Raw genomic sequence first — 62,639 nt, 5'->3', positions numbered from 1 at the left:
TTTAATTCGTATGTTCATGCTAAAATGCAAGCTGCTTTTGTGAGGCTCTAAAAGCTGACAAACTTTTTCCATAAAACATTTTAGACTTTGTGGGCCACATGTCTCTGTGGAACTTATTCAACTCTGCCATTGTAGGACAAAAACAGCCATAGACATTACATAAACAAATGAGCATGGCTGTGTCCCAATACAACTTTATTTATGGCATTGAAATTTGGTTTTCATGTAATTTTCATGTGTCACAAAATAGTATTCTTTTAAAAAAAGTGTTTTCAATAATTTAAAAATGTAAATTCATTTTAGCTTGCCGTGTGTATGAAAACAGGCAGCAAACTAGATTTGGCCCACAGATCACTGATGCTCCAATATCAAACTTATGAGAGTTACAGTTTATCATTGTGCTTAAAGCTTTAGAGTAAACCATGCCTGTGCCTCCTTTTTAAATTCTATTTTAGTATTTTGGGGGAGGGGCAAGGATTTACAACCTTACTGTAAAATTCTTCTTTGGGCTAAAATTTGGTATTTAAAACCTAAAATAGAGAAGACAATTGTTCTAAATATGAAAAATCACTAGGACTGAACCCCAACTAACGTTGCTGTATTAAACTATATCTTGATTAACTGTCTTAAAAATAATGAACATTCACCTCTTTAAGTATTTTAAATAAAAGTTGACTAATTATAATTTTCTTCTGTAATTTAAAAACATACAGGAGGGACTTCCCTGGTGGCACAGTGATTAAGAATCAACCTGCCAATGCAGGGGACACAGGTTGAAGCCCTGGTCTGGGAAGATACCATATGCCGCAGAGCAACTAAGCCCGGGCACCACAGCTACTGAGCCTGTGCTCTAGAGCCCATGCACCACAACTACTGAACCCACGTGCTGCAACTACTGAAGCCTGTGTGCCTAAAGCCCATGCTCCACAACAAGAGAAGCCACTGCAAAGAGAAGCCCACGCACTGCAACAAAGAGTAGCCCTGGTTCACCACAACTAGAGAACGCCCGTGCACAGCAACGAAGACCCAAAGCAGCCAAAAAAAAAAAAAAAAAAAGCAAATGGCAGTGCCATTTAAAAAGAAAAAAAACAGGAATATTAAAAGTTTCATACAAAACTGATTTATCATTTAAAATTTTTCCTCAAGCATATTTCTTTTCTAGCAAAAGGGCGCCAAGACAAAGGCCCTGAACTTGGAAATTCTAGTGATTTTTCAAAACTTTAAATCATCTTCTTTAAAGATAACAAGAAAATGGAAGTCAAACAATTATGACTTCACTGTAGTGAATATTTTTCCCAATTCCCATTCCCATTGGCTGAAGTGAAATTGTCAGCTCATTTTGGAGTGGTACAAGATGCTAGCAAGATTTAGTCCCAGGAGATGAGGCTCGACACATCACAGTACTTGCTCCTTGACCTCCCTGTCCTAACAGTATTTTACATTATATTGGAACCCAATGAATGTAAAGAAAATCTCAACTTTCATAAGTTTGCATTTGAACTTTAAAAATATGAATTTGGTCCTATGAGTCTCTCTGAATTTTAGGGATAATAACAGGATTTATTCCAAAGTGTTTGAAATCTGAATGTTTTAGGGGGGAAAATATGTTGTTTTCTTTGTGTGCTTCAATCACCTTCAAGTATAGCATGTTTATTTCATCTTATGAATACTTTTCTCTCTTGGTAGATTGCCAGTTATTTCTTACAGATCTTTCCATTCTTCATGTTTTTAATTTTGGAACTGAGTTACAACTACCCACATGTACCACATAGATGGATAGATGAACAAATATACAAAACAAAAAGATAGATAAATATTATACTGAATAGGTTGGCTTCTTTTTTTTTTATTTTTTCCTAATCCTGAGAGATTTGTCTCTCTTTAAGCTATGCTACAAAATAGTATCTTCTTTCCAATAATGGAGCATGCAATTACTTATACTGTACTTTCATACTGAATTACAAATTAAACTTAGCCTGAGGCACTTACTTGCTATCTATGTTAAACAAAACATTTTTGAAAATATAACTGAGGTATACTGGAAAAACTGGATATCCACATGCAAACAAGTGAAGTTGGACTTTTACCTAACACCATATACAAACATTAACTCAAAATGGATCAAAGACCTAAACATAAGAGCAAAATCTATATATCTCTTAGAAGGAAACAAAGGGCAAAAGTTAGATTGGGCAATTTCTTGAATATGACACCAAAAGCACAGGCAACAAAAGAAAAAAAATAGACAAATTGAATTTCATAAAAATGAAAAACTCTTGTGCATCAAAAGACATTATCAATGGAGTAAAAAAGAGAACCCACAGAACAGGAGAAAATATTGGCAAATCATATATCTGATAAGGGATTAATATCTAGAATATGTAGAGAACTCCTAAAACTCAACAAAAACAAAATGCAATTCAAAAAGGTTGAAGAACTTGAATAGTCATTTCTTCAAATAGGATATACAAATGACCAAGGAGCACCTGAAAAGATACTCAACATCACTAATCACTGGGGAAATGTAAATCAAAACTACAATGAGATACAACCTCACACCCATTAGTATGGTTCCTATCTAAAACAAAACAAAAAACCAGAAAATAAGAAGTGCTGGCAAGGATGTGGAGAAATTAGATCCCTTTATGCACTGTTGATGGGACTGTAAAATGGTACAGCTACTGTGGAAAACTGTATGGAAAACTCAAAAAATTAAAAATAGAATTACCATATGAGCCAGCAGTTCCTCTTCTGGATATATACCCCAAAGAAATGAAAACAAGGTTTTGAAAAGATATTTGTACACCCAAGTTTATAGCAGCATTATTCATAATAGCTAAAATGTGGAAGAAACTTGTGTCCACTGATCGATTAATGGATAATCAAAATGTGGTATATGTACACAGTGGAATATTATTAATCCACAAAAGGAAGGAAATTCTGACATATGCTACAACATGGATGAACCTTAAAGACATTCTGCTTAGTGAAATAACTCAGGCACAAAAAGACAAATACTGTATGATTCCTCTTTTATGTGGTACATAGAGTAGTCAAATTTATAGAGATAGAAAGTAGAATGGTGGCTGCCAGGGGCTGAGGGAAGCAGGGAATGGGGAGTTATTGTTTCACGAGTATAGAGTTTCTGCTTTGCAAGGTAAAAAAGAGTTCTGGAGATGGCTGGTGCTGATGTTGCACAACAGTATGAGTGGACTTAATACCACTGAACTGCATGCTTAAAAATGGTTAAGATGGGTAAGGTTATGTGTATTTTTGTTTTAAAAAAATTTTGTTTTAAATATAGTCAAGGTCTAATATAAACCAAGACCTTTGTAATCAAAGAGTCCTGGATTCAGATTCCAGTTCTGCACTTACTGGCTGGTAGTCGTCAGCAATCTACTTAGTCTTTTCTAAAGCTCATTTTCCTAGGCCATAAAATAGTTTCAATAATTAAAGAATTAATGAGATAGCACATATAAAGATCTTACTACAGGGCCTGGCTGAGTGCCTGTGACAGTACCCATTCAATATATCCTTTTCTCTTCTTCTCATTATACCAATAATTCAAACATACATCAAACGGGATTGAAAGGGAATTCTTGGAAGTTTTCCCTTATTGCACTGCTATTGAACTTTCCTAATTTCTATTCAGGATGCCTGGTTAAGAGGGAAGTCCCCTAGTTCGGTTGCTAGAATTTATGTCCCTCAATGCCACTACTGTGTTCTTCTACCTATAAATGTCCATTTCTCTCACTATTCCAATTTAAGACTAAGCTTAAACATTATCCACCTACCTCAACTGGAGCTCGGCCCTGACAACAGGGGTGGGGTGGGAACCATTTATCCCAATTCTCTCTCAACTATCCACCAGGTTTTTAAAAACAAATAGGCCTATTTATTCGAGAGGCAGCAAGCCAGAAAGAAAGTAGTGCCAACAGCTGTCAGCCTCTTTTTGTGAGCCAGCACCTGTATACAGGGAATATCTGTTCTGTTCGTTCATATTCTCCCACCATGGACCCCAGAGCAGTGTAGTCTCTTGTTTTAGGTGTTTTCTCACAGGAGAGATGTGTCTGGAGGCAAATGCCATGTTAGTGACCTTTCCTGGATTGTGACTTCAACTGCAACTGACTCTCATCTTCAGGGGGAAGCAAGAAAAGGTAGAATCCAGTCTCAATCATCACCCAGACAAGCAGGATACACATAGGAAGTTCCTCCTGTGCCCAGGGTTCAGGCTGTCCCCTCTCCAGCCCCTACTCCACACAGGGCCCCACTGCTCACTAATCCACCTCCCTCAAAAATGGCTACATTAGAAGAAGGGATGTCTTCTTCATTGGCTAATTTGTTCCTACATCCACTCATTAGAATCACTGACCTAGTTATTATTGCTTCAGCTGTTTTCTCCTGCAAAGGAGACCACATTTGGCAACACTAGAAATAACATTCTTGTGGTCACATCAGCAATGATGAGAACAGGGTTGTTACTTTTGCTTTCTTGTAAACTTTTTAGTTTATAAACAAACTAGATGCGTCTCTCCTTTCAACATCTCTCAAGGAGAAATAAGCACAAACAAAATAGAAAGAACTTGTATGCAGCATAAAGCATCATGTAGGAATAAACTCCTTTTGAAACTTTTCCATAAAGAGACCATTACAGATCATTTATTTCAAGTTTTCACTCTTGCTCGCTCTCTCTCTAAACACTTATTGAAAAGGGCACCTTGCTTATAGCTACTTCCTCCTACACTCTCTCCTAAGTGATCTTAATAAAACTTGTGTTTTTCTCTCTCTCCTGCAGTTAATATCTTTTACTAGCTCTCTACCGCCCTCATTTTGAGAATAGCACACGAGAAGCTTCATGATGAGGTTCCTGTTTACTCTCTAGCTTTTCTGCTACCAATCTTTCTCTATTTGTGCTGAAATAATACCAAACAACTTATAGTTCCCTGAACAGTCCTCTTAGAAAGCCTAAGAGAATGCCTCTTCCTTCCCCCATCACTGGGGAACTTCTATCAAATTTTCAAAACCCAGCTTGGACTTCAATTCCCCTGGAAAAAGTTTTCTGATTCAGAATTAATAACTCCTTCTTCTATACACTTATTCCATTCTACTCATTCATTTATTTGACAAATTCAATAACATTCGACAAATATTTACTGACCTACTTAACACATGTCAAGTACTGTGCTAGAGAATTTCATCACCATTATTGTCATCCTGGCTAACACTCACACAGAGTTCACACTGTGCCAGGCACTGTTCTAAATGATATACATGTACTAATTCACTGACCTGAGTAACAACTCTTTGAAGTAGATACTCTTACTATCACCATTGTGTAAATGAAGCAACTGAATCCCAGAGAAGTTAAGTAACTTGCCTTTGCTCCCCCTGGTAGTCCAGCTTCAGAGTGCATGTTCAAGACAAGCCTCATCCATATCGTAACAGAGATAACAAGGCTAATGAGGAAGATTGACATTAACAAGCAATTATAGCACAATGTGATAAAAGAATGAATACAAGATGCCATGGAAGCGTGCATTTGAAGAACTAACCTATTCAGTTGGTGAGGCTTCCCTGAGAAAGATGTGCTTAAAGCTGAGTTGGTGAAGGATGAGTATGGAAACTGTCCACTTCAACCCCTATACAGACTTCAAACTACTTGAGGGAACAGTCCTCTTCTTAGTTATCTCTGTATGACAGGACCTATTCTACTGCTAGGCACACGAAATGTGAGGAGGTATTATTTACTGAATAAATACATAAATTAAAATGTTAGGTATCTTCTATGAGCTCCACCAGGAGCTTTTTTTTTTTTAACATCTTTATTGGAGTATAATTGCTTTACAATGGTGTGTTAGTTTCTGCTTTATAACAAAGTGAATCAGTTATACATATACATATATCCCCATATCTCCTCCCTCTTGCATCTCCCTCCCACCCTCCCTATCCTCCCCTCTAGGTGGTCACAAAGCACCGAGCTGATCTCCCTGTGCTGTGTGGCTGCTTCCCACTAGCTATCTATTTTACATTTGGTAGTGTATATATGTCCATGCCACTCTCTCACTTCATCCCAGCTTACCCTTCCCCCTCCCCGTGTCCTCAAGTCCATTCTCAACGTCTGCATCTTTATTCCTGTCCCGCGCCTAGGTTCTTCAGAACCTTTTTTTGTTTTTTTAGATTTCATATATATGTGTTAGCATACGGTATTTGTCTTTCTCTTTCTGACTTACTTCACTCTGTATGACAGACTCTAGGTCCATCCACCTCACTACAAGTAACTCTCGTTTCTTTTTATGGCTGAGTAATATTCCACTGTATATATGTGCCACATCTTTATCCATTCATCTGTCGATGGACACTTAGGTTGCTTCCTACCAGGAGCTTTAAATATTTTACTTAATCTGTATATAACAATTCTGCAAAGCAGTTATTTTTCTCTTCTGAATCACTAATTGAGAAACTAAACTTCAGTTCATTAGTGGACCTTTGTGTATTTCAGAATTCCTTGCTGTTCTGCAGTTTCAGAATTGACTCATGGACAGTTCTTTGACTTTTAAATAATTTATAATTTTATTTTATTTTTATTTATTTATTTTTTGGCCATGCCACGTGGCTTGCAGGATCTTAGTTCCCCAACCAGGGACTGAAACTGCACCCTCCACAGTGAAAGCACAAAATCCTAACCAGGGAATTCCTTATAATTTTATTTTTGAAATACACATTTTCCCCATGAAACTCTAAGTGTTTTGTCCTATGTATATTTTACAATGAAAATCTAGGATTTTATTTTATAACATGTGGGTTTATTTCATTTACCTATTTCTTAGTCCATTCAGTCTGCTGAAACAAAAATCATAGATTAGGTGGCTTAAACAACAAACATTTATTTCTCACAGCTCTGGAGGCTTGGAAAGTCCAAGATCAAGATTTAGATAGAATGAATATCTGGTGAGAACACGCTTCCTCGTTCATAGACAGGAACTATTTATGTCTATTACTATTGTTATGTCCCCACCTGGCAGAAGAGGTGAGGTAGCTCTCTGAGGTCTCCTATATAAGAGTCCTAATCCCATTCATGAAGTTCCACCCTCATCATCTAATCACCTCCCAAAGGCCCCACCTCCTAATACCACCACTTTGGGGATTAGGGTTCAGTATCAATGTGTGAAGTGACTGGGGCGGCGGGGGGAGGCGTAAACATTCAGTCTACAGCAATTGCCCTAAGAGACAATTTTTGTTCATATTCAAAAGCTATGTACCTTGAACGACCTTTATAAAAAACACAGGGTTAAGGGTGCTAACCCTCTATGCAGTCCAAAATTTTTTACAGTCAGCCCTCTATACCCGTGGTTCAGCCAACTTCAGACCCTATAGTACTGCAGTACATATTTATTGAAATAATCATCATATAAGTGAACCCACACAGTTCAAACCTGTGTTGTTCAAGGGTCACTTGTAATTGCTAAGTTGTCTATCTTTGAGGACTTTCTAAGAGAGTGCCTCAGCTTCTCAGCTTAATAGTGAAGATAAAAAAAATAAGTGGGGAGAGGATAAGGCTTCTCATAACTTTTCCTTTTTATACACTAAGCGGTTCTTTCTTTCTTTTCTTTTTTTCTTTTTCTTTTTTCCATTAGGTACCTCCATGAAGAGAGAAGAGATGAACAGAATTATTTGAAAGTTGTGCTGGGAACTTATTCTGCATTGACTGTACAACTAGCCAGGAACTCCACACTCTTCCCAGAGTGAGAGACCGTACTCAACTCAAATTAAGTCTCTACTTGGTGGGCACCTGGTTTTCCCCATACTAGCTGTCTATAATCACTTGGAATCTAAACACAGATCGCCTGGTGCTCAAGTAGTTTGAACCCCACTAATAAGATTGTTCACTCCTGTTGCACATGGGAGTCAAATGGGGAGTTTTAAGAGAATCTGATGTTTGGATCCCACCCCCAGAAATTCTTATGTAACTGGTATGGGCTTCGGCATTTTTAACAGCTTCTTAGGTGATTCTAATGTGCAGGCAATGTTGACAACCAGTGTTCTAGAACACTGGACTGTAGATTCTGATCCAGGAGGTATGGGGTGGGGATGAGGTTCTGCATTTCTTTCCTGTGCCTATGTGCTGAAATGGCTGCAAGCAGAAAGTACTAATGGAGCCCAGAGGAGGGGATACAACTTACTGCCTGGGGAGAAATTGGAATAGGCAAAATAACTGAGCCTGAGCATGGGAATCAGGATATTTTCAATCAGGATAATTTGGTCTTTTCACACCAAAACACAACTTTTCCTCCAGCAAATTTAACTACCCTGTGGAATGCTCTTATCTCTGAAATCCCAGTTTTCACCACTCTGTGAACCATCTACTACTTCTATTCTTCTAACTCAACCTTATACCTCCATTATAACCAATCCTTACATTACAGAGAGAGTTCCAATTCATTGTCCCCAGCACTTCTTATCTACCTATCTATTGATTCAACAGTCCATCAATCTATATATATCATTATCTATCACCTTCCTAAAAACTTTCCTCTTCACCTCCCAGAAATTCCGTGGTGCATCATTACAATCACTTCCTTGTAAATATCCTTACTTGCCCCTCTCTGTGTGATGTCCATCCTTAGTTAAATCCAGCTATTCCTTTCCACATCTGCATTCTCTTGACTGAAGTTTACTTGAGGACTCTTGACTGAAGTTTACTTGAGAAAATAAACATAACACTATACTCTCTGAACTCACTTTAAATTTATAACACAAATAGAAAATGGGCATTCAACCCCACTGGCAATGTCACAATCTTTCTACACTCCTCACTCTCAGAAGATACCTCTGATCTTCTCACTCCTCCAACCTTTTTTTTTTTTTTTTTTTTTTGCGGTAGGCGGGCCTCTCACTGTTGTGGCCTCTCCCCTTGCAGAGCACAGGCTCCGGATGCGCAGGCTCAGCAGCCATGGCTCACGGGCCCAGCCGCTCTGCGGCATGTGGGATCTTCCCAGACCGGGGCACGAACCCGTGTCCCCTGCATCGGCAGGCGGACTCTCAACCACTGCGCCACCAGGGAAGCCCCAAAGGCACTTTTTTTTTTTTTTTTTGGCGGTACGCGGGCCTTTCACTGTTGTGGCCTCTCCTGTTGCGGAGCACAGGCTCCGGACACGCGGGCTCAGCAGCCATGGCTCACGGGCCCAGCCACTCCGTGGCATATGGGATCTTCCCGAACCGGGGCACGAACCCGTGTCCCCTGCATCGGCAGGCGGACTCTCAACCACTGCACCACCAGGGAAGCCCCCTCCAACCTTTAATACCCCCTTCTTGCTGAAGACCTCATCTCATATTTTATTAAGAAAATTGATGTGATCAGGTAGGAGCTATCTTATTCTCCCACCCAAACGCAAACCATCGCATCTGAATTAAATCTTCTGTCTTTCCCTCCTGTTAAAAGGTTGGGAATCTGGGTTCTTTTCAAAGGTCCATCCCCCCCTCCTTATGCTTTGGATCCATTCCTTCATCCTCCTCTATAATTTCATTCCTGTAGGTATTCCCTTTTTCTCCAGCATCAAATATATCTTTCTGCATTACATCATTCCCACAAAAATATAAGCATTTATCTGCCAACACAACATCAACAACAAAAAAAACTTCCCTTGCTCTATTTGACCAACTATAGCCACCATTCTATTTCTCTGATCTTCCCCCTCCAAAAAAACAAAAACAACAAAAAGAAAACAAACAAACCCAGAAACCAACCAACCAAAGAAACAAAACCTTAAGACTTGTCCTACTTGTACACCTTTTGTTCTCCATACACTTCAGTCTTTCTGCCTCACTATACCTCTGAAACTACTCTTGCCAGAGACTAATGATTGCCATGTTGCCAAATCCATTGTCACTTCTGTCCTCGATACTTGACTTCCATGAAGCATTTACTATCATTGACCACACCTGTTCAATTGTAAAACGTTCTCCTCTTGCTTACTATGACATCACCTTCTTACCTCACAGGTTATTCCTTCTCATTCTCTTGCTGGTTCATCTTCCTCCTCTGCCCAACTTTGAAATGTTGGAGATTCCCCTAGCCCAGTTCTCTATCTACAATCTTTGATCAGATAATCTCATCTAGTCCCAAAGTTTTAACTTTCATGTATAAACTCATAACTACCAAGTTTATGTCTCCAGCCTAGAATCCATTCCAGACCAGTATATTCATCTGTTTACGTGACATTATCACTTAGATATCTAACAGGCATCTTGGACTTGATTATTGTCAATGCCCTCCAGCAAAAGACTGCTAGGAACACAACTGTAATTGAACGAGTTAGGTTTATTACTTGCTTCTGTGAGAATGCAAACCATGGAGAACCATGTGACATCTCAGTAAGAGGGTGTTAGAAACTTGGGTTTGTGTTATGTGATTTAGGGAAGGGTTCAAGGAAGAGGGATTTTGCTCTGGATTGGAAGCTGTAGGAAGGCAGGAGTAATTCTATAATTGTGTATTTTAATTAGTACTATCTAGAATGACTTATCTACTGGACAGAGGCTAAATAATTAGTACAGGAGCAGCAGTTCAGTCATATTATCCAGGATAAGGAAATGTTTGCTCATTTTTGTGTCTTGGACAATGTTTATGTTTAGTCTATATCCAGGCATGATTACAGTGATCTTTTTTTGTGTGTGTCTTGATCAATCATGGTCACAGAGTAGCTTTGTCTGGTGTTGATGTTCTGTGAAATTTCCCCCCTCTAACTTACCAAGCTCATTTCTACCTCTGCACTTACTCTGTCCTGTGCCAATTAGTCTCTTTCCCATTTGGCTCCCATCATGGTGAGTCCTTCTTAGTCACCATCACGTCCTTCCACTTTTTTTCCTTCTTTGGAACCCTAATCAATATCTAAAAAGAATGTTGCTCATTTGTTTGTTTATTGCCGCTGCCTCACTGGAATTTAGCTTCATAGAGGGATGGCGGTTTTTTCTATCATGTGTTCCCCGCTGTAACTCCAGCCTCTAGAAACCAGCCTCAGAGCCAAGGGCTCAAATGTATACTGACTGACCGATTGACTGAGTGAATGTCACTGGGCTCATTTCTTCGAATACAGCCATAAACCATTAGTACTTGCCTTTCTCTGTTTGCTTGCTTTTAACGGAGAAGTAGGGCACTCAACAAAAACAAGTGAAGCTGGGAGTCAAGAAAATGAATGTCTTTTATTCAGCGTGCCCAATGTCTCTGTAAATCGGGATGTGTTACGACTCCAGTACCTAAGACTTTTGTCTCTGAATTATCCTCTTTCCTGAAAATACTGTTAGATCCTTAACCTTACGTTTCACTCTATTTTTTAGTAAAGGATTATGCTCGGACTTTATATCTGTAACCGTTATTTCAGCCAGCCACAGCCTTGGGGAAGAAACCCAAACCGCTTGCGCAAGCGCCCAGTAGCAGATAACGCGGCGCACAGGGATTTACAGTGCGCATGAGCAATTAGAAGCAGCAAGACGGGAAGTGTTGCGCAGGCGCGTTTGGCAGACTCGCTAGGTGGACGCTCTCGGAGGCGGCGACCCAGGCATTTGGGGAGCCAGAGGAGTCGTATTCCTTTAAACCGTGAGTTTCCGACGGTTTGCTCCATGGCGCGGGATTGTGACGGATTAGAAACGAATTCTGGATTGTGACTTCGGTCTCTTCGCGGCGCAGTTACCTCCCTACCCCCACCCCCACCCCCCACTTCGGATCCCGCTGACCTGCGGCGGGAAAGTCGTGCGCCTGCGCACTAAGCATCCCGTTCGGTCTGGAGTCTGAGGGAAGAAGGTCCTTCCCCGCGGAGCTCGCAATCCGCGCTCGCCTAGGGATCCCATTCATTCCCCCTTCTCTTCCTCCGCCCGGCGCTGGTGAGCCATGTCGTATCAGTTCTCCGCCAGCTTGCGTGGGGCCTTGGACAAGCCTCCTGGCGCTCTCTTTCAACAGTCAAACGATCTCCTCCTCCAAGCCCTCTTCTCAGGTGGAACCGCTCTCCCCACTAAGGCCTCTCTCCCACGCCTCTGCAGTTCCCACCGCCGCCCTTGCCCCTGAAGGCGGCTGCCAGGAAGACTCCTCTGTTAGGCACATTTCCCTTCGGCCCCCTGCCGGTGTTTCTGGGAGGTGAAAGTGAAGCCCATGGAATCCTTAGAAATGGCTCACGGTTTTCCTTCCTTTGGGGATTTGGACATATGGTGCGTTTTTAATTGTTTGCCCCTTTGGGGACAGTAGCATTTTTTAGTGCTTAGTTCACTGAGTGATTTAAACTTCTCATCTTCTCCAGTTTGCCGAGTGTCACAGCTGCTTTGCTCCCCCTGTGGACATGACCCCTTAGCTGGCGTTTTGCGCCGCAGTCGCTTTGCGATGGAGGCTTCTTTGGGGATTCAGATGCAGGAGCCAAAGGCTTTTTCTCCTCGTGGCCGGTTTCTGGCGGATGGCTCATTAAAAAAACATGAGCAGAATTTTAAACTACCAGGTATGTGTTCATTGCCAAAGATGTACAGGCAACAATTCTGTAATTTCGATTATTTAAAAACAAACAACAAAAAACACGTCCTGAATCTTAAAGTGAGTTGTATGTTTATATAGGAGCATTTTACGAATCAGTGAAGCTTCATAAGATCTAGATTTAGGATTGGATTGCATTTTAGAAGGAGGATTGTAGTCCAACCATGTCATTTCACAGATGAAGTTGCTACAGTCTAATATTAGTCGTTGTCTAAGAACACAAAGTTTGTTGCTACCCAAACTAGAATTTCTCTTCCAGACCTGTGTTCTTCTAATCACCATATTGCATTAAGCTTGAATTTAGAAATCGGCATTGGAGGGACTTTAACTTACATCTTCAAAGGCAAAATTAGTTGACAAAAGTAAAGGAAATGTTTGTAGCAGTAATGAAGGACTGTATCTCAGTGTACATCATGAAGTGTTGCTTCACCCTTACCCAGACCTTGAAATGAGAAGGAGAGGGTCAAACAATGCCTGATCTTGTACACTGTAACATGCACCTTCATTCCTGCAGTGTGCCTGGGACATAGCAGGCATTTAATAAACATTGGTTAAATAGGAGTTCCAACTGACTGTTGTTTTTTTTTCTTTTCTTAAAATGTAGCTAAATGTTCTTTTCTGTCTTTGTCTTAAGGATATTTAGTGCTTTTTCAAAAATATTAATTTTGACCTTTCATCCATGATATATACTTATACACTACAAAATAGACTTTAACTCGACCCTAGAAGAATATGACATCCCATACTTTTGCTTTCTGACTAAGGGTAAACTGATCTTTGATGTTAAAATGAGTACCATTCCTGATATCCCTATTTGATGAAAGCCACTATTATTCCAGTTAAAGTTTCTATGCTTAAAACTTTAGAGTTATCTTTGACTTGTGCTTTGTAACTGCTCCCCTCATCCAGTCACCCAATTTTATCGTACTTCTTTTTAGTATGTATAGTGTTGCCTCTTCCCATTCCCACTTTCACCACATTAATTCATTCCCTTACACTTGGCTCCTGAATTACAACGAAGTTTCTTACTTAAACTGCCTGCTTTCACTTCTTTTTTCATCCTCCAGTTCATTTTGTACACTGCCACTAGAATAATCTTAAAATGCCACTTTCATCCAGTTTCATGGATGCTTTCCCTCTTGCCTTCCATTTTTCTTGCAATTACCTGTTTTTCATGGTTCACCTTTCCCTATGTCATCAGACACGTAATACAATAACAGTCATTATATTATTATTATTCTTGTATTGTTTAGCACTCTGTGTATTCTGTCTCTTCAGTTATACTATAAGGTCCTTGAAGGCAGTATCTTGTATAGCTCCTGATGTACATTGTGCATTAGGCAGAGTGTATGAATGAATGAATCTGACTTGGCTCTAACATATGTTCAGGTAAAAACTACTATTCTAATACTCTTCTGAAAACCTGCTAGGAAATGAAGAGTGGTGTGAATTTTATTCCAAAATTCCAAAGTTTGGTGGCTTTTATATGTAACAGGACATTGAACATTATAAACAGTACCTTTGATAATTTATAAAACATGCTGAAATTTTATTCATATGGTTCTTTTTTATTTGACCCTTAATAAAAGCTAAGATTATATCAAAAACATAACTTGAGTAAGGAGTAAAGCTGATGAAGTCCAGGCACATAACTGTCTCATGATCTAATGTGATTTACTCTCCTTTGATGTAATAACTTTTGAATGGTGGGATTTTTATATATCTTTGTATTCCCAGAGCCTAACAGTCTTCAACACATAGTAGGTGCCTGAAAATATTAGGTTGAATGATTAGATATCATTCATCCAAAGGATATAAAGTAAAATTTTTAGTACAATGCCTGCATAGTATGACCCTTTGTTTTGGGATATTTGTCAGCTTTTTATAACTTTTTTTCTGATAAAAATTATACATGCTTATTGAAGAAAATACAGAAAGTCAAAGTAAGAAAATATCCCACTGTACAGATATTGCTACTGTTGACATTTTGTTATATTCCTTTGGTCTTCCTGTGCATACAGAGATACATTTTTTAAAAAACTGAATTAGGGGGCTTCCCTGGTGGCACAGTGGTTGAGAGTCCGCCTGCTGATGCAGGGGACACAGGTTCGTGCCCCGGTCCGGGAAGATCCCACATGCCACGGAGCAGCTGGGCCTGTGAGCCATGGCCGCTGAGCCTACGCATCCAGAGCCTGTGCTCCGCAACGGGAGTGAGTGGCCTGCGTACTGCAAAATAAATAAATAAATAAATAAAATTTTAAAAATTAAGAAAACTGAATTAGGATCACAGCCAACTTATTTCTGATCTCCATTTTTAACTTAGCAATATATATCTTGAACATTTCTTAATGTAATTAAATACTCTGCGCTTGGACTGCCTAATGTTCCACTGCATGGTATCATATAATTTATTTAATTGCCTTTTCTTATTGAACCTTTAGATTGTTTTCCATTTTTTCCTATTAAGAAAAATGCTGCAGTGAGCAAAGTACCTGGCAAAGTATTAGCTCAAATATTTATTGTTTCATTCTTTCAGCAGGCTTTTGTTTTTTTAAGTATCTACCATATGCCAAGTTTGGTAAGTGATAAAGATCTTTTCAGTGAAAGAATGAAGTATAAACTGTATATATACTGAATGTCTCCTCCATACTGTTGAACTGTACTGGAAGGCTTGCTTTCATTGTGTTATATGGATGCTTTTAGCCTACGATTCTAAAGTGGGTTATAGGTAACGTCCTGGTTTGCCTGAGACAGATCCATTTTATGCCTGTTGTCACAGTGCAATTATTAGTGCCCCCTTTCACTCTGAAGACTCTCCCAGTTTGGGCTAAATTATATGATCTCCCTAGTTATAGGAAGCATTATTTTAGGCAGTACGTGAAACCCCAGAATAAACATGACATATATTCCTGGAGGTCAATTTTACTCCATGGTAAGTAATTGAAAACATTTCATTTGTATGATGAATATTTCTTAAATGTCTATGCCTGTTATGTGCAGGCACCTTTCTAGGTGCTAGGAATAAATCTGTTCGTAAAACAGACAAAAATCAGTGCCCTCAATCTAGTGGATAGAGATAGAAAATGAATAAATAGTATGTTCAAAAGTGATTAGTGCTGTGAAGAAAATGTAGAGGGAAAGGGGAGATAGGAGGTATTGGGAGAGGAGATTGTGATTTTAGTAAGTGTAATTGGTTGGAGAAGGCTTCAGTGTGGTAACATTTGAACTAGGACTTGAAGGTGGTGAAGGAGTGAACTGTGCGTGTATCTGGGGAAGAGCATTCCAGACAGAGGAATCAGCAAGTACGAAGGCCCTAAGCTGGGAGTGTGCCTAGCATTTAGAAATAGCTAAGAGGTCATGTGAGTGGAAGTGGGAGAGTGATGGGAGTGAAGTCGAAGAGAGGGGTGAGGAAAGGAGGTAGTTCTTTGGCTTTTATGTGGAACAAGATGAGGGTGAAAGCAGGGAGTATAGTTAAGGATGCTGTTGCTGTAGCCAACTTGGATATATTATGTAGCAGAAAGAAAATTCGCTTAAAATTTCAAAACAGAAGCGTAGACCTTCATAATATTTAATGAAGACCTAAATAATATTTTAGTTTGTGGACTTTTCAGGGTCTTTCCCCAGTCCTCACAGTATATATTCATTGGTCTCTGCCTTTAGTAGTATTTTCTAGCTTTTGATATGAGTACTCTCTTTCATTGTCTACTTTCATCTCCCAATTCATAATCTGGGGATTTTTGATTCACTTTGGTTGTCAGGAAATTTTTCTGTTGTTCAGAAACATCAAAGTTGTTCTGCAGTGACAGGAAACCTTAATATAAACATAGTTTGAGTTTTGTAGAGATATGTAAGTGCATAGTAAGTGAGTGGTGGTGTGGAAGCACATTGAGCTTGTGTAGTCATTCACATGGCCTTGCATTACAGTATTTTCTTACTACTTATATTTTCTTCCTGGTTATTTCTAACAGTTAACCAGCATCTCTACTACTAACTGCCAGCTCATGTTTATGCAAAGGGAAGTTCCAAAATGTGGAACTCGTAGGAAAAGCATAGAATATTGTAGTTGGAAGGTAAAGTTCATCTAATCCAGTTCCTTTGTTTTAAAGGTTAAAAACCTGAACACTAATGTGGTTTAATTATAGGAGTTGAATCCAGACTCTTTAGATTTCAGGCTTTTTTCTATATCAGCCCTGTCCAATAGAACTTTATGCACTAACAGAAATGTTTGTATGTTGTCACATGTGGCTAATGTGACTGAGGAAGTTGATTTTTAATTTAATTTTAATTTAAATAGCCACATGAAACTATATCATCCTACTACAAAGCTTTTGGTGTAATTAATCATGTATATACAACAAAGCATGCACACAAACACTTCAATACATTTAGTAATAAAAAGACCACAAATGGTTCTTAAAATATTTTTTCATACCTAAACACCATTAATTGTAAGATACACCATTATTTTATGTACTGCTCAGAAATACTGCCAGTTATACTGTGGCAGTGCTTTCCTTAACACCTAGAATTTTTTTTATAGTTATTGGAAGAGTTCTTTTAGATGTAATTAGACAAATAATTGTTTATCTCTGGGACATACATGAAATGAAACATAAACATTTCAGATCTGTCTCTTCTGAATCACTTTTTATACTCAGACTTGTTGATATCCTGTTTTTTTCCCCTCATAATATTGTTCTCATACATTAGTTTTTCTTTTTTTGGCTGCATTAGGTCTTCATTGCAGTGCGCAGGCTTCTCACGGCGGTGGCTTCTCTTGTTGCAGAGCACAGGCTGTAGGCGCGTGGGCTTCAGTAGTTGCAGCATGCGGGCTCAATAGTTGTGGCTCACAGGCTCTAGAGCGCAGGCTTAGTAGTTGTGGAGCACGGGCTTAGCTGCTCCACAGCATGTGGGATCTTCCTGGACCAGGGCTCGAACCCATGTCCCCTGCATTGGCAGGCGGATTCTTAACCACTGCGCCACCAGGGAAGTCCCTGTTCCCAAACATTAGTGATGCAGAATTTCTTCGAAGAATTCATTTAAAAAAAAAAAAGCCATTGTTAATGAGTTCTTAAGAACAGCCCAGTTATGTGGAGCTGGCCTACGTTTGATTTCTACTTCACCACCTCTACTATTCCTCCCTATAGCCATTTGGCTCTTAAGGATTAAATGTGAATGCTCCTCTGTGATTTCTTGAATTTTCTTCAGGTCATTGACACCTATTGTATAAGTTTTGATGCTGGCCAGCAACAGTTGTAAGTTGCATCCCAATTTCAGAGTCAAAATTGTGTCTTAGAATCAAAGAAATGTAATAACAAATTGAATAATCATTGTAGTGCCTTTTCATGATGCCTTTCCTATGACACTGGAATTTGAAGCTGGTTGGACTTGACACTCATTAGGAATGATTGTAATTGACTGTGGCAACTATTACTGCTAGAAAGCCAGCTTTCCCCTCAGGCCTTGGTTTTGTTTTCCAGAGAGAAGTAGTGCGGTAGCTGATGGTGAAGTGATTGCTTTTGTCTTTGGCTTCACTCTATTGTAACTTGTAAACTTTTGTTTTTTTCTTTTTTCCTACAGCTGTCTCTGAACAACCATGATGATAGTAAGAATTCATTCATTCAACAAACATGCCAGGCAGTTTTCTAAGAGCTGAGTGCATTGTGGTGAATTATACCGACAGGGAGCCTGTACTGGTGGAGCTTATATTCTAGTGGGAGGAGGCAGACAGCAAACAAATAAATAAACAGGATAATTTTATAGTGAACAAGAACTCCAAAGACAATAAACAGGATAATGTGGATAATGGGAGGAGCGCGAATTTAACTAGCAATGTCAGAGGAAACTGTGACAATTGAGCCAGCCATATGAAGTTATAAGGGAAGAGGATTTCAAGCAGAGGGAATAGTAAGAGCAAAAGCCCTAAAGAAATAATGTTAATAATAGTAACCACAACAATAAGAATCACCAGTATAATTTCATATTTACAGTGTGTCAGGCATTGTGTTAGAAGCTGCCCTTGTGTTATGTATATTATTTCATTTAATCCTCACAGTATTTCAGCGCCATGGGTACTCTTATGCCCCCTTTTCTATAGATGGGGAAATTAAGGCTTACAGAGGATAAGCTGTGTGCTCTAGGAAGGTCATACCGGCTGGGTAATAGTGGAGCCAGCATTTTGATTTAGGCCTCTCATCTCCAAAACTGGTTCACAGGATTACTGTTATATTGCCTGTTATATTGAAATCCATGAAGCTTCTCCAGTTCACCTGCAAGGTAGATGGGAAGGTGAGGGTAATTTAAGTAAGTTCTTCCCATTACCTTAGATGGAGTGATATAGTGGAAAGGCTACTGGATTAGGTCTTCTTGGCCTCTTATTTAATCTCCACCGCTTAGTATTCTTAGTATTCTTCACCTCAGATTTATCCTCCACTTGTCATCTTCCTGCTTAAAAACTTTACATGGCCTTCCTTTGCATCCTCTGCCTTTCCTTCCTCAGCCACATTGAATTTTATTATCTCTCCTACTCTCCCCTCCCTCCACAATAACCCATGCCTTTTTCCTTTTCCATGTCTTTGCATACATAGTAGTTCCTTCCTAAAATGCCTTCTTGCACTTTCTCTACTTGGTGAATGCTTCAAAACACAGGTTAACAGTCACCTGAAGCTTCCTGGCACCTTCAGGAGTGTTCATTCCCCTCCCTCCTTCTACCTAGTAATATGTGCATTCCTCTAACATTACAGTTAAAATCTTGTATTAAAAGTGAGCTTTTAATATCTGTCTCTTCCACTAGGCCAAGCTCCTAGAGAACAGGGGCTTCCACCACCTTTGTTCATTTGTATTTTTAATATGCCAGTTGCTGGGCATTTTTAAAAACAGTGTTTGTTAAATGAGTGAGTCTATAAACTTACCAGCAGTACCTCTGTGAAATTGGACAAGTGATTTAATTTCCCTGAATATGGATTCCTTCTCTGAAAGATCAGGATAATTATTTCTGTTCTCCCAATATCACAGTGCTATTATGTAAATCTGAAAAGATAATATGTGTGAAGGTGCTTTGAAAATGCCTAAAACTGTTGCATGATGCAGAGTGTTATTATAACTTTAAAAGTAGCTGATGCTTGGCCTAGATATTGTAATAAAATCTGAGGACTCTTAAGTATGTAGTTCTTTTTTGTATCCAGTAGTTTATCACATTTTGTATTATTGCCTCTGAATTTTAACCATGTAGGTTTTTGTAAAGAGCTTATATTTATTTAAAAGTAATGATTTTTCTGCTGTCAAGATATAGGATACTACTGGTAATTGGGACAATTTTTTTTTTGTGTGTGTGGTATGTGGGCCTCTCACTGTTCTGGCCTCTCCCGTTGAGGAGCACAGGCTCCGGACGCGCAGGCTCAGTGGCCATGGCTCACGGGCCCAGCCGCTCCGCTGCATGTGGGGTCTTCCCGGACTGGGGCACAAACCCGCGTCCCCTGCATCGGCAGGCGGACTCTCAACCACTGCGCCACCAGGGAAGCCCTGGGACAATTTTTAAAAAATGTTTTTTTTTAACATTCTTGAGACCTTTAGTAGACCTTCTTTCTAGAGTATACTGTGAATATTCAATATGTAAAACTTTTCCAAGCCTGTAAGATTTTGTATCTTTGGGGGATAGAAACAGTTTTCAAGAAGATTGCATTGTGTCCTTGTCATGCCATCTAGTGATGGCAGCACAAATTGTTTAGTTATTTTTTAAATTTAGCCTCTTCATTGTGTTGTACTCTATGCAGTGACAATGTATCTATATGTTAGTATGTAATTTCAGAGTAGCAGCAGTTGGGTGTGAGTGATTCAGTTACTTTGCAGTTTTGTCTCTTCAGGAGGTGTGTGAGTTAGAGCAACTTGATGGGGTTTTAGTCTTATCATGAGTTTAAGGTTTATTATAGATATTTTTATTTGTAATGTAAATTACTTATGTTTTAGAAATTATTTTATTGAGATTTTTCAACCTAAGTAATTAATTGTACCTAAATTCTTTTTTCCTTGATAGGTGTTAAGAAAGATATTCAGAAGCTTTACGAAGCTGTACCACAGCTTGGTAATGTGTTTAAGATTAAGGACAAAATTGGAGAAGGTAATCTGGAGATATACTTCATTATCTTTATAAGCTTTTTTTCCTCCTGTTTTCCTTTGTATAATCTTGATTTTCATTATTATTTCTTATTAGAAAAATACCCCTTTTAAAAATACTAAGACCATGGTTATATTACTAATTATCAGCTTTTCTTTTTTCCTTGGAAAGAATCTAAGAATAAATAAATATTTACAATAAAATGAACAGTCCTATTTTAACCTTTATAATTTTATACTATTAAAAGTATTTCTGGGGGCTTTCCTGGTGGCGCAGTGGTTGAGAATCTGCCTGCCAATGCAGGGGACACAGGTTCGAGCCCTGGTCTGGGAAGATCCCACATGCCGCAGAGCAACTAGGCCGGTGAGCCGCAACTACTGAGCCTGCACGTCTGGAGCCTCTGCGCAACAGGAGAGGCCGCGACAGTGAGAGGCCCGCGCACCACGATGAAGAGTGGCCCCCGCTCGCCACAACTAGAGAAAGCCCTCGCACAGAAACGAAGACCCAACACAGCCATAAATAAATAAATAAATAAATAAATTTTTTTTAAAAAAGGCAGATGCTTGCTTTAAAAAAAAGTATTGCTATATTAATAATACATTATTAATGATAATTATTAAAAATAAAAAATTTAAGATTTAAGTGGGGGGATTTGATCAGGGAAAGCTGAATCTTTTTTCTCTTTCTCCATTGCGTTTAGGTGGAATTGTATGTTGAACAATGGCAATTTTTCATGGCAAAATGATAAAAATAAAGTGGTACAATATTTATAGGATAGTCAGTATTTACGTAAATACCATTGAGAGACTGGAAATCATATTGATTGAATGAAGGGTGAATTTGGCCGACAGATGTGAAGGGATTGAGAAGATAAAAGATAATAGAACTTTTTAGTGACTATACTGAGAAATAGTAAATAAAAATTTAACAGTAAAAAAAAACCCAAAAAACAACAAAACTTCCATTTATTCATTGCTTGCTTTTCACAATGGAAAGTGTGAGATGAGAAAAGGCTGAATCAGCGAGGGCAGAGAGATTAGAAGATGAGATGATTTGGGATGTAAGAAGCAAATCTTTACATTTTTTTTCTTACCTTTTTTTGAATACTGACTTAGTGTTCAAAAACTTTGTTCTGGAAAACTGGTGTCCTCATAACAAATAGCTAACTATTCCTGGAGAGAGGGAAGAGTGGAGTGTAATCTAAGGCTAATAAGTTTGAAAACTATAGCATGTATAGCTCCCTTTTGGTTATTTATGATGTACTTCAGTACATTAAAGGTCTAGAAATAATCTATCAATTTGCTTTAACTCAGTATTTCTCAGATTTAACTGACCACCACATCTTATATTTTTTTCTGTTTATTTTCATGGTGAATTTAAAAGTTTAAAAAAACTTTTTAAAATAAAAAATGTAGTTTCCTTTTCCCCCTAAGACTGTTATCATTTTTACTTCTAACAGAACTGAATCCAAGTCTTAAGAAAGTAATTTCCAATGATAATATTGTAGAAAGATACTTGGTAGATTGGGTCATACCATGGAAATATTTTATGCTAACTCAGTTAAACAGATTTACTGTATAGCTTTGCTGAATTAATATACCCCCTAAAGATGTGAGGACAGTTAAGAATGTATTAAAAATTGAAAATAAGTTATATTTACAAATGTGTTTGCTTTTTGTGTTCAGTGTCATTAAAATATTGATGACAGATTATGATAATTTTATGGGTTCCAAACAGTTTTTAAGAACTATTTTAGCATTGTCTCATAAACATTTTTAAAAACCAAATATTGAAAAATCTAATAAATTGTTTTACAGGCACTTTCAGCTCTGTGTATTTGGCCACAACACAGTTAAAAGTAGGACCTGAAGAGACAATTGCTCTGAAACACTTAATTCCAACAAGTCATCCTGTAAGAATTGCAGCTGAGCTTCAGTGCCTAACAGTGGCTGGGTAGGCAATTTAAAGATATTTTTAATTGAACTGCTGTATATAATTTTTAAGATTTTTAAGTAGATATCTAATAGGGATGATGAGATTGTTGATTAAACATCTTCTTCAGTCAGGTGTTTGCAGTTTGCTAGCACTTTTCCGCTAATCTTGGAATGGCTAGTTAAGTTTATATTAATTTTTAAAGTGGATTTCTCCTGAGGCTCAGCTTGACTTCCTGTTCTCTTACCACTTCTTTTTCTAATCTTCCTGCCAAATCATAAACCTTGGCTTCCATGGTGTAGATATTTTTAAAAATATGGGGAACTCATATTTCACATCTCCCCAGATATTGACAGCCTCATCTCATATTTTATTTTGAACAACAGAATCCTCTGGCATGTCTTCCTGTTTGGTTTCTCTCTGCTAGGTCATTCCTGTCAACATAGAGACGTGATGTAGTGTCTCTTATCCTCCCTGTACCACCATCCCCTTTCCAGCTACTCCAGCATTTCTTTGCTTCCCTTCATGGCCAGACTTCTCAAAAATTACCTGCACAGACTGTTTTCACTTCCACACCCGCCTTTTGCCACACACACACAGTGAGGCTGCTGTCCTCTATGCTAAACGGAAACTACTTTAGAGGCAACCATGACTTTATTTTGCCGGTTCCTTTTTCTGTTCACACGAACTCCTGGCAGTGTTTAACATAATTGATTTGAACCATCGTCTTTTGACTTCTGTACTACCATATACTCCTTGATTTCTTCCTGCTTTATTTGGCCTTTCATTTTCAGTATCCTTTGCCAGTTCTTCCTCTTCCACCTGACACCTAAATGTTGGAGTTCCTCAGTGATCCTGGGCTTTCTTTCTCTAGACTTCTTTAGGTGGTGTCATGTATTCCACGTGGCTTTAAATATATAGTAATGATTCCCATAAGTGTATATCTAACCTCAGACCTCTTAACTGCATATTTGTATATATCTACCTGACGATTTGATATTTCCATTTGGGTACCTAATAAACACCTCAAACCTAACATGCCAAAAACTAAATTTTAATCCACCTTCATCTGCCCCCAAAATTACCTATTGCAACAATCTGTTTTCATCTACCCATCTCAGCAAATGGTACCACAGTCTACCTAGTTACTCAAGCCAGAAACCTAGTAATCACACTCAATTTCTCCATTTCTCTCCTAGTCCACTCCATCACCATGTCCTGGCAATTCTGCCTCCAAAACATATCTAAAATCTCATCCATATCTTTGTCTTCTCAACTGCTATCTCAGTCCAAGTCTAGATTACTACAATAGCCTGCTTCTTCTCTTCCCCTCTTAATCCCATAGTCACAAAACAGCCAGAGTGATCCTTAAAATATAGAAATATGTATGTATGTAATATAAGTTGGATACTATTACTTCCACTACTTAACAATTCTTCAGTGGTTTCCCAATGTTCTTGGAAAAAAAATCCAGCTTTATCTCATGCCAGTCTTTCCACCTCCTTCACTGTGCTCTATTTTCTTTAGCTCCTCAAATTTGTGTCAAGAGCTTTCTCACTTCAGGGCCACTACCCATACTTCTTCCCTATCCAGGAAGACCCCTCCCAGTCCTTGCATGCTGACTCCTCATCTTTCTGCTCTGAGCAAGAATGGTACCACTTCAAAGAGGCCTTCTCTGAATTAGATTCTATTTTTTATTGTCACGGCACCTTTTGATATCTTTCAAAACCCTTACCATAATTTGTCATTATTTGTTACCTGGTTTATTATCCATATTGCCCACTATTTAGGAAAGTCCATGAGGGCAGAAATCATGTTAATTTTAATTCACCTTCTCATACTTAATGTCGAAATCATGTTAATTTTAATTCACCTTCTCATCCTTAATGTCTAACATAGTGTCTGTCAAGTAACAGTGCCCACTAAATATCTATTGAATGAATAAACACGCCTATTAATTTGTTTTACCCCTCTGTTTATTATAGAAGACAAGAGAATAAGATGGCTTCTATAAGGCATGATTACATAATACCTTCTAGTCCCCTGAATAAGATTATTCCTTTTGCCACACTTTAAATAACTCCCTCTACCACTTTTTCTTTCCTTGTTGTTCAAAAATGTGCATGCTAAAAAAAAGTCTACCTGATCCTGCTTCCTTTCTAGCTCCCGTACTCGTTTCTATTCTTTGACAGATATTTCAGGAAAATTGTCTTTATGTTCTGTTTCCATTATATACTATTTTCCCTCCTTAAATCCTGTTTGGCCTCTTCCTTTCCACTTAAACTGCATTCTGAAAATTAGTTAATTCCTTTTTGCCAGTTAATTCCTCTTTGCCAGACTGAAAGCTTTCCCTCAGTCCTTATTCTAATTGACCTCCTTGTTGATCACCCCTTCCTTGAAAACTCCTCACTTGCGGATGTCCCTATCTGGGCTTTCTGCTCCTTCCTTATTTTGCCCTCCAACATGAGACTTTTCCAAGGCTCAGTTTTCTCTTCTCTAATAATTTCACAGCTTTAGGTATCATTTATCTATAATATTGTCACTGGCTTACACTTGACTTCTCACTTAAGATATAGTCTTGTATCTAGATATCTCTATCAGAATGATGAGGTTTTGGTTTTTGATGCTTCTTTTCCTGTTTTCTCTACATATTTTGTGGGTATCCATGTTGTTTTACTTACTCAGTCTCAAAACTCTGAAAATCCAGTTTACCCTATTTTATTCACCTTTCTCTGAGGTAGTATAGTATAATGGTTAAGAGTCTAGGTCTGGAGCACACTGCCTAGATTCAAATTCTGGCTCCATGACCTACTAGTTGAGTTACCTTGGGGAAGTTCCTTAGCCTGTCTGTCCCTCAGTTTCCTTATATGTTAAAAAAAGGGGGGGGGTAGGAAATAACAGCACCATCCTTATAGGGTTGTTGTGAAAATTAAGTGAATTTGTTGATAGGTGTGAAGTGCTTAGATCAGAGCTTGGCATGTAGTGAATGTTCAATAAATATTAGCTATTACTAATTTTTACTTGATTTATTTATTACTGTTACCATCTTATCTGCTACTAAGTCTTGTTAATTCATTTTTATTATTCATCTTTTCCTTCCCATTCTGTCACCTCCCCAATTAAAACTATAATTATCTCGTTTTGAATTATAACCTCATAACTGGTACCGTGTTTGTTTAAAAAAAAAAAAACCCTTTATCTTGTATAAGTCAGTTAAATGAGTAATCTCTCCTATATGGTGATGGTTTTAAGTTAGTTTTCTGGCATTATTTATGCATTGCTAAAGTTGCATTTTTAAAAAAACTGCATAAAGTTTCAGTTCATTTGACCTTTCTTCTGAAGTTCATTGTGCATTTTTCCACTAGGGGGCAAGACAATGTCATGGGAGTTAAATACTGCTTTAGGAAAAATGATCATGTGGTTATTGCTATGCCATATCTGGAACATGAGTCCTTTTTGGTAGGTTTTAATATTTCTTGAATTTTTATTAGCTAAATATTTCATTGAAAACAATCTTATAACCTTATTCATAACTTTATTTTAGGACATTTTGAATTCTCTTTCTTTTCAAGAAGTACGGGAATATATGTTTAATCTGTTCAAAGCTTTGAAACGCATTCATCAGTTTGGTATTGTTCACCGTGATGTTAAGCCCAGCAATTTTTTATATAATAGGCGCTTGAGAAAGTAAGTATGGAAAGTTACCACCAAATACTTATACTTGACTGAATCTATGCTGTGGGGTCCATCTCTTAGATGCAGAGCATCCTGCAACAGCCACACACATCTTTTTCTGTTTCAGATTTTCACTGTGGTTGAGGAAGGGAAATACCCTCAAGGAGAAAAAAAATTGTATTAGTAAAACAGTGTACGTCATGAGGTGTACCATGGCTTAGTGGAAATAGCTAAGAGACTTAGAAAGGGTCTAGTTTTTTGTTTGTTTGTTTGTTTGTTTAACCTTATACATTTATCTGTGTGCTTCATTTTTCTTTCCTAGTAAATGAGGGGATTGGACCACATGATAGCCAATTTCTTGTTTCAACACTAAAGTTTTATTTTTTGAACATTTTTTATGCTGATTATGTACATAGAGGCATTGTAAGCTGAAAACTTAAAAACTGCTGTTTATATAATGGCTCATATTGAGTATAATAAGGATAATAGAAACATAACTTCTTTTCTTGGGGTTTTGTATTCCTGACTTTTAATTTTTTCTTTAATTAATCAGATTTTTAAACCATGGTTTTAATTTATTTTTCTTTTAAACTTGTTTAATTAAAAATTATCTGCTATGATGCCATCTCTGCCACCATCAGAGGACAAAGGATTGTGTTTACATCCTGCATTCCTTGTTGCCTTGTCTGCACAAGCCATTGGAAGAAGGGGAGAAAAGATGTTTTCTTGTGTGGGATACGTCTTTCCTTAATTTTCAGTAGTTAGCTATTAAATCCTTACCTTGTCTGTAAAACTTACTTTTCTTTTTTCAAGAATGTTATAAATCCTTAATTTATCCCCCAAAGAATACAGTTTCTGTGTGAATATGGTTTGAGCATATTATGATATTAACTAAGCTTTGTTACAGAGAAGTAAAAGTGCTTATTTTTGTTTCATAGGTATGCCTTGGTAGACTTTGGTTTGGCCCAAGGAACCCATGATACTAAAATAGAGCTTCTCAAATTTGTCCAGTCTGAAGCTCAGCAGGAAAGCTGTTCACAAAATAAATCCTGTGTAATCACCGGAAACAAAATTTCATTGAGCGGCCCAGCAGCACCTAAGGAGCTGGCTCAGCAGCCTACCACAAAAACTGCGGTTAAAAGGCCCAACCCAAATGCACAGATTCAGATTAAACAAGGAAAAGATGGAAAGGTTCTACGTGTTTTATTTCTTAAGTACTAATATGGTTTTAGAAATGTACTCCATTCAACAGAGGGAGTTATAATTCTAGGATAATGCAACAAAAAAACAATGTTGTTTACACGTGTTATATATTCAATTGATTAGATTTCACTAAGATTTACAATGGATTGTTTTATGATTTCAAAACTGAAAATTTTGCTTGGTAGATTTATAATGTCTTTGTCATTATAATTGCATTATATAACAAAAACGGAAAATAATAAATTTTCCCTGCATGTTATAAAGTTCATATTAATTATCCTTTTTAAAAGAAAGCATTAGTTATAGGGGAAAAATTCTGAAGTGTCTATCTCCATTTTAGCTGCACAGCAAAATGTAACATCCATGCAGGTGGTTTTATAATTTTTTAGTTATATATATTTGTGGACTATGTTAACATTGTATGAGGGTTAAGAGTTCTGTCTAGACTGTTTTCTCCTTTCACAGAAGTGTTTTGGTGCCTGAGAATGACTTGGATGCAGCTGTTTTTGTTTTATGTCTCTTAACTCTTTCAAAACTATAGCAGAGTACAGCTGGCAGAAAGTGTTACAGATATAATCCTTATTTTCCTTGTTTTTGTTGGTATTGTAGGAGGGATCTGTAGGCCTTTCTTTCCAGCGCTCTGTTTTTGGAGAAAGAAATTTCAATATACACAGCTCCATTTCACATGAGAGCCCTGCAGTGAAAGTAAGTAATGTAGCTTAATAGTGCAATCATCAGTCAGTTGTACACTGGAGAGAATTTGGGGAATGGCTAGCTTTTATTATCAGTAAGTTTTTAAGAGTTTTGCTTTAGCAGAAGGTATTACTGCTTCGAGCATCTAGTCAGTGCTTTCATTTTCTCCAGTTCTGAACTTTTCTTTTGGAATTTTTTGTCATTTTTGATTAGCTGACTATTGTTGCTCTTTCTCTAAAGGAACATTTAGAAAGTTAAGTACTTTTCTCTCATTGGCTGGAACGTGAGCTCCCAACAACTAACACATTTCTGACACACAGTTGATAGCGTAAAGATGTTTGTAAAATTTACAAAATTATCATCAATGTTAAGTGGTTTTAAATTGACGTATGATATCCTGTAGCAGCTAGATAGCATGAGGAACAAATTAAAACTGATTTTAGCCAATGTAATTGTGCAGTTTACAGTTCTGAAATGGAGTTAGACACTAGAATGTAATTGTTTTATAACATTTCAGGAAAAGTTCTAATAAAGTGTAATTCAAATATTCACCAAACTAGGAATGGTTAGTAAATTTTTAATATGTTTATTCAACACAGTAACCTAAAAAGACCTTAAATATTTTGATAGACGAGTGTTTATTTACAATCCAACAGCACATTAAGCAGTTCTGAAAGTTATGCTTCCCCTATTGCGTTTTGCTCTACTAGCATCTCAAAGGCATCATGTTAAATGCCATGAAAATAGAGAATATGACTTTCCTTTTACAGCTTATGAAGCAGTCAAAGACTGTGGATTTACTATCTCGAAAATTAGCAACAAAAAAGAAGGCTATTTCTACAAAAGTTATGAATAGTAGTGTGATGAGGAAAACTGCCAGTTCTTGCCCAGCTAACCTGACCTGTGACTGTTATGCAACAGATAAAGTCTGCAGTATTTGCCTTTCAAGGTAATGTGTTTTGATGGTGCTATAAAATCACCAGCATGCTGCCAGACAAGATGAGAAATTGCATTGATTTTGGTGGACAGTTGATTTGAGTGAGTGAAAGGGAACAGTGCAGTTCTATGAACTGCATAGGCACTAATGCAGATTGGTACCTTGAAGAGCAAATGACAAGTATTGTCATATTTGTTCCCTTGACATGCAAATGCTCTTTGGAAAACATATTTGATTTTACATGCAAATAATTTTGGTAGGGTTAGGGATAGCTCTTATGAAACTTCAGAATTTCATGTTTTACTTGCTGATTTAATCTTGTTTTCTTTCTTTATTCCTGCCTGTGTAGAATAACCTGAACCAAATATTAGAACTCTTCTCTCACTCCCACCTCCAACTCTTTGCCACATAAATTTCTTTCTTCCCTTCAAGACTTTTATAAGCTTTCATGAGCCTTTCCTGATTAACTCAAGTATACAAGTGAACAAGTATCTCAGAAATTAATCACTCCAAACATAAATAAATTTTTATACCTCAGAGTTCCCATTGTATTCTATTTTTCTGTTATGTTCTTACCATATACTACCTCTTTCTATGCCTGGAAGTTACCTTAAAACCCTTCTGGAATAAGGCCTGGGAACTGGTGTGGGGGGAGAGACCTATAGAAACAAAATCCAGGATTTTCATCACACTGGATTATCATTTGCTTTGTAATAACTTTTATTTATATATATATCAAGGTAGAATTTACTGTGAACTAAATTGATAAATGTTATTTTTTGGTCTTAAATAATTAAACTTTACATAACTAGAAAAATCTTATTTCATCATCATAAGGCGGCAACAGGTTGCACCTAGGGCAGGTACACCAGGATTCAGAGCACCAGAGGTCTTGACAAAGTGCCCCAACCAAACCACAGGTATGTTGCACTAGAAATACAGAACCCAGTTAAATTGGTTGCCGTGAGTGTATTTTATTTTATGATTTTTGTCTACTTATGATTAAATTTGAGCTCTGCTGCTTTTAACTAAGTTATGTAAGTGGTTCTAGCAGTGTGGCATTCCCATTTTTGAGATAGTGCTATTTATGAAAGCTGCTAATCCTAGTGTTTCCTTTTTTTTTTTTTTTTTTACCCGATAGATTGCATTTTGCTTATCTGTTTACAAGATGATTTTACCAGGAATAATTTTAACATCACCCTTGTGGGGGAAAAAGTTGTGTTTAGTAGTATTTGCTAATGTAAGACTTTCAACATTTTATGTTTGTCTAATACCTGAAAATTCTTCTGTGATACACATATGATTGCGTGTTTGATTAAAATTTTTTGTTATTGTGAAAACAATATAATAGCATTAAAGAGATTTTTGAAAAAGAAAAAAGTCTATAGCCTGAAAGAGTTGTCATGGAACATCTTATTGAATAGATGAACCCTGCTGTTCACTTGGATTATGGACCTTACAGAAATGTATTCATTTGTTCTGTGTTTATTCTGTGCTTGCTAATGATATAAAAAATGAATGAAACTCTCTGCTTACACTCTGGTCAGGATATACTCGCAAATATAAAATAACCTGTTAAGTATGGTTATAAAACTTTATACAGGGCCTCCCTGGTGGCGCAGTGGTTGAGAGTCCGCCTGCCGATGCAGGGGATACGGGTTCGTGCCCCGGTCTGGGAGGATCCCATATGCCGCGGAGCGGCTGGGCCCGTGAGCCATGGCCGCTGGGCCTGCGCATCCGGAGCCTGTGCTCCGCAACGGGAGAGGCCACAACAGTGAGAGGCCCGCGTACCGCAAAAAGAAAAAAAAAAAAAAAAGAAAAAAAAAAAAAAAAAAAAAAAAAAAACTTTATACAGAGTATTTTAGGGGTATCTAACCTTATCTGAAGGGATTATGGAAGGAAGTTCATGGAAGATAGAATGTCTGAAAAGGGAATGTAAATTGGAGTGAGGGGTTTGCATGAGCAGAGGAACTCAAGCAATAGCATGGTCATACAGAATCAACAAAAGTTTAGTGTTGCTAGAATGTATGATGAAAGTCAAGGAGTGGTGAGAAATAAACCTGGAAAAAGGTAGACAGTGTCGGATCACAGTTGTTATATGGCTTGGACTGTACCCTGTAGGTTTTGGAAAGTTATTCAAGGGAAAGGGATGGTAATAATTGTATTCTAGATGGGTCATTCTGGCAGGTGTGCAGAGAGAACCAGGTCCAGGTGAGAGATGAAGAAAACCTGAACGAGGGCAGTAATAATACAAATGAACAGAAAAGTGAAGAATTGGGGACTTCCCTGGTGGTCCAGTGGTTAAGACTTCACCTTACAGTGCAGGGTGTGCAGGTTCGATCCCTGGTCGGGGAGCTAGGATCCTGCATGCTTCATGGCCAAAAAACCAGAACATAGACCAGAAGCAATAGTGTAACAAATTCAATAAAAACTTTAAAAATGGTCCACATCAAAAAAATCTTTGAAAAGAAAAGTGAAGAATTGGAAAGGCAGAGCTTGATGGATAATTGGATGCAGGATTTGGGAATGAAGTGGTGGGGAAAAGGCATCCAGGATGTTTATCAGACTCCTAGATTGGGAGATTTGAATGGGTACCAGTAACCAAGGGGAGAATAAAGAAGTAACTGGTGTACAGGGAAAGATAAAGATGATTGGGGGCATAATTGGTTTGAGATATATGTGGAACATCCAGATAGAGATGTCCAACAGAATAAAAGTAAGAGAAGCACAGGGAAGTCTGGACTGGAAATACAGTTAACTGTCATCATTACTATATAAAAGGTAGTTGAAGCTGTGAAGTGTATGGCCCAATAAGGGAGAGTATATAGGGTAGAAGTTGGAACTCTGGGTAACCTCAGCCCTTAAGGCTTAGAGGAAACATTGAAGGAGCAGGCGAAGGTACAAAGGGAACCAAGAAAGACAGATGATGCAGTGGCCAAGGGAGTAGATCCAATAACTTGATGATACTGGGAGTTCAGCCATTAGGAGAGAAGATGTCCCTTAACAGTTTTTTTTTGGCCACACGGCATGTGGAATCTTAGGCATGTGGGATCTTAGTTCCCCGACCAGGGATCAATCCCATGTCCCCTGCAGTAGATGTGCAGAGTCTTAACCACTGGACAGCCAGGGAAGTCCCCCTAAACATTTTTTTTTTAATGAGTTTATTCACATGAGGCTAAGCTGGTCTTCATCATAACTGCCAGAATTCTAGAGATTGATAGTTTCTACAGCAAAAGTTAGGGTAACATCTTGCTGAAGATGAGCTTCTAATGTTTAATGCTTTTCAGTAAAGTGAAACACTTTCATTACTATGGTGTGTAATTCTTGGGGTACATCCAGATTTTTTCCTACGTAGCTACTTTGGATTTATTTTGATGTTATAAAATGTGCATTTACTTAGTGATGAGATATCCTTTTAAACTTAGCAACTTTCATGTTGCTCAAGAAAGAAAATATTGTATTTTGCATTATGGATGTTAAACCAGGCATACTTAACCCTGAAATCTTTAAAAGCGCCTGACTGAGGAACTTTAAAAAAAAAAATGATGCCTGAGCCCTACTCCAGAACAATTAAATCAGAACCTCTGAGGGGATTGGCCGGGGCATCAGAATTTTTTTAAGGCTCTTAAGAGGATTTGAATATACAGTAAAGGTTGAGAACGACTGATGTAGGAGTAAAATTAAAGTTTGTTTTCTGTTACAGCAATTGACATGTGGTCTGCAGGTGTCATATTCCTTTCTTTGCTTAGTGGACGATATCCATTTTATAAAGCAAGTGATGATTTAACCGCTTTGGCTCAAATTATGACAATTCGTGGATCCAGGGAAACTATCCAGGCTGCTAAAACTTTTGGTAAGCAGTTTTATATTATAGAACAAAACAAATACCTTTGATTATCTCCTACAAATCACTTAATTAATTATTATGAAATTCTCTTTACAAATAAACATATTCATAATGTTCTCTGGTGTTAGATACAAAGTTTCTCAATTGCTTGAAAATTAATTGCATTGTGTAAGAAAATAATTTATCACTTCTCTTCTCTACATGTAATCAGTTTATCTTATCAAGCGCAGAGTACTACACTTTTCCAGTATTTAAGGTTCAACTTTATAATCTTAAACAAAAGAATAAGGAATAAAATCTTACCTCCCTGTAGTTATGGTTTGACTTTATTACATAAATATTTTTCATAATATGTTTTAATTTGTTTATTGTATATTTATTAAGCATCAGGTGCTCTTGGGCCTGCCTTAAATACTCTTAGTCTGTATTAACAAGTAAATAGTTCATTATAATACAGTGTAGTAAGGACTGCAGTAGGGGACATAATAGGATGTATGTTGTTGTCAGGTTCCTTAGGGTTAGAGTAGCTGAGAAGCGAAATGAACAGAATACCTTTACTGATAGAGTAACATTGAAAGCATTTATTGGATGTGGGAAGTCATGTTAGCTACACAAGTTCTTGTACTTCATGTATGGGATATGCAGTGTACCTCATAGGGCACCTGAGAATTATCTCAGCCTTGCTCTTGCCAACAACTTGAACTCAAATGGCCACCTTGTATTTATTCTCCATGCACAATTACAGTCAATACTTTCCAAAGTGGGTGGGTGTGATTGAGTCAGCATGCCGCCCCAAAATATGGAACACTCCTTTGGGACAAAATTTCAGTCAGCCCACCTCAAAAGTAGCTGGGCTGCCTCTTGCCCAGCCCCAGAATCAGTGGGTCTTAATCAGGGGTGCATATCAGAATTATCTGAGGAACTTCAAGAAATACATATGCCTGTCTCACTCCACCTATTCCTGGAAAATATGATTCAGAGAAGTATGATACCTAGAAAGCGTTGAGACTTGTTAGTTTGAAAAAACAAGTGATTTTGACCAAGAACTATTTCTGAGTAAGAACTACTGCAAAAATGATTGTCCCTCACTTGGGCACCAGTGCCGTGGTCTGATCCACCAGGAAGGCTTAGTGGCGGTTGTGGTTCTGCAGCACAGTCAGACTACGACTTGCACCTTTCTTGAAACTATAATAAGAAAACTTTATCTGAGGGTGATAGGGTGAGATATTACATATACACATGGGAAATGGAACCATGAAGCAAAGCCTTGGAAATTGTATTCTTACATGAGAATGTTTATTTTCAACTGATGGGGAAAACTATCATCTGCTATTGAATAACTTCATAAGAAGTTTATAACATGAAATTTATCAAATGCTAAAACATTTTGTTGAAGAGCTCAAATACAGAATAGCAAAAGTAATAATAGAAACCTTCACAGGATATAACAGAAACTTAGAATGATCAACTCTGTGAGTGTCAGGCCTCTTAGAGGTAATGCTTGAACTGAGTGGTGCCCTAAGTGGGAGTATTCTGGGCACGGAGTTGGGGGGAGGTGCAGAGCATCCTAATCAAAGACAGGAACCATGTAGTCAGAGGCATGTAGAAGCTTGGAAGGAGGAGAGAGAATGGGAGCTGCAGCTGATTAAAGATTACAAAAGAATATAATGAAGCTGGAGACTTTGACAGAGTCAAAAGTGAGTCCTTATTAAGTCACTGCTTTCTACTTACTATCTTTCACTTTATGATTTGACCTTCAACTATGTAAGGTAAAACACAACTTAAATATAGCACGTGATGTTCTATCTCATATTCAGTGTAAATATATCCAAAAAGCATGCAGTTGGACTTGCATGTTTCTCATGGGAGAGACTTCTGATATATTCAAATAATATAAAATATGTATATTTTTTCTCTTTTAGGCAAATCAATATTGTGTAGCAAAGAAATTCCAGCACAAGACTTGAGAAAACTCTGTGAGAAGCTCAGAGGTGTAAATTCTAACACTCCTAAATTAACAAGTGATATACAAGAGCTCACTTCTCAAGACCCAACTTTTTCAGAGAAGATGGACCATAAAGCTGCTCACCTCATACAAATACCTAAAGCACAACACTCAGGGAATTCATTGTATAAAGAGGACAGTAATGGCTGTGGGGGTAATTTTGATGAGTCTCCTACCAATCTAGAAGGCTGGGATGAGGTACCTGATGCAGCTTACAACCTGCTTGATAAACTCCTAGATCTAAATCCGGCTTCAAGAATAACAGCAGAAGAAGCTTTGTTGCATCCATTTTTCAAAGATATGAGCTTATGATTATTGTTCTTTAAAGTTTGCTATTGTGTATTGTGAGGTGAGGTGAAAAAGAGTTATTTGTAATAGCCATAAATTCTTGATTGGAGACCGGGCAGGGTGAATAATTTGTTTAAAAATTTTAGTATTTGCTCTCCTGGCAGATTCTAAAATATGGATTAAGATTACTTAAGATGACTAGGATAGTTCTTAGACTAACAAAATGATCTTTGAGTTAGATCTACCCGAGTAGGATCAGATCTTTCATTTCCCTAATTACTTGTCACTGCCATATGCAGAAATAAGAGCAGTTTTAGCCTAGTACATAGGGGTTCAAGGTACGAGTCTTAAAATTAAGGGTTGTGACAGGGATTAAATGAGTCAAAAGACTTAGTTTACTGGTTTCTTTGAACTATTTGTACTTTTGGAAAATTCCTCCTGGTGCTGGTACTCTAACCATTCTGTAGGTAAAGAAGATAATTTCCTTTTCTAGAGGCATATATTATACCTTTTATGAACACTAAAACAATGAGAAAATATTGGGGGGATATTACTTGAAATTGAATTTAATTTATTCATTTTTTAAAAGTATTTTGTGGGGCTTCCCGGGTGGCGCAGTGGTTGAGAGTCCGCCTGCCGATGCAGGGGACACGGGTTCGTGCCCCGGTCCGGGAAGATCCCACATGCCGCGGAGCGGCTGGGCCCGTGAGCCACGGCCACTGAGCCTGCGCGTCCGGAGCCTGTGCTCCACAACGGGAGAGGCCACAACAGTGAGAGGCCCGTGTACCGCAAAAAAAAAAAAAAAAAGTATTTTGTGAAAGCATTTTTTGTGTGAACTGCCATGTTTTTCTTAATGGTTTCTCTTGATTTTTCTGCCTTCTCTACCCCCACCTAACACATTCTCCTTGGAAATTTTATGATACTTTCCACAAAGTTTCTGGGTGCTTTGTTAACTATTGCCTGTGTTCACAGTTCAGAAATTAAAATAATGTGTTCACTGGTTGATAAAGGGAAGCTGCAGGACTAAGGTAAAGATTGATAGTCCAAAATGCTTTTCTTTTTCTCTGAATGTGTATGGTTTTTTCATACCATCTTAGATATGATGAGGTAGCTGCTAAAAGGAAAAGTGAACACAGAATTGAGAATATTATTGGAGATTTTTCCTCTGCCTAGAGCCATTCTATATCCTGTTTTGACCAAGTTGGTCCTGCTCAGAGAAGGATGCTTACTAGAGTCTTGGGGTAGGTTGGGAAGAGTTCTAATGAAGTAGGCAATGTAGAAAAGGAACTAAGATAGAGGTTTATGTATTACGACATTTCAAAATGATATATATATCAATGACAGCATATCAAATTTACTATGGGAAATAAGTCTGCGAGTGTGGGTCTGCTAAGTTTCCCACTTAGTAGTCATAGAGGTATAATACAGCTAAGAAAGATACAACATTCTTTTTGTTGTTTTGAGCACTGAAGTTAGTATGTCTTATCTATACTCCGTTTGGCAAGTATTATATATATATACCATTACCATTGATCTGCTATCTTCTCATGCTGTAATCTTTTTTTTAAAAAACTTGAATGTTCTTAAATTGGTATGTTGAATAAAGTCATCCTTTTATATTTTTTATGTCAATGTCAGACTACTCATTTGAAAAATGCCCTTTTTTAAAAGAGTATTGACCACTAGGAGTATTTTCCTTCTGAGACTGATGAATTCTCTCTGTTCAGCAAATAGTTAGTAGTAGATTAACAAACATTGACCTGACTCAAGTAATATATGAAAGATAGATGTATTTCTTTATAGAAATGTGGCTCACAATCAAGTTAACATATTCTCAGAAAATTAACAGGAAGAAAAATTTACCAAAAGTGCAAGTAAGGAGACATTCTCCAAGAAAGTTTAATATTCAGGGCTGTGGTTTGAACTTTCCATTAATGTCTTTTGAAAAGTTGAAATACTCAACTTTAAGAGTAGAATTTGGTTGATATGTAAGGGAAGGTAAAAGGAGCTAGTGTTTTAAAAGATATCCAATGTTACAAGTTCTCAGGGAATTTCAATCCCACTAGAGAATATTGCCTCAATTTTTGGTGTTTTGTAGTTAAAAATTAGGAAGGAGCTTCCCTATTCATATTCTTCAGGTTTTTCAGCCTTCTGAACACTATAACGACAGATATCTCCCTAAAAGATGATATTAATAGGCAGAATAGTCATTTCTAGGGGAAGATTGAGACGGTAACTAGTTAATGCCATTTCCTATTACTATGGAATCTCCCAGAATATTCAGCTATTTTTCATTGTCAGCTTTTTAAAATTCTTATTGCTCAGACTCTTGAGATAAAACTGTTATGGGTGTTTTCATTTAATAAGCCTTAGACATTTATGACTATTAATATAACAAGCTACAAGTATTGGTTTTCAAAACAGGCTGCAGCTCCCTAGCATTTTTAATGAAACTTTTCCTTATAAGGAGATGCTTATGGTTGTCTTAATGACCTAAATAAAAATGTGGCTCAAGAATGGTTATTCCAAAGAATTAAACTTAGTTTATTCAAAATCTGAACATAAGTCATCAAGTGATGTTATTAATCTCCTACGTTCCTGGCATCAGTAACAAAATGGTGTTACAGATGTCAGAGTATTGATTGCATGAAATCTTGAAACCCACAAAACTCGTAGGCTTAGGTCTTAGTAATTTCTGCTGTTTATGTAATTTCAGCCCTACGCGTCACCGAAAAGTTATTTATCTTAAGAAACTGTGGCCAAATTTGGCGGGTAATGCTGTCTGCCAGTGTCTGCAGATGTATTGTTTCCGCCTACAACTGTGTGTGCTGTCTGTGGTCTTTAAAGAACACTAACACCAGGCAGAAATGTCAATTCTCTGTTCAGATTTTTTCCTATGTTCTTAGAACTGATGTTGCCATTTCCTAATTTTGTCAAATTAGGTGTATGAACTATATCTTCCTTTCTTGAAAGCTGGATATTATCACCCATGTACTAGATAAGTAATCAGAAGTAGTTAATGCTGTGTCAAACTACAGCAAGATTTTCAACAAAGTCACCACAAAGTTCAGTGCTAAGGCAAGTATATAGTAAATAATGACATTTTAGATACCTGAAGTAAAAAGGCATGATCTTCGCAAAGCAGTTGGAAGTTGGGTGAGAAAATTATAAAAATGAAGTTCAGAAGAAAGAGATTGCAAAATAGTATGTGCTTAATCTGAGCTGCTATTTTTTTTTCTCAATAGAAGAAAATGAACTAAGAGAATAGAATTTCTCTATCCCTAATTTCTGTTTTGAGTACTTTAAAAAATTAGCAATGTATGTAAAAGAATTCTAGAGGAGCGAAAAACTTATTTGGAGAGTATGTACAAACCCTTTAGAAGGCAAGAAAGATGACTACAAAACAGATGTAAATGTATCTTTTTGGCCGTGCTGGGGTTTATGGGATCTTAGTTCCCTGATCAGGGATCTAACCCAGGCCCCCAGCCATGAAAGCACTCAGTGGTAACCACTGGACTGCCAGGGAACTCCCAAGATGTAAATGGTTTAGAATTTTGATGCACTGTATGCAAAATGCCCATTTAAATTTAACACATGACACTGTCCTAGCTCTTAAGCAGATTCCATCATGGACCCTACTGAAGCAATTCTTTGAGGAAAGTAATGGATTTAACACTAGAAAATTTAATCCTATCTTATGAAGGGAAATGAAGACCAAATAGCGTCTAGATTGATCTCTAGTTCTAGATTTAGAGAAGGACAAGGTCACCCACTCTAGTAGGGAACTAAGAAGATGAACCAAGGGATATGCTTCCGACATCCTGAAATTAGAACAGTAATAACAATACTGTCAGCTGCAGGGGTGGGTGCTACAAATCAGAAAATTAAAGAGCCATCTGATAATTCTAATTTTTGCATACGTTTCTTGTCTACATTCTATTCATGGTGTGTTTTTATATGTGTATATTTAATTATGTATTCACCCTTTGTGTAAATTCCTTCTGTAATTTCTCTGAAGACTGTAGCATATGATCTAGAAATGACTCCAACTAGGACAAGACTAAGACAGTAAATCAGAAACAGATGTATGGCTCCGTAGCCTCACATTGTTGTTTCGGCTCTGTCCATAAGCAAAAGGAGCAGGGGGCCCGGGAATCCAGCCACCTTCGAATTTCTCTAGACACTCATCTTACTGCTTTTTTACCCGATAGAAGTTTCTCTGTTTCTTCTGGCATGTTGCTGGTCTTCCTACACACAAATGTTCTGACTGAAATCAAAACCTGCCCCACTGTATGTGTATGTATATGAGTAATCTTTAGACAAATATTATCAATGCTCCTTTACGCTTTTCCCCAAGGTTAGTGAAATGAATGTCTGGTGTTCTGTGTGTCCTTTTTGTCATTTTCACTTTTTATTTTAAAACTCCATAAATGGGGGCTTCCCTGGTGGCGCGGTGGTTGAGAGTCCGCCTGCCGATGCAGGGGACACGGGTTCGTGCCCCGGTCCGGGAAGATCCCACATGCCACGGAGCGGCTGGGCCCGTGAGCCATGGCCGCTGAGCCTGCGCGTCCGGAGCCTGTGCTCCGAAACGGGAGACGCCGCAACAGTGAGAGGCCCTCGTACCGCAGGAAAAAAAAAAAAAAAAAAGCTCCATAAATGGCCATATCAAATGTGTACTCCTCTTTAAAATTTCAATCACTTTTATGTGTTAAACACCAGCATCTTTACATCTCTATGTTGCGTATTATGAAGAAACATCTTTTTTGTTTGCCCCTGTACAGTGTGACTAGGCATTTACTGAGTGGGTGTTCAATGGATGTTTGTTGAGTGCATGCATTTAAATTACACTTAATTAATTTGCTTCTTTTGGCAAGATATAAGCCAAAAGCCTCTCTTAAGAAGGGGGCCTATTTTCCTGTTTGGTACAACTTATTTGATAGGGAGTGACACCAAATGGTAAGAAAAATGAAATGCCTCATCCCTCCTTACATAACCTCCAGTTGACCGTCCCCTCCCACGCCCCCGCCTAACAAATATGTAGTGTAAAGAAGGCACGATTTTGATGCCAGGTTTTAGGTTCAGGATAGCCCTAAAGGGGTCTTTGGACTTTTAGTTGCCTTTCCCTCCCTTAGCCCAGGTGCATTCATTGTTACTAGGCTATCAGTAGTACCACTCCTTCCTCTACAAAACCTTCCCTGATCACTCCAATCCAAAGGATCGTTTTCTCGGTTCCCTGTACCCAGACTGTAGGAAGGTAGAGACTGTTTTATGTCCCACCCACCCCACCCCCACACATTTCTTATCAACGCATTAGAGACTTAAGTACTCAGTCAAAACGGGTTGACGAAGGACCTGACACCAGGGGTTATTTCCAAACCCCACCAAAATAGCCTAAAGGCAGCCACTTTCATTCTTAAACATCTACAGGATTATAACATTTTCCCGTGGTAGTCGGTCCTAAAATTTCCCAGCTTCTCACCCCCTTCCCATCCATATCATTTCTAATTTTTCTCCACTCCAGTTCCCATCGCTTTGACCTCAGAGACAGAGAACAGCTGGTGGACATTCTGTTTTTAATAACCCTTAACATCCTTGTATAAGAGGCAAGTGAGCAAAAATTTTATAATTATTATAGTCATGGTTTTAGTGCGTACTGTGTGCAAGCACCATAACAACAACAAAATCAGTTTGTTTTAATGACTTATAAGCATGTGTAAATTCCTATGGGAAATCACTATATACACACTTGATTATGCTTTGCTAATGCAATTCATCTTCATACATGCAAGACCCTATTCATCTTGGATTTTTCTGAGGCAGCTTCTGTTACAAAAATATCAGTCCTCATTGATGTGTTCTGAGAATTCCAATATTTCCTGCATCCAAATTGCATTGGAATGTCTTTCTAACTAGAAGTATTGTGAAATTGTTAGAAACGCATTCTACTTTTTTTAGCTTTGAAAATGTGTCCATTATAACATATGTGGCATTTGAGGTTCTCTTCTTTGGGAACCAGTTGATGTATATATTATTGAGTAAAATGGAGTGTCTTTTAATGCCTTTTGAGCACCGAATGGGGCCTTAAGTATTTTCATTGAGGTCCTCACACTTAAAAGTATAGATGTCACAACTGGGGAACTAATGCCCTCTTACTCACCCTTTGTCAACTAAAAATAAACCCTAGGGAATTCCCTGGCGGTCCAGTGGTTAAGACTCAGCGCTCTCACTGCCAAGGGCCCAGGGTTCGATCGCTAGTCGGGAAACTAAGATCCCACAAGCCGAGCTGCACGGCTAACAATCGAAAAAAAACCCTGCCTAGAGGCAGTATAACGTAAAGGAGTCAGCCAAGGCTGGCTTTTCCCTTTACTGAGAGTCTTGATTCCCTCAACTGCAAAACGGGGTTGATATGCCTATCTATTGTTTGGAGGAATGAGAGCCTGCTTCCTAAGTATAATGTTGACACAGTACATGGTTGTTCTCCTTTCTGCCCCAATTTTCCCTTCATCTCTCCCATACAGGGGAGTAGGGCCTGAGAACATTTGTATATATTTCTTCCTTAACCTTTAAAAAAAATTTAGCACATCAGGCCTTTATACCTTTGAATGGAAAACTGCGATTATCGATTATCGGGGATGCTGTGAGCCCGACGTTATAGTAATGCTAATCTTCTATGCACTGTGATGTTCTGTCTGTCCACCAGATGGCAGGAGTTCCTCTGGCACGTCCTGTCAGCTGTCTGGACACATTCGGACTGGTGTATCAGTAAGGCTACTAAAACAGACAAGAAGGTACCCAAAAATACTGGCCCTTACACAATCAAAACAATTTTACCAGGCAAAGGAGGAACTAGTGATCATCTACCACACACTCATCTTTTTCAGTCACAAACTTATACGTTCTGATCCTTCTCTCCTGGGCTTCTGCATATCCTGCTTCCTTTGCCTGGAACACTTCTCCACCAAACCCCAGCCACCATCACCTGGATAACTCCAGTTCATCCTTCAGGGCTCAGTTCAGAGATCACCGCCCTTAGGAAGGCTTCCTTGACTTCTCATTCTGGGTTCAGTGTACCGTACTGTTCTTCCCTGATTCCTGGATTCTGTCACTGTTCAGAACCCTGCTCAAATGTTGCCTGCTCATATAGGCCTCCCAGTTTACTTATGTATCATCTCTTCCTCTAGGCTCTAGAACAGTGCTTGGGACAAGTAGACACTCAGACCCCTATGGTAAGGAATGACTGTGCTCCCATAGCACCCTGTAGCCTCCAGTCACTCCTATGTGGTGCTTACAGCCTATATCATCAGTCTTATCTGTATCACCTACTAGATTGTAAACATCATGACAACAAGAACCATGTCAAATTTATGCACCATCGAATCTTCAATGCCTGGCACGAAATTGGGTCTCAGTAAATCTTTGTTGAAAAATGAGCACATATAACAATAATATACACATAGGCACACAGTATGACCAAAGGGAAGCCAATGATTTTGTTTCATTTTTTGGAGAGCTCAGTGAAGCAGAGGAAGAGAAATGGTAGGAGGGACCTATACTAAGCCTTTATTTTTCCCCCACAACAACATCTGTACATTTGGAGTCAGCCAGGTGGGCTTTTGACAGCTGCTGCACTAAATGAATAGGTTTTATGTTGGCCTGGATTCTCTAGTGGATTTAGAATTAATGTCAAACTTTGTAGGAAGTTAAACGTGGTTGGCAGAGCAAGAGTTTGGGAGGCTGCAGAAAATCTGAAGAGGTAGAAAAGATGTTTGTGAGCAGCCATCTGGTGACCAAACAGACATGGTGATATAAAAATACGTAACAGGAAAAGTTAGATTTAGACAGTTATAGAAATGAGGCTGAGGTATAACATTCAGCAAAAGACTCAGACTTGAACATGAGAAGCGCTTCTAAGGATGTGCTCTGGGTCTTGACCAGCACATGATGCTCATGTAAATGTGTGTCAGAGTGTCCCAAGATAAAGGTAGAACCAGTTTTAGCCAGAGTCAAGAAGGGTCACTTCCATTTCCTTAAAGATCCCAATATATTATTTTTAAAAGAATGACAAGGGACTTCCCTGGTGGTGCAGTGGTTAAGAATCCACCTGCCAATGCAGGGGACACAGGTTTGAGCCCTGGTCCGGGAAGATCCCACATGCCGCAGAGCAACTAAGCCCGTGCGCCACAACTACTGAGCCCACTTGCCACAACTACTGAAGCCCGTGCACCTAGAGCCCATGCTCCACAACAAGAGAAGCCACCACAATGAGAAGCCCGCGCACCGCAATGAAGAGTAGCCCCCGCCCGCCGCAACTAGAGAAAACCCGTGCACAGCAATGAACACCCAACGCAGCCAAAAATAAATAAATAAATAAATAACTTTAAAACATAAATATAAAAAATAAAAGAATGATGAGATGACAAAGCAGGTTTACAAAGATGATAATTTTTAAATATCTCATCTAACAAATTATCAACATATATAATTTACAATGTATGTTATGTATTAAGTTAAGCCACATGATATGACTGATATTCAACCACATTTTTGACCTAGAAGAACAACTGTTTCATATAGTTCCACTTAATACAACCTCACCTGGAGATAAATGTCAGAAATCTGAATGGGAGGCTCTGCTCTTCCTTTTCATGACTATGAGCAGTGAGCTAAATCCACCCCTGCCCACTCTGACTCCCCCAGTATTGACCAGAGCCTTAAGATTGAGGGCGTCTCATTTGTGTGTGAGCATGAACTCTCAACTTCCAAACAAAAGTAGTCTCAGCTCTCTGACCCAGGGCTGGAGGCCGGACATCTGGCTAAAAGAAAGCTACGTTCTAGAGACGAAGCCCATGTATTCATTAAGGGTGAGGAGAGGAGGTGTCTGCTGCATCTTTGTATGTCTCCAAGTGCAAATGCTGGAGGTTTCTCTGTCCCTAATTAAGTTCCCAAGTCAAAGAAGATGCAGCTGTGCCTGACCCAAAGTGGGCCTACACAAATATTGACTGGCTCATTTTCTCCCTCAACGGATCACCTACTGGCTCTCTACTGCTAAAGGCAAAACTGATTGTTTACTTACTCTCCCCTACTTCAATAGTGAAAACCGTGCTAACAACTCCTGCTCTTCCTTTCCTTTCCCACCTGTTCCCAAGCATATGCACCCTCCTCCCTCCTTAATCTCCCTGCTTCTTTAGCCTTCCCTTCCTCTGCATCCCCTTCATCCCCACCTCCTCCCATAACCACTGACTAAAGATAAGCCAAATGATTGGTGGTAATTGAGGAAGACCCCATATCAGATTCCCCGCCCCCATAACAGATCCTAAGCTGATCTTTCCTGACCCTGAGAGGTCAGGAGGTACACCTGGTGCTCTCAATAAAGAGGTTGTTTGGATAATCCCAATGGGACCAGATGTTTAAATTCTTCTTCTCACTCTCACCACCATAATGTGAGATGGATCCAAATATGTTGCAACAGCATGGCCTTGGGCCTGCAGCTCATGAGTTATGAAACATTGCAGCAAACTCCTTGTATGGCGATGTTATCAGCAAAGGACTCTGTCCTTAACCCTATCAGTAAGAATTGCACGCGGCTTGCTTCTTGTCTGTGCCCACAGACTTTCAGAAGTGTCTCCGTGAACATCTTCAATCTTCGCAGGAGTATAGGCAGGATTCTCCTCTAGCAAGTCCCTTTTTCCTTCCCAGGTACCATGTTTATACAGTCCCTCTAAGCAGGGCCTGGCAGTGGCACATGAGCCCCCTAAAACTGATGCTTCCCTAAGTGCACATTTAAAGGGTGATATGTTTGAATTGGCAGCTGGGCTGCAGTAGGTGAAAATAAGAACATTGTGTTCCTTTCCGCATGGAGTCATGCATGTATAGATTCTCCAGCATATGATAAAGTTGCCATAAGAAGGAAAATACGGACTTTAGTTTTTTGGTTTTCCTCTGCATATAAATTTTAGGAATCTCTCCATATTGTAAAACCTCACAGCACTTTATACCTCTTGGAGTGTTGCTTCCTTTATCCTGACTTGTATTGTCATGATTTATATGCTTATCTTATCCTTGAGCCAGATCTTACTGATTTTCACATCCCTACCTTATTTCTTTCCCCACCCAGTGTCTAGCATAGTACTTTGCACAGCGTAAGCATTCAGTGACTATTTGTGGAACTGTTAAAGATGCTTTGCTTTGGAGCTGTTTTCATCCAACCCTTCCATTATCCAATTTTATTTGGAGAACATAGTATTTAAAACATTAGAAAGATGGCTGTAGGTGACTCAAGTTAGGGTGTGTGCCCGGGCCTCAACAGTTCCCTTTTCCTTTGGGAAAAGTCTCTAATACATGGGAGTGATAATCATATTAGTGTCTGGTTACCTTGCCCCCTCCCAAACACCTTACCATAGCCAAATGATCCAGGACTTACACCTGACCAGGTGGGGGTCCCTCAAATTTTCACCTTCAGATATTTGAAACTTTAAGGGAGTAGACTTGACCTGAGTCCTATTAACGACTGGGATCTTAAGGGAAGACTCAAGGACTCATATCACTGGGACTGCCTTTGTTCCCACTTCATCCGAGGTCTAGCCCTTCAGCTCCTCCAATTACCTGAGCTGCCCAAACATCCTTCCAGGAAACCCTTTTTGTGCTCAAGTTGACTAGTTAGTTTCTGTTGCACATACTCAAAGGACCTGAGCCAACAATGATTGAAAAGGACACAAAGAAAGCCTACTAGGCTTTGAGGCCTGACCCTGTCTTCCAGTTATTGTGTGACATGCGAGGTTGGCCAAAAAGTTCATTCGGGTTTTTCATGGTACAGAAAATCCAAACGAACTTTTTGGCCACCCCAATGGTACCAGTCATGAACCACTGTGAACCTCGCACACTCATCTTTTTCACGGGCCTAGCCGCTCCATGGCATGTGGGATCTTCCCAGACCGGGGCACGAACCCATGTCCCCTGCATCGGCAGGCAGACTCTCAACCACTGCGCCACCAGGGAAGCCTGCAGATTCATCTTTAAATCACCAGTGATTCAAGCCAGTGCTGGTAAGAGTACATTGAAGGACGGACAGAATTGTAAGATGCAGAAATTGCAGAGGGAGAATGAAGAATAGCATGGGCAAAGACATGGGGCTTATTTGGGAAGCAGGGAGAGCTCCTCGAGAACAAGTATAGATTTTATTATTATTTAGGTCTGGCAAGAACAACCGATTAGGAGAGGACTGCCATTGAAAAGACAGTCATACTCACAGGTCCCAGGAGAAGGTGGCATGCCATACCACAGGGGGCCACACAGGGAAGACTCAGGATTGGTCAGGAAGCAGGAGCAGAGGAAAACATGAGCAAGAGCTTTTCTTGTGGTTTCCATGGGAAGAAATGGGCAAGACGGAGTGAGCAGGCTTGGGATTGGCAAATGTGAACAATTTCAGTGGGCTCAGGGGCACAGAGATCATTCCTAGTTGTTTGGTATTTGGCCCTGGGGTGTTTCGGGCAGAGGAATAGTAGCCCTAGGTGGGAAAGCCCAATAGAGGGGGTGGTTGGGATTGTGGGCTCTGGATTGATTGCTCTGCCTTTGAAAGGTGCACTCAGGGGCTAGTCACTTACCACCTCTAGGAATTGGTTAGCCCTGGGAGGAGCAGTCCCTCTGGGGTCAGCAAGCCCCAGATGTCAAAGAACCAAAGAAAAAGACATGGTTGATATACAGGAAAGTAGCAGAACTTGAGAGAGGAAGTGGGAGAATGGGAGTTGGGAGTAGATCATGAGGAAAACCAGATGTTAAGCTAAGGAGTTTGGGTTTCATTCTACAAATTCTTCTGCGACACCCTGAAGGATTTTGAGCAGGGGAATGACATGAGAGCTGCGTACTAAGAATACTGCTTGGTGTCTTTGGACAGAATGAGGTAGAATTTAAGGATCAGATCAACAGGACCTAGTCACTAACTGCATGCGGGGATGAGGAAAAGACAGGAAAAATATTTCAAGCCTTTGTGATTGGAAGATATTACTACTATTAATAGATACAGGTCTCCGAGAAGGCACCTCCAGTAGGAGATTGGGGAGAAATGTGGACAGAAATTATCAGACAGGTTTCAGAGATATTGAGAGGGAAATGGTACCATCTCTGTGACCATGACCAATGAGCAGCTCCCATTTATCACTGCTTTGTGTGATTATATGGCATTGTGTGCATCTCAGCTCTCCAGCTATATCAGAAGGACCCTAAAGACTCGTGTCTTACTGTCTTTGTCCCTCCCCAGGACCTAGCACAGAGCTTCACTCCCTTGGTGCCTGCCCTTTGAGAGGTTAACCTAGACTGTTTCTCAGGGGGCATATCTGCCAAGATTTGTCCACATGAAAAAGGAACCAGTCTGGGCTCTCTCACTACTTAGCAGGGGTCTAAATGTGTCACAGATTACACACCCAGGACACAGATAAGAAGCTTAATTCCAGTGAACTTTGACTTCCCATCTGTAAATGAAAGAGATTCCTAAGTGTTCTCTAAAGTCTTTTCTGGTGCTAACATTTTGTGAATCATTTTTGAGACTTTTTTTTTTTTTTTTTTTTTGTGCGGTACGCAGGCCTCTCACTGCTGTGGCCTCTCCCGTTGCGGAGCACAGTCTCCAGATGCACAAGCTCAGCGGCCATGGCTCACGGGCCCAGCCTCTCCATGGCGTGTGGGATCTTCCTGGACCGGGGCACAAACCGGTGTCCCCTGCATCGGCAGGCAGACTCTCAACCACTGCGCCACCAGGGAAGCCCTGAGACTTCTTATGCTAGAAAGGTACCTAGTGGATTAGAGAAGTTGCATGCTCTGTTTTGTCAATATCAACTTTAGGCACGCCTCTTCCTTCTTGACTCTTAGCAAACCTTATTAGCCTGAGATGTAGTCAATTCTGAAGGTGTTAGTGCCTTCCTATTCCCTTCATCATCCTTTTAATTTTGGCCTCACTTTATCCTGGGGTAAGGACCCCCCACCAAGTTGGCCCATCTGTTGGGTTGAGTGGTTTCCAACTTCTGCTTTAAACACAATAGGAAAATTTTCAGTCACTGAATCAAATCAGGACTTCTCTGGAGCATCCTAATTCTACTTTAAGAACATGATACAAGTGGGCTATTCAGTGGCAGAGGAACCATGACGAAGACAACAGCCAGGAGAAAGAAGGGGAAAAGAAAGTCACATTTATTAAGGGCCTTCCATATGTGGCCCTCTACTGTATTCCCTGGATCCCCTTATGAACCACACCCACAGGGACTTGAACTATTACATCACCAGATTTGTAAACATTAAGTTCAATGACTCTCTTCCCATTAGAGTATGTGCTCCATGAAGACAGGGACTGTGCCATGTCTGTCTTATTCACTTTTCTATTCTGGTTCCTCAGAGTGCCAAGAAAATGGTGGCTGCTGGGTATACAGTAAATGGAGGAATAAATAAATGCTTTTAATCCTAATGAATTAAATTAGTTCTGCAAAGCAATAGTATTTCCATTTTACAGAACTGAGGCTTAGGGCGATTTAATGACTTGCCTGTGGTCACATGGTTAGAAAGTTGAGGAGTCAATAACTAAAGTAGGTGACTGAAGCTGGGCTCTTTCTGCCCCCCTTGCATGTCCTCTATGAAAACTGCCCCAAGCAAGAGTGCCAGAGCCGTGCCCCATGTCTGTTCTTTGAAACAGAAATGGACCACAGCTAACTTAAGCAAAACAGAACTTTTTGGAATGATATCAGGGGCTCACAAAATAGATGGAGAGTTGAGAAACTGGGGCAGGGCTGGGTTTCATGTTGTAGGTGTAAGTAAAAGTTGAGTGAGGGCCTGGCATCATTTCCTCTCCAACAGTGTTTTGGGGTTTTTTTCCCCATCCTTATCCATCACTCATCTCAACTCAGAGTCCAGGAAGGAGAGTTTAATTGGCCAGAGGAGGGCAGTTTACCTGTATTGACAGCCCCACCTAGACTGTACATAAAGAGGAGAGAAAATTCCCAAAAAAAGAATCCAAGTGATCTTACTAGAAAAGGGTAGGAACTTGTGCTGGGCATCCAGAAGTATAGCAAGCGTCCACTACGCACTGTTACATGGAGGGCTACCAGTGTCCTGAACCAGAAATGAGCTACCACCTCAAGCCACTACTTGTCCCTCTGCTCGTCCAGGAGAGATTAACGGAGGAGGGGAAGGGAGGTGAAGGAATCTATCACAAAGCCATGTTTGAATACTAGCTGGGCTCTTCCTCAGAAATTCCTAAAGTGTTGAAGAAAGTGAGAACTCACTTGTCTCTCAACCAACACGCCCCCAACCTACCCCCAGCCAGACCTGGCCTGGCTGGCTTCTTTTGTTGCTTCTGTTGTTATTCACACCTTCCTGTGGGATCATTTTAAATCCCTGTTTCCTGATGATCCAACATCCTTCTTCAATCAACCGGCAGGGGGTGAAGCCTGCCAAAACCTCAGGTAGCAGCCCTGCCCATCACCATTTTCAGTAACATCCTGTGTTCGTATCTTTCCCGTTCGGCTCCAAATGCCAGTTTAGTTTATGAAAATTTCCATGGCCTCCTGCTAAGCTGATATTCACATATCCCAGCCCATAGGCACAGGGACCTTGGCCAGATTATATTTCTTTCACACTGGACTCTAGCCCCCGATGTGTGCTCGGCGCCATCATTACCTTACACAGGACACTTAATGTTGGCAGTGAGCTCTGACTTCAGAAGCATCCCAACAACCCTATTTGGGAGATGGGGTATATATTAGGAACCCAGAGAGGTCAGGGAGCACTGTTATACAGTATGATTGTGGTAGAAGCAGTACGGAACCCCAAGGCTTCTGGCCCATGTTCCTGCTAAATCAGGTCAGTGAGAGATTTATAATCCTGCTGCAACACACCAGAGAGCCCATAATTCTACAGTTACTACCAAGCCCTGAATCATCTGTGGAAGTAATTGGTCCAGAATTTTCCCTCAGCAAATACCTACTATGGTGTCAGGCTCTGAACTAAGCAATTTACATACACCACCTTCAATGCTCACAATTACCTTGGTATTTATCAGGAGCCCCATTTCCCAGAGGCTCAAAGAGGTTAAGTCATTTGTCTCAAGTTCATACAGGTAGTAAGTGGTAGAACCAAGATTCAGACCCAGTAACCTGGCTCCAGAACCCCTGTGTTTTTCCACTGCAATTAAATTCATAACTATCTCCCATAGATGTTTTCTCTCTTCCTGTGACAACTACACACACACACACACACACACACACACACGCATGCACATGCACATGCACACACATACACCACACCCTCTCCCCATAGATCTCTCTAGGAGTCTCCCTGTACTTTATTTTAAACAGCTTTATTAAAGTATAATTTACATACTATAAAATTCACCATCATAAGTATAGAGTTTGATAATTAAAGTAACTTTAAACAGTCATGCAATCATCACAATTATCATAAAATCCAGTTTTAGAACTCTTCCATTGCACCAAAAATTTCCCTCTTATTCTTTTATACAATCAATCCCATTCCCACTTTCACTCCTCTGACTTGCTTTCTGTCTCTATTCTTTTGCCTTTTCTAAAAACTTCATATAAATGAAATCATACAAAATGTCTACTGTGTCTGACTTTTTCTACTTTGCATGTTTTTGAAGCTCATCCATGTCATTGCATGTTTTTCAGTAGTTCATTCCTTTTTATTGCTAAGTAGTATTCCATTGTATGGATGTACCAGATTTTGTTTATCTATTATATACCAGATGATGGATGTTTGGATTACGCCCAGCTTGGGGTGTAGGGGAGGGAAAAATAGCTTTCCTTCTACCCGTCTGAGTTCTTGGCTGAGCCTCCTGTAATGAAAGACAGATTAATTTTTTTTTTTTTTTTTTTTTTGGCCACACCAGTGTGGCTTGTGGGATTTTAGTTCCCCGACCAGGGACTGAATCTGGGCCCTCGGCAGTGAGAGTGTGGAGTCCTAACCACTGGACTGCCAGGGAATTCCCAGACAGATTTTTTTTTAAAGGAAGTGTATTAACATGTATACCTTCAAGTACATATGGGAGATATCCAGGAATAAAATGAGTAACTCCCTTAGGTGGCCTAAGCTACTAGCTTAAATACCATCTTCAGCTAAAGACAAAAGAAAGTTGTGTATGGGGAGGGTGGTAGTGGAGTTATGAGAGGTTACCAAGAAAAGCAAGGTAAACAAGGGTAAGGATTAATACGCAGCTTTAAGTCAGTGTTTTCTCCATTGTTTAGATTCTCTTGTGATTTAGAGTCATCCTTTTCTTTACAGAGAGGGAGAAAACGTTACAAATGGAGACTTCCTTCATAAATGTAAATTTCACTTACAAAAGAGTAACTTCTACTCTGTTTTCAGAGCCTCTCCTGTGTCTGATGTTTCTCAAAATAATCCTTATGCCAAAAATGTATATTTTGGGGTGGCATATTTTGCTACCCTTTGAGGGCTATTATAAATAATGCAGCTATGAACATTTGCGTACGTTTATACAGATATATATCTTCACTCCTCTTCAGTAAATACTTAGGAATGAAATTGCTAGGTCATATGGTAAATATGTAGTTAACAGTTTGAGAAACTGCCAAACTGTTATCCAAATTAGGTATACCATTTTACATTCCCAAAGGCAATGTATGAGAGCTCCAGTTTCTCCACAACCTTGTCAATATTTGACATTGTCAGTCTTTTATTATAGCCATTCTAGTGGTGGGTAGGAATGGTTCAGTGTAGTTTTAATTTGCATTTCCTTATAACTAATGATGTTGAGCATCTTTTCATATGCTTACAACCATTTGTATATCTGCTTTGGCGAAATGCCTACTCAAGTCTTTTGCTCATGTTAAAAAAATCAATTTGTTTATCTTCTTATTGAGTTATAAGAGTTCTTTATATAGTCTGGATATGAGTCCTTTATCAGATGTATGATTTCAAATATTTTCTCCCAGTCTGTGGCTTGCCTTTTCATTTTTTGTGTGGTATCTTCTGAAAAGCAAAAGTTTTTTTATTTGATGAAGTCCAATTTATCAAAATTTTATAATTCATGTTTTTGGTGTCATATCCAATAAATCTGTGCCTAATCCATGTTCAAAAAGGCTTTTTCCTATTTTTCTCCTAGAATTTTTATAATTTTAACTCTTCCATTTTGCTCTATGATTCATTTTGAGTTAATTTTTGCATATGGTGTGAGGTAAGGATATAAGTTCTTTTTTTTTTTTTTGCAAATGGATATCCAATTGTTCCAGCATCATTTATAGAAAAGACTATTGCATTGCCTTGACAGCTTTGTCAAAATCAACTGACCATAAATGTAAGTGTTTATTTCTGGAATCTATTCTGTCCCATTGATCTACGTACCTATCTTTTGGTCAATGTTTTGATTACTATAGCCTTATAATAAATCCTCCAACTTTGTTCTTCTTTTTCAAAATTATTTTGATTTATCTAGCTCCTTCGCATTTTCATATAAATTTTAGGATCATCTCACCAAATCCTACCCCAAAAAGAGTTGCTGGAATTTTGATATGGATTGTGTTGAAACTATGGATCAATTTGCCGCCAATTTCTATGTTAACAACATTGAATTTTCGAATCCATGAACATAGTACATGTCTCTATTTGTTTAGATCTTCTTTAATTTCTCTCAGCAATGTTTTGAGGTTTTCAGTGTACAGGTCTTGCACTTCATTTCATTTCATTAAGTATTATATTCTTTTTTATGCTACTGTGAATGGAATTATTTTCTTAATTCCATTTTTTGATTATTTGTTAATAGTGTAACCCACAACACTAAACTTGCTTATTGGTTCCAGTAGACTTTTTTTTTTTAATTAATTACTTTTATTTTTGGCTGCATTGGGTCTTCGTTGCTACACTGCACACAGGCTTTCTCTAGTTGTGGTGAGAGGGGGCTACTCTTCGTTGTGGTGCACGGGCTTCTCATTGAGGTGGCTTCTTTTCTTGCGGAGCTTGGGCTCAGTAGTTGTGGCATGTGGGCTCTAGAGCGCGGGCTCTAGAACGCAGCCTCAGTAGTTGTGGTGCATGGGCTTAGTTGCTCCATGGCATGTGGGATCTTCCTGGACCAGGGCTCAAACCTGTGTCCCCTGCACTGGCCGGCAGATTCTTAACCACTGTGCCACCTGGGAAGTCCCTCCAGTAGACTTTCATATGTTCCTTACGCTTTTCTACAAACAAGATCATGTCATCTACAAATAAAGACCGTTTTACTTCCTCCTCTCAAATGTGTATGTCCTTAATGTCTTTTTCTTGCCCAATTGTTCGGCCTAGGACTCTTGTATAAAATTGAATAGAAGTGGTGAAAGCAAACATTCTTGCCTCTTTCTTTCCTGTCCTTTTGACAGATCCTGGATGTTCTCTTTTCAAGGGAGCCCTGATGTCTCTTCCAGAAGGAGGAGGTATTGCAGATACCCAGGATCTCACAGTGCAGCACCTTTATAGCAGTGGCCTGAGACTCTCATGTTATCTAGCTTCTCCCCAGTCCTGTCCCTGTCTTAAAGCCCAGGTTCCTGGCCCCACAGCCAGTCCTGTGCCCAAAGTCTTTCTGCTTCCTTAGGGTCTCCCCTCAGCATCTCCTCCTGCCTTCTTGGGTCCATGCTTAAAAGACATTAGAAACTTCTAAGACACCCATATTTCTCTCTCAAAGGTCCCTTTGGAGCAGCCTCATCCTTTCAGCACCAGAGTTTTAGTACGCCTGATAAGTAACACCAGCTTTTTTGACTCCCATCCATGGAAATTCAGTGAGGGGGAATTGAAAATCAACTGAAGTGCTTGGAACTCTGATGAAAGATCTCCCTAAAGCCCCAAAGGAGCTGAGGATGCGTCTCAAGAGAAGACCCTGACAGCTGAGGCCCTCCTAAGCACTGTGGGGTCCTGCAGTGAGCTCCTCTGTAAGCTCCAGCTACCTGTGCTCTCTTCTCTCCCATGCTTTTCAAAGCACCTGCAAAACTCCAAACAGCTTAATCCCTCTAAAGCCCCATAAACTCACCATGTTCATCTCAGGGTCTTTGGTTATGCTTCCCCTCCCTCCCAGAATGCCTTACCACATTCCTCTGCCTATCCATAGTCTGCCCATCCATCAACACCTATGTCCAGTTCTCCCCCTTCCACAAAACTTTTCCTGATCATTCTGGCCCTTAGGGATCTCTCTACTTCACTACAGAAGTACTCAACTGCCACCCAACTTAGCACACGATCACAGCAGGTTTACACCATGTAATTAGTATGGATTTCCCCAGACCACTTGAATGTAAGAAACTTCACATTTATTTGTTCTAAATCATGACCTCTGGCTTGGCCACACTCACCAACACTGATGAGAAATCCAGTATCGGCCATCAACAGGGATGTCTCCTCCTCTTTGAGGTTTAGGTAGTGGCTGAGAGGGCAAGTCTTCAATATACCTCATCCTTACTAAGTCACTATCTACACCCCACACCCATTAGTTAGGCAGTGGGAGCCAAATTCAGCTGCCATGCTGAGCCCAGTGGAAACACCCAGCGTCTTGTTGACCAATTGACAGAGAGGGTAGACTGGCTTCTCTCCTGCCACAGTCAGAACAAATCTCTGACTTGTTCATTGTGCCCTCCCTCCCTACAGAGAAGTCTCCCAGCTCTCCTCAATATCCCACAGCACCCAGCTGTGGCCATCCTGGATTGGCTAACCTTGTCCCACGTGATTACAGAAGTGGGCAGAGCCAGCTGCAGCCCCTTCTAGCCCAGCAGGTGGGGCAGGGGTAGTGGTAGACCCAGAGGTCTGCAGGGACTGCCAGACCCCTACTCCAGAAGTCCCTGCCACCCCAAGGCTACCCTGGCACCTTGAGCAACCCCATCCTTGACCTTGGAGCCCAAAATTGTCTCACGGTTCATGCTCTTTCTGCCTGAAGGGTGCATGCCTGTCTCACTGCTGTGCCAGCATTTCCAGAGCACGCAGAGGGCCATGAATTACAAAAGTTACTTTTCTCCAGTCAATTTAAGCCAGCCTGGCACAAGTCCCTCATTCTCCTTTGTCAATGAGGAAAAGAGTCACTTGTTCACCCAGCTTTGTCTTGCAGCAAGGCAGCCCTTTCTCTGCCCTTCCTCTCTCCCTCAGAAGTCCTGATTGTGCCTTTCATTTGACCCTGCTCTGAAATGCGTGGAAAATCTGCTTTTTTTCTACCATTCCTTTCTGCCCAAGTGAGGCCACTCCAGGATAGGTGAGAATAGGGACAGGGACGGAGGAAGTAATTCCAACAGTTTGCAATCGGCAGCTCATTAGTTGGGTGTTATTTTACTTCTGGGCAAGAACGATCAAAATAACACTTATGGGGGAGTCTCCAAAAGCCCAGGCACTGCAGGTTGCTGCACTATCCTGAGCAGGAGGGCAGGATGTGGTCTGGTCACTGCCTCAGGCACTCACCATCTTCACCATCAGGAACTGTTGGAGGAGAGTGCCCTGCGGGTCCTTGACAGAGTGAGGTTATTCTCTCCAATTTTTAAAACCCCTCCTTAAACTTGTTTCTTCCTGCCTGGGTACCTCCACCTTTCAGTCCCTTAACTCAGCAACATCCTCCATCCACTTCCACTACTGCCCCTGGATTATCCCCTGCAAGACCCAGTGTGAAATTCACTTCTACCTGGAAGTCTCGCTCTTCTCACCTCATCCAGTTCAGTTCCCTACAGGTTTATTTTTCAGCACCCAGGTATTCTGTGTGATTTCTTTTGCATGTGTTAGCCGGGACTTTCAAAGGATCTGAAATCCTATCTCTTAGTTTCAAATTCGCTAAAGCCAGAGAGTGCGGCTTTCCTCACCCTCCACAGTGCCTCTTTCAGTACTTGGCCCGAAGTATATTAACCAGGTCCCACAAAGCCTCACACATGTCTCCCAGCCAAACCCCAGGACATCTGAAGACAAACTCCAGAGTGGCTCCTTGGACCTGGTAGACATGCTACCCTCCCAGTACCTCATAATTGCCAGGTCCCTTGATGCCTTCCCCTGCATGTAGACCAAGGTGTGTTCATTGAGGTTAACAGGTTGATTTTCTGTTTGTACTCCCTTAACCCAAAGAAAAGCCTTGGTAGAAAAGCAAGTAGAAGTTCATAAAGGGGAATTATTTCACAGCTGGTCTTTCTGAGCCCTTGAGACACACCAGTAGATGGCTGGGGTCTCAGAGTCTGCAATTTAAAGGTGATACTGACTACAGTTACTTTTAAGAGTCAGTGGTAGATCCTTGCTGCTGAAAATGTGGTCCTTGGACAAATAGCATCAGCCTCACCTGGGAGTTTTTAAGAAATGCAGAATTTTAAGCCCCACCCAGACCTACTGAATCAGAATCTGCATTTTAGCAAGATCTCTTGGTGATTGGTATATACAGTGTATACTGTATACCAGTTGTATATACAGTGTACACTCCTTCCCCTGTATTAATGTTTGCATTGGGACATGAGCTTAAACTCGGACATCGTGGACTTATGGTCACCCTCCCTCTAAGGGAGATGGTGCGGGGAGCAGCTAAAAGGGGTAGAAGGGAAGTCTGAGCAGCCACGGCTCAAACTGGGCCCTGGTTTGGGAATACTATGATCTCAAGAGCCTGTCTTTCTGTCCCCAGCTCTCCCAATAGGCAAATATCTCATAACTGAACTGATTGCTATGCTGGTTGGTTTTGTTTGTTGCTAAAAGGGGACAGGGTGTGTCCATGGGAGCAAGGAGGAGGCGTCAGTAGCCTGTGGAGCTGGTCCGTGCTCACCCGTACATCCACCACCTCGTGCAGAGGCCTCCCCATCAGTAACCTTAGTTTCTATGAATGTTCTCTTCCTACATCCTGTCTCTGCTTTTTCTACTTCTTTTTTTTTTTTTTTTTTTTTTGGCTTGCAGGATCTTAGTTCCCCAACCAGGCAGGGAGTGAACACTGCCGTGGAAGTGCAGAGCCCTAACCACTGGACCGCCGGAGAAGTCCCTGCTTTTTCTACTTCTTGATATTTTGGCTTTTTATCCTGTTCCAGACCCTTAGTTTGCTTCCTGGCCTCCAATCTGACTCCTCTATTAACCTTTAAGCCTTCTACAGATAATCCTTTTAGCACCTTCTGTGTACTAAGGCAAGCACCATTTATTCAAAATGAATCCAAGACACAATCCCTGCTTCCTAGGGCTTACAGCATTGCTGGATGCACACTACATGCCAGTGGCTGTGCTAAGAGCTTCATTTACATAATCTAATTTTCACAAGCATATCTTTGAGGTTGTCCCCACTTTCTAGTTGAAGAAGCTGAACTCCAAAAGTCAAGATATTTCCCCAAGGTCACAGCTAATTAGTAGCACAGGCAGGATTTAAGCCCAAGTCTGATTGCTTCAAGTCTCCTAAACTGGATATAAAAGACTAACTTCTTCGTTACTGTAACTCCAGTGCTCAGGACAATGCCTGGGCATGTGTCACACAATCAACATTTGCGGAAGGAAGAATACTGTTTTGAACCATCTGTTGGGCTCCACCCTTCAACCACAGAGCCCTTCAAGCCCAGGTCCCTCAGCACCTCTGGGCATTATAGTCTTCCTGATGCACAGACCAAACCAGCATCCAGGGCCCTCCCTGATTTACCTCTGCCTCTTAGGGACACGCAGGCAGACCAGGAAACTGGAGTTAATCCAAGATTTTTACCTAAAAAACACCAAAATTATGTTATCCTGAAGCTTTATAATTTGTACAGCAGAAAATAAAAATGTTGAAGGAATTTAAGTAGATGGATATGGCACAACCTCTACTCTCCTGGCATTTTCTCGGCTGCTGTACTACACCAGCTGCCTCCCACTAGAGCTAGAGGTGAAAACTTGGTGTCTACCCCTCTTCCAAGCTACCTCCTTCTTAACCTGGACAAGTTAAGTTAATCCTTCGTGGCATGGATCATAAGATTTTACCTTTCCTATTTATTCCTCTAAAGGGAAAAAGCACAATATAGGCCACAGAGAATGGTTTAGGTTTCCTGTAGTGCAGATGAGATTTTTATTGTGATTATATGGTGGCTTTCTGTTTTTTTTTTTTTTTTTTTTTTCCTGTGCTCCTAGTGGGCAGCGAAAAAAAGTCCTGGAGGCTAAAATGGATTGAAACGGTTTTAGACAAGCTAAGTTAGAATCCTTCTTCTGTTAGGCCTTTCAGAAAGTTTTTTAGGACTGGGAAATACAGAGCAGAGATTAGTCCCATCTTATAGACTAGGAAACTGAGACAGAGAAAGTGCGTGAGGGACCTAGAGTCATAGGAGAGGTTAGTGCAGGAATGAGACAGGACACAGAGGCCTTGACATACTTTACACCTTCCACAACACCACGTGCTATCTCCTGAATTGAATACTTTGATCCTCTCTATTATAAGAAGACTCAAATGAAATACATCTGTATCTATACATTTTCATATCCTATGCTTTTCTTTTCTTTTTTTCTTTTTTTTTTTTTGGCCACTCTAGAAGTGTTACTATTTTTCATGAATTCCAATGAATGTTAAGGTTGGAGGGGTCGTAATTAAAACCTTGAGTTTTAGAGTCAGGAAAATCTGTCTATACCTGGACAAGTTAATCAACCTCAGCTTCCTGGCCCATAAAGAACTGATTTATCCCTCCTTTATTGGAACATGCCATGAGGAATTAAATAAGTGATTCATGTAGAGAACTTGGCAGAGTGCCTGGCATACAGTAAGCACTCAGTGTTAGTTGATATAACTGTTATTAAAGCTATTATTATGTGAGGCCATCTTTAGTTGGTTAGTAAGGCTTGAAATGAGTTTCTCATGCAGCTTCCTGAGGAGTCCTCCTTGTTTGCTGAACCAGTAAGGCTAGTCCTTGTAGAATCCAGTTCCATGCAGTTTTTGTTTGTCAATTTTTTTCTTGACCTATTTTCTGTCTATAGCTTCTAGCTTCAGGATAGCAACCACATCCTTTTAAGTCTTTACACTCATTGCAGACACGACTTTCAAAACTGAGATTTTAGTTGATTGCCTGAAGATGATATTAGGTCATGGAACAGACCCCCCCCCTACACGTTATTATGATTTCCTGATAACTCAGATCTGAAATGCCCATGGCTGAGGGTGTAGAGAAGTTAGGTCAGGTAGAGGAGGTCCAAGTCAAAGAAATCATATCCCTTTTGAAAGAGAGATCTTGCTTCCTTCAGCCTCTACAGCAAAAATTGCATCCTAGGCATCAATTTATCTGAGACATGTTGCAATAGAGGGGTTTAATGTGTATCAACTATGTTAGATTCAAAACTACTTGCATCTCTGGGAATTTTTCAAGTCTAAAGAAAGAATTCTCCAGGAATAGACTTGCTCCAATGTGTCATTTGAGAAATTTTGCAAGATATCAATGTCAATTGACATTGTTTTTTTTTGATACAGAATGATAAACATGGCTACTTCATAGTTCTCATCTGAAGCACATCCCAAGCTTGGCCATTCAGATTTGCAAATCTGTTGCAAAATAAAACATCTGATTTTTCACTCCTGTTTGGCTGCCTTCCATTCATTTATTTGATAAACATTTATGGGTCCCCTACTATGTGCTAGCCACTGTTCAGTATGCTAGAGATAATGTTGAACAAAATGTTATTTCCCCCATTCTAGTGAGAGAAGACACCCAATAATAGAACAAACAAATTCATAAACAAGAAAACTATCAGATAGTGAGGAGCTACACAGAGAATTAAAATAGGGGGATCCAATAGAGAGTAACTGGGTGACTGCTTTCTATCGAGCTGTCAGCAAAGCATTCTCCGAGGAAGAAATGACAAGAGGAACCTGCCTGGAAGGGGGGAAAAAATCTAAATCCAAGGCTCTAGGACTTGAATGAATTTGACATTTTATCTTTGCTCTCCTCTATTCTACACTTAAGCTGTAAACTCCAAATAGTCAAGAAATAGATGATCCATTTTTATGACAAGAAAGTGATTTCTTCAACTAACCTGTTATCTCCTTCAGTCTTGCTAAAACTTTGTAAATTGTGAGTCAGAGTTTTTCAGGAAATTTCTACAATCTCTACTTGGATGAATGCAACCACTGTACCCAGTTGTTCAAGTAGAAACCTGGGGTTCATTCAAGGCTTTGTTTGGTAAGCTGGCTATTTTTTATATAGTTTTTTTTCTAGCTGGAAAAATATAGCTAAAAGTGCACACATTACCTGATTTAGCCTAATTTCTTCTTTTCTTTCAGTATTAAACTTAGACATCCCCACACTTAGAGAGTGTGTATCGGTTAGGGAAAGCAAGGCTAGGTTACAACAAATTCCAAACTGCAATCTTTCTGTGGCTCTCCTCCAAGTGGTGACTTAGGGATCCACATTCCTTTCATCTCATATTGCTGCCATCTGGATTCACCAAAGAAGTGAAATTAAGAAACTGGACGATTGCACAATGAATTTTATGGTCAGACCTGAGAGTAACATACATCACTTCTACTCTATCCTATTAGCTAGAATCCAGTCATGTGACCCCGACCTGAAAAGGACTCCCAAAGGTATCTAGGAAATGTGCTTGGAAAAGAGATGAATGGCATGAGATTTGGTGAATTCTGGGTTAGGTTCCCTTCTTTGTGTGTAGCACAATGTCTGACTTGCAGTAGGCACTAAATAAATGATTGGTTGGACGGAAGGAAGTATGGATGGATTGTAACCTAAGGTCTTATAGTTAGTAAAAGAGTGGACTGAAATGAATATGTGTTGAATTAATTAGCTAATTAATAGAAAATTCCATATTAATTCACTATATGCCCAAGAATTATAGGAAGACACCAAAACCATACTGTTCAAAAATAGACTAGATTGGGGATTCCTAGGAAATTCTTTGTATTATTTCATATTATTTCAACATACAACCTATTAGCCAAAGTCACTCCAACTCTCCTCCCCTCTGAACCCTCTGGCAATCACTCTGGAGTTGTTTCAAATACTGGGAAATTATTCTGAAGGGAGCATGGTCTATCGATGGCATTGACTTTGGCTCCCCTCACCATCACTCTCAGTGTTGCCCTAAGCTCATTTTTAAGTCCCTGAAGTTGGCTGCCCTTGAAATGAAATGGGAAAACCTGAGTTTGTGGGCCAGTTTGGTTCCCAGCCCAGTTCTCCTGCCAAAGAGAGTGAACAATCCTGTATTTGTGGCACCCTGAGCCTGCAGTGACCTTCCAAGCCAGCAAGGATGCCGGAGGGAGCATACATTCTCTGAAATGACAGTAGAGGAAGAACCAACCCATTGCCCAAGGACTGATGAATAGGCCCCTCTTTTCCCCTGGGACAGCCTCTGCAAGGCCCCATGAAGGGCTTAACTCTTTCCTATCTTGAACTCTATACCTAGAGTCTCATCTATCCTCTTAGCTGAAAACTAATCAGCCTGAAAATAAATAATAATTAGTCCCCAGTGCTAACTACAGCCAGTTACATTTTTGAGTAATGATTTCATTAATCTATTTCTCCATCACTATATCAGAGGGCAAGGACAACGTCTGCTCTATCATTTTATTCCCTAGTATCTAGCACAGTGCATGGCAAAGAGTAGGTACTATGGACATTTATTCAGTACAGAATGACTATGGGCAAACCTTGTCTCAAAGCTTAGGCTCTTGTGTTGCTTTGATTTAGCACCATCTGCCCCAAGAGTAATCATTTTCATTTCTCATTATAAACACAAAATATACATTAAGCGGTGTCTGCTGTTTGTTTTTGACTCAGTGAATCTCAGAACCATCAGGGCAGAAGCGTGGGGTCAGCACCTTCAGCAACTTTCAACTTTGGGCTGGTGGTGAAAACTTCTTGGCTTTCAAATTGTTCATATATACACATATCCTGGATATAATAACCAGTAGGATTGCTCCAGAAATCCATGGGGCAAATACTGTCATATTTAGTTTTTTCACACAAAACAAGTGGCTTAATTTCCCATCATTTAATAGATTGTGGGATTAGCAAAAAGTCCAGCATCCCTCTCATGGGGCTGTCTCCCACCCCATGACTCGTCCAAAATCTTGAAGACTCTTTTTGGGTTTTTTTTTTTTTTAAGATTTATTTTATTTTATTTTATTTTATTTATTATTTTTGGCTGTGCCACGGGGCATGTGGGATCTTTATTCCCTGACCAGGGATTGAATCGGTGCCCCCTGCATTGGGAGTGTGGAGTTTGAGGACTCTTTTTGGATTAAAGAAGGGTCAGCCTGACTTCTACACCCCAGTGGAAGAAATGTCACTGATCGCTGCCTCGTGGCTGTGGAAGATGCCCCACACGAGCCTTCAGATGGTGTGTGCAGGGCTCTGCACAAGCTGCTGAAGGTCTGTGTGGGAAGGAGATTCTTGAGACCTCATGCTCAGCCCAGCTGAGACTGTCCCTTGCTTAGGTTCCCAGAATTGCAGCTCTTAGTGCTAATTTTCAGTCCCTTATGTGATCTTTCCCCAAAGATCCAGTCACCTAAGAGGGCTGCAT

The 62,639-nt window shown here is 39.7% G+C and overlaps 1 protein-coding gene across 3 annotated transcripts; it reads left to right on the top strand.

Moving 5' to 3' along the window:
• The first annotated feature begins 11,493 nt into the window (after positions 1-11,493).
• CDC7 (cell division cycle 7) lies at positions 11,494-36,827 on the top strand. 3 transcript variants are annotated; one of them, XM_081255345.1, is made up of 12 exons: positions 11,494-11,590; positions 12,285-12,476; positions 20,541-20,624; positions 22,439-22,574; positions 25,919-26,012; positions 26,098-26,240; positions 27,167-27,419; positions 28,041-28,136; positions 28,895-29,073; positions 29,899-29,981; positions 32,765-32,914; positions 34,831-36,827. In XM_081255345.1, the coding sequence occupies exons 2-12, from the start codon at positions 12,365-12,367 to the stop codon at positions 35,223-35,225; spliced, it is 1,725 nt and encodes a 574-aa protein (XP_081111471.1). In that variant the 5' UTR covers positions 11,494-11,590; positions 12,285-12,364; the 3' UTR covers positions 35,226-36,827. The 3 variants fall into 3 exon arrangements, with proteins under 3 accessions (XP_081111471.1, XP_081111473.1, XP_081111472.1); XM_081255346.1 differs by lacking the exon at positions 11,494-11,590 and adding an exon at positions 11,600-11,874; XM_081255347.1 differs by lacking the exon at positions 28,041-28,136.
• The last annotated feature ends 25,812 nt before the right edge of the window (positions 36,828-62,639 follow it).

Source organism: Mesoplodon bidens (genome assembly GCF_964165515.1).
Source record: "Mesoplodon bidens genome assembly, chromosome: 2".
Taxonomy (NCBI): Eukaryota; Metazoa; Chordata; class Mammalia; order Artiodactyla; family Ziphiidae; genus Mesoplodon; species Mesoplodon bidens.
Note: the sequence above shows the minus strand (reverse complement) of the source record. Positions and strands in the feature narration are given on the sequence as shown.

Coding starts and splice junctions, on each gene's coding strand:
- CDC7 (XM_081255345.1), top strand. CDS start 12,365: ATGGAGGCTTCTTTGGGGATTCAGATGCAGGAGCCAAAGGCTTTTTCT. Junction 12,477..20,540: donor GCAGAATTTTAAACTACCAG/GTATGTGTTCAT, acceptor TTTCCTTGATAG/GTGTTAAGAAAGATATTCAG. Junction 29,982..32,764: donor GTGCCCCAACCAAACCACAG/GTATGTTGCACT, acceptor TTTCTGTTACAG/CAATTGACATGTGGTCTGCA.